The 71,930-nt window shown below is 44.8% G+C and overlaps 1 protein-coding gene across 2 annotated transcripts; it reads right to left on the bottom strand.

Moving 5' to 3' along the window:
• Window positions 1–22,624: 22,624 nt before the first annotated feature.
• On the bottom strand, window positions 22,625–54,431 carry WT1 (WT1 transcription factor). Of its 2 annotated transcripts, none has more exons than XM_033063143.1 (9): window positions 53,694–54,431; window positions 49,503–49,625; window positions 49,243–49,345; window positions 43,586–43,663; window positions 34,846–34,948; window positions 33,264–33,414; window positions 27,261–27,350; window positions 26,370–26,462; window positions 22,625–23,092 (listed from the first exon to the last, which is right to left on the bottom strand). In XM_033063143.1, exons 1-9 carry the CDS (start codon window positions 54,082–54,084, stop codon window positions 22,971–22,973), a joined length of 1,254 nt encoding a protein of 417 aa, XP_032919034.1. In that variant the 5' UTR covers window positions 54,085–54,431; the 3' UTR covers window positions 22,625–22,970. The 2 variants fall into 2 exon arrangements, with proteins under 2 accessions (XP_032919034.1, XP_032919036.1); XM_033063145.1 differs by having other exon boundaries at window positions 26,379–26,462; window positions 53,694–54,084.
• Between the last annotated feature and the right edge of the window lie 17,499 nt (window positions 54,432–71,930).

Here is a 71,930-nt window from a genome sequence, read left to right as displayed (position 1 = left end):
GAGAAAAATCCCCCACCCAGCGATCATTCCTACAAGTATTTATTCCACTTCTCAGATAACTTTATAAAATAAATCCACAAGCACAAAACCCCACCCAAATTCCACAGAAGCCAGCGTGACTCCCTCCACAGAAGCAATGAGAGCTTCCCTGACTTCTCATGGCTCACTGCACCACAGACTACAATTTGCCCATTAGCATTTTGAAAGTCATTAAAATACTAAAGGTAGGATACAGTAATTTTATTTTTTTTTAAAGGCCATACCGTTTCAATTCTTGTAATCAGTTTTACATTAGCTTTTTCATAAATTGAAAGGATTATCGTCCCAGCTAAACCTTAAAACTACTGCTCTGCAACACCTGCAAGCAATTTTTATCTCCAAAGATTTGCCGAAGTTAAATTTCGCCAGCTGAAAAGACCATGATCATTATTAAAAGAAATGCAAGAAAATCCCCCAAGTGCAGCAGCATCTGAACTGCAGGTCCTATAAATCAGCCGGTCAGTTTAATTATAAAGAGTGTATTTATGGTGGAATCACTCCAAAAACATTACAGATAGGCCAGTTAGTTACAGGCTTCCCTCAGAATAAAGTGAACGTATGCTGTATTCTTACTTCTGTAGGTTACATGAAGATTTTCATCTGGAAGAAAAAGTTTAATTGTTTAAATTCACATTCTCCTTTTTGTTTTTCTACTTATTGCATGCTGTTGTGAACCAAAGGAAAGATTTAAGGGTTTTTAACCAAAGTATCTGTTGGAAGTTCCAAGTAAAGCCTTGACAGGGCCCAGCTTGCCAAGAACTGCGCTTCTACCAGTAAGCAAGGAAATCCATCCAGCTGCTTGCCTTTTTTTTTTTTTTTTCTTTAGGAAAAAAAAGACATTTCCCTTGGAATTCATTTTCTCTTGTAAGGATTCTGCCCAAGGGAAGCACACACCTTTCCCAGGGCCAGGAGATCCCTGTGGGGCCTGTGGTGGTGGCACTGCCTCAGCCAGGGCGGCCGCGCTCCCCTCAGGACACAGTGCAGGCCGGGCCGTGCTCCCGTGACACCCACCGCTTCTTTCACAGCCTTTGTGGTGAGCAGACCCAAGGTTTTGGTGAGCAAACCCAAGGTTTTGTTCAGAAATACCATGGCCTCCCATGGGTGTAGGTGGGAGGGGGAGTGCAGGCCCCACTGCCAGAGAGGCTGAGAAATGGCTGGGGGTCGGGAAAAGGTCCTGACCCGTGAGTGTGTGTTTTAAGGAAAGGGGCAGCCTCTTCAGGCCTTGCATTTGACCTCCTTACCTCGGGAAAATGCTACAGCCCTTCAGTATTTCAAGGATAATTTGTTGCAATTAGGTGTATCATCAATATAACGGAGAAATAAAATGAGCATTTCTATGGGACACCCTGCGCAACACCGACCGCTCGATGAATCCAAATCGCACAACATCCCTGATGTGCCCATGAAGGAAAAAACACTTAGATTAGATGGCATAGATGAATAACACCTCATCCAAGACTAGCTTTTAGCACAAATCTGTGGTACATGGATACCTGGGGTTTTCTTCTCTATGGACTCTATCTACTGCATCCCACTGAAGGATTTGTACCATCTAATGTGAAAGTGGTGGGTGTATCAGAGCAAGATTGGCTTTCATAGAAGTATTATTAGCCCTGGGCAGGCTATTAAAAGAGACTTTGGAACGTAGTCATAAGAAGAGGGCTGAATTTCAAAGGTAACTCAGCACAACAGAGCTGAGCAGGAACAACTTTGCATAACTGCCAAGGAGAATGTGGCTGACACTCAACAATTCCAAAAAAAAAGCAGAAACATGATAAGAATAGAAAGGATGTTCATTTTCAAGCAGAAGATAAGATACGGAATAAAGTTCATTCTCAGAATAGTGCAGAGAAAGATTTTATGGCTATAATATCCTCAAGCCAGAAGATTGCTTGCTGAGTTATTTAAGTAATAGGGTGAACTGAGCCCCGGTGCTTACTGTCCACAACGTGTGCTGCTGTGGGGTGTAAGTCCTGGCACATTAACACCACTGGGCATTCTGGCAGCCTTGATTCCGGAGCTCTGGTAGAATTCATTTTTTATGTTCTTTACATGTCCATCTGATTTTATGTACATGGACATTATATTTATTCATTCCTTTATGTTCTTTACCTCAGCATTCTGGTTTTAGCTCTCACTCAAGAAGAGGCAATAACCACAGAGAGGATGGTAAATGCAACCTCTTACAAGTCAGCGATGTTAACTTTCCTTTGTTTTTTTCATTATGTGTACATAATTTCTACCCATGTACATCTTGACCTAGTTAATGCATTGGTTAATACATGGAAGAAGGAGAGCTTGGGACGGAGAGGTGCTGGACAACAGGGGTGAACTCAGAGAGCTCACAGTCTGTAAAGCATGGCACACCCTGCAAAATTAAAATTTACTGGAGAAGCAGAAAAAAATTGGATTGCCAAGGCTTGTGACACCTCCAAGACAAGGCAGGGAAAAGTTATTTAGGGAGATAAAGGCAAAACTGCACATGGTTTTTACGCAGAAAAAAAAAAAAAAAAAAAAAAGTTAAAATAGAAGTCTACTAAGAAATTAGTATAATTACATTAAGTTTTTTGTAGACCTCTCTGCAAGTAAACATTTAAGCTTCCAGAGTGATCTGGGACACTCCTAATGTGTAGAGTATGAGTAAATGGAGTCTGTTATCAAACCAGGAATGGGTATGAATGATTTTTTGCTTTTAGGAAGCTGGCACTGCAGTTGTAATCTGATTGAAGCATTGCAGGTTCACATATTGAGTCTCAGTTTCATCATTATTTCAGATTTCTTCATGTCTTGGGCAAATCACCTGATTCTGGCGGGTCTCTTTCTTCTGTAATAGAAATCTGTTGGTAATATTTCCCTTTCCCACCCTTTGTCCAAGCAGACAATAAACTCTTCCAAACAAGAACAGGCTCTTGCATAAAAGTCCTACAGTAATAAAAATATTGATTCCTGAGTTTTTTTTCTGATTTCAGTAAATTCTTGGTTATTTAAGGAGGAATATCCATGTTTGAAAGATCTGATGATATTTGAAAATGTTATTAATTATTGTCTAAGGCAATACACCAGAATTCACCAGGAGTTCCTTACTATGTATTAATATGTGCGTTCATTAGATGTATCTTGATTAGTTATGTGGAAAGGAACAGCAGACTTTTCCAGTGCCCTTCTGTACTAATGTTCCTTTCATATTTTTCTCCCACTCTCAGCTTCACTTCTTTTTCCATGTTGCCTCTTATAGTTTGAATAACTTCCCATCTGCCACATGCCAAATCTCCTTTAGATCCTTCCTTAAAACCACTTCCTTCTCATAGCCTACTTATGCTGATATTTTCACCAAGACATCTCCATTCATTCCCCATCTGAACTATTGTCCCATAAATCATATTTGTCTTGCTTAGTTTGTCAGCACTAAACATAAAGCATGTCCCGGACATTCTAGCAGTCATTCCTAGTCTGCTGCCACATGAATGATAGCAGGGTCTTCTATCAATTTCTGTACATTTCCCAGCAGGACAGAGGAGAAAAAATAATTCAAAGAACTTCCCAACAGCCCTCAAGGCTTGTCTGTATTACACAGCTGGGAACAAACATTTCTTCCTCCTGTGAACTACAACTCACAGCATTATTAGTTAACCAAAGGTTAAATGCAAGTAACAAATGTTTGTTCCTATTCCATCTGACAGTTCCTTACACATATACAAACATCTCAGCAGATACTTAAACTTGTCTTTCCTCTTGGTTCTGGAAGCCAATGTTTCAAATGGCATGGCAACTGAAACTGAATAGAAAAAAAAAAATTATTAGTCCTTAAAAACCAATAGCAAATAAGAACCAGTTAAAATTTGATGAGAAAGATCTGTTAATGGCTTTCAAAATTAATTTTGTCAGGTCATATTTAGTCAACCAGCTCTCTATTTCAATGGTGAAGATTAATGCTTTTTCCATGAAACTAATGCCAAAACTTTGACTCACTGGAAATAAAGCATTAGTTTAAAGAGCTACTCGCTATCATTTGTTTTACAGTAAAAAATAAATTTCTTGCATTAAGATATAAACCATTTTGTCACATAAGAGTATGCTGGAGAAGACATGGAAGGTGACCTGTGTACAAACAGCTCATCCACTGATGCCAAGTTCCCAACTACTGTAACACTCTCACAGTTCACATGGAAAGAGAAGTTTTATTTGCTCAGACTGTTGATTTAGGTTAACTTCCCTGTGTAAAATAGAAATTCCAATGCATAGCTTGCAGGAGTGTGGGGATGACTGGCTGCCATTTTCATTATCCACAGGATGCAGGATGCTCCCTTAATATCAGCAAATAAAATCCTGGCATAGAGCAAAGAGTTTGAACATCTTATGACTTCTCTGGAAAATACCTTTACACCTTCAGTATGTATTGCTATGTGAAAGACACTAACAGTAGATCCTGAGATCACCTCCAGGCCTGCAAAGACTTCAATCCCGCAAGAAAGCGGCAAAACTTGGGAAATGGTGAATGGAAATGGATGTTGTCCAGTATCTTGTGGATAAATTAATGTTTGTTTAAATCCAAACAAAAATCTTACTTGAGCACTGGAAATTTATAGCTAGTATCTAAATGAGACAAGAAAAAGGATATATAGCAATGATTATTTGTTTAATATATAACTATATTAACTGTCAGAGTTGCAGTATGGTAAAATCATACCAGGAATTCCTGCAAATTTTGCAAATACTTACCTTCAAATTCTCCCACATTTCCCAGAAAGTACAGTGGACAGCAGTTTTTATTCTAACATGTTTAGAGGTATGTATTTCACTTTATACTGTATTCAAAGTTTTGTTATTTTGTTGTTGCTGTTTAGTTGGGTTTTTTCCCTTTGGCGCACATATTTTTGTCAATTTTGCTGTCAAATCAAATTATTTTTTCAGATGTTTATCCTCTACAAAATATTTAGACAAATTCTTAACTTACTGAGATCTGAAACTAGTATTTTTGGCTATAAGAATGCTCTGAAATGGCAAAGTTGAGAAAGCACTGGCAGATAATGCCTGTGGAAGTGGGGACAGATGTATTGCAAAGGCTGAGAAGCTGAGGAATCTGCAGAATTCCTTAATCCAAATGGGTTTAATACTCCTTGCTTTCTCTGAAATATCAATGCTTTGATGCATGTCACAATTGTTGGAATTACCATCACTGAGAATCTTGGGGTTTTGCAGGCTGTTTAAGTTTTTGCTTATGAATATGCATACTAAATATTTGGGAACACTGAATTATCTGAAGAATGTACTGGTGAAACCATTGTTAAAGTAAAGGCAATTCAGAGCATATAGAAACAGTATGAACTGTATTCCCTGATGTTGATGTTGCCAAAGTTCCTAAAATCCTGGTTTTGATTTTGGTTCTACGACATGCAATGAAGGTTGGGATTTTTCAGAGAACAGATGAGTAGTTTCAGATAACTTTCTTTGAGAAAACAATGTATCTTTAGTGTGTCTCCACTTGGTTGCTTAAAAATGGAAACATTCATTTTTTAAGCTACCACTAATAAGTTGTGCATGTCCAAAACCACTGTGGATTCTTATGCTAACTGCTTCTTGTTCCACATCCAGGAGTGCTCAGTTTGGAAATAAGAAGTGATCTTTCTCTCTACTGACAGCTTTCCAAGTTCATTTGGATCTTCACATTTGAAAAAGAAACTTTTCACGCTTTTCACATTATTGCAGACAGTAATTGTTTTCAGGTACATTTGTGAGAACTCACCACCTTCATTTCAACCTCTCTGCTTCTAATTCAGGAATGTACTTCAGCAAATCCATCTTTCTAAACCGTGGGCAGACTACAGACTTATTCAGCAATTTTGTGAATGGGAATGTTTTCTTACAAACCGTACAGCTGGAACCTGCTAAATACTTATTGCCACACAGCACAAGAAAGAATTACATCCAGTCTTCCCAGGGTTAGCTGTCCTAGGAAGAGCACACGCACACAAGACAAAAAACCAAAACCCTAGAGGAAAGATATTGTTCAGAAATAAAGTTGCTGGATTCAACTGGGAACAGGTTCCTTTAACGGAACTATTCCACTTTGAAAGTCAGACAGGACTTGAACAATTGAGTGAAAAACAGAAGTTACCTGAGAGCAGACTTTACAAAACTGGGAACTAAGAAGGAATTTTAAAGAGACTGCTTCAAGGAGACCGTCAGCTAAATTACAGCAATTTCACAATTATAAGCTGCACCATTTTGACTAAAATTTTGATCCAAATCCAAAGTGCGGCTTATAATCAGGTGTGGCTTATACATGGACAAAGAATGAAAAGTTGCTGTTTTAGTTTGGAGGACAGGTGTCTGCTGAGAAAGGCAGGAACTTCTCTTTGAAATGGAGAATGTAAAACCCCTCCCTCCAAATTATTATAATTTTGAAATCAACGGCTTTCAGGCAAAGATACGGGAATTAGGAATAACAGTTCTTTTCTAGGGAAATTGAAATAGAAATACAGTACTACAAAGAAACAAACTCCAAACCCTGACAAAGTCGGAGTACAACCTGGCACCCTGTCAGGCAGGGTGTTGGCAGCAGTCCCATTCCATGGTGGCTGCATCCTCCTGCAGTGACAGATGTGATTCAGTTGGAGCAGTGCTCCTGTACAAGGTGCAGTTTCCCTCTAAAGGTCCAGTGGTGATGTGGAGAAATCCGGTTTTCCTCTGGAGTCCAGTGGAGAAAGGGGCTCCCTTAGTGTCCCAAAACCTCTGTTTTTATTTTGGTAAGAAATGTTGGGCTCTTCCCCCTGGCTGGAGCAACTTCCAATGGGATGCAGTAATTTTATCAGTCCCACAGTGGGACTCAGTGGCCATTAGCAGAAAATGACTCCCTGGAGGAAGGATGGGGTGTGAAAAGATAAAGAACAATGCCCTGCCTGGTTTCAATGGATGGCCCGTTAGCAGAATATCTCCCGTGGAGATAAGGATCACTGCCCCCACCCTCAACAGATGGTGATAGAACAAATACCTTTTATCACACTCTGTATTGTAATGTGCGGCTTATAATCAGGTGCGGCTTATGTATGGACAAAGAATGAAAAGTTGCTGACACCCGGAGATGCAACTTATACTCAGTGCAACTTATAATCATGAAATTACTGTACATTTGGTGTTCTAATAGCCTGAGTAGCAGGAGTGAGTGACGCTGTTGTTAAGAAGCCAGTACTGCTGGACACAGGGCAGAGTTAAATCCCATCTCTGCTGTGTGTGAGGGAGAGATTTAGTGCCTGGCTCAGACAGAAGATGGTAATGATAATGTTTACATTTCAGAAGCTTGTGTATTTTTACAAAATTAACTATCATCACCGTCATTTGATGCCAACTCTGTAGTATATGCAGTGATTCACCTCCTGATTGCAGCAAAGTTTTTCAGGATCCATGTTGCCAACCCTTCAAAGAGCGCCAATACTCAGAGTTCAGGAAAGCCTAAGTATTTTATATTCACAGGATATTGTACTGAGCACTTTGGTCATTTTTTGACTCGACCAAGCACCTTTGTTGCAGTTACTCAACATTGCCACAGGATTTCCAGTCTGCCGGTGAAGTTCAGAGCTGTTACCCCAGCAGCCTGTTCTTGCTTGCTACATGACACAGAAAATATTTCTTGTAACTGATTAGCAATAGATTGTTTTTATAACAGTATGTTTCTGTACACATGCCCTCCTTCAATATCCCTTCCCTATTCCCAGGACAGAGATACCAACTCAGTAGTCACAGACTACTATATTACATCAGAGAGCCTCATTAAATCACTGCAGACACAATTATCTTTTGTATCCATCAAACCATGAAAGGTTACCTGAGTTACTAAAAAATTCCAGGCGTGTCTTCCTAATAAACAACAGTATAGTGATTAATTGCTGAAAGAGTCTGGTGCTTTAAGAGTAGCTTTTATTTGGAAAGTTTAACGTACTCATTCACCAGACAACTGAACTCTCCACTTCTCACTTTCTCAGGTCACCTGCAAGCACTAAAGATTTATGTGAGCAAGAAATATTGTTACTTTTTAACATGGTGATGTTTTTTTAAGCAACATATTTCAGATAGAGATTTAGCCCCATGATGCATACAAAGAAAGAGACTTTGCCTTGAGAGGATTTGGTATGAACTGGGTCACAAAGGCAATTAAAAGTCGTAAACCAGATGTATTATGTCTGTTCTATCCTTTTCCTTTGTGTCAACGGGTGAAATCGTAGCATGGTACGCCCTGGTTCATTTTGTCATTCTAAAGCTAGAAATGATGTAAATAAAAAAGCAGCTTTCTTTTTTCCTTTAGTATTGTGAAAGACAGTAATTTTATTCCACTTAATGATAGACTCAAAGTTGAAAATGCATGTGTGTTTTTAAAGTTTCTGATTTTATAAAGCACATTCCACAGTCTGTATTCATTTTGTGATTAATTTGTTTTCCTCTACATGCCCTCTTTGTATAGGATGAAACATATGTAAATAAATCACGCCATTAACACTGCATTTCCATTCACCTGTGGAATTCTTCATAGAAATTACTGGCTCATTTAAAGGACAAACTTTAACTTTCACCAGACTGAGCTGCACTTCCAACGTGCTTTCTGCTTCCACGGAGGACCAGTTAAACACAGGGAAATAAGTAAATGATGTATGCTGTTGCTCAGCACGGAGCTACTCAAGTTAATTACACTTCTGTTGGTTTTGGCTAAAAACTAATGCTACAATGTTTACTTTAATAATTTGAAGTAAGCGCTGAGCCTCTTTAAAATCACACTCTGTAGAGTGCAAAAACTGTAAACACTGCAGAACCAGGATTCCACTTGAAAACAGATTCATTACTTATTTGCTAAACTTCCTGCAGCTGGGGGAGGACTGCTATTCCCAGTCAGGTATCTTTAGACGTCACTGCTGGGTGGTTCAAGAACTTGGTGGCACTGTGCAGCTGTGCTGTGGCATCATTCCTAAATAAATGCTAGCATTGAGAGCCCCTGGCCTCTTTGCCTAACAGAGTGGAGATCAGGCTTAGTTCATAAATCTATCTTATATGTCCCCTTCTCTGCTCTAGTCCCAAAGAGCCACTGTGCCTGGCTCAGGAGAAGCTTAGGATGCTGTGACACAGAGATGTTGCCTTCACTCCTTCATTTTCCCTGTGTTTTCTGTGACATCAGCCCCAGAGACAGGACTAATCAAAATGGGTAGAGATTTCCATGGCTGCACCTCTAAAAGTTCACCTTCACGAACCATCTGGTTCTTTCTTCAACTTGCTTTGCTTGGGTCATAGTTGTGCTCTGATCTTCACCTGAGGGACTTCCAGACTCAAGCTTGACATTGTTATCTGCATTTGGTGGCGGATGGGGAGGAAATGCCATATGTTGTCCCTAAATAGCTGACTTTCCACAGTCAGACAGAAATGTGCCTGTAATTTGCTTTATACTCCAATACTTTTTGTAAGAGGAAATTGTTGGGGCACTGGAAGTTATTTATTTTCCACTATATTTTATTAGGTTATTTCCTGTTTTTCTTCCTGTTCCTTTGCTCTGTCTAATTTGGCAGATTTATTTTCTTCTTGCACTTTCCTTCCTTTTAGCTTGTTCTTCGAGTCCTACTAACCATCCAAATTTTCTGGTCATCAGTTGAATCTTAGAAAACAGGGCTGGCCAAGGATTTCAACATTTAACATTTAAAGTGTGGATAAAGCTTTTCAGCTAGTGTAAACCTTCAGGCTTGCCATTACTCTGATGTGCAAATTCACAAAGCAGGAACTTCCGCTGCGATTTTTAAATATTTTTTTTGCATATTAATTTTCTCCTTTTAATTTATTTCCCCCAAACTTACGTTAGCCCCTGTTTTATCTTGTTCCTGTTCCCACTAAATTCAGTTTGACTGAATTCTCCTGGTTTCTATTTAAGGTATTAGCATGTTCCCAAAGACTCTGGCAATTTTTTGACATTTACACTGGGGCTGGTAGACGCTAAAAAAATGTAAAATAACAAAACATCACCCACCTGATGAATGTTGGGCCAAAAAGGACATTTTTGGACTCTGATAAGCAGGCTTACCTAGCCTAAGATTTTTATTGCCAAACATATTCACCTTCCTTCTCTGTTGATATTCAGTTCTGGCCTCCAGCTCCATCTCTGCATATTCTATTGTCGTGTTAAGAAGTGAAAATTGCTCATTGCATGATGAAAATCAAGCATATTTCTGTGAAGGTGAGTTTTCCAATCTACCAGCTCACAAATTTCTAGTGAAATGCATCAGGAAACGAGCCCCTCTAAACTTATGTGTCCCTCTAGACTGAGATAAGCTGAACAATATTAGATGCATCTCTACCTTGGGAATAGAGATCACTAAGTTCAACTCACAGAGAAATGGCCCCAAGGGACCTTGGGCTTATTCAAGCTAGCCAAAGACCACAGCCAGCACTGCAAAAATTCCAAAATTTGACATATTTAAGCCATTAATTTGAATTGCCAAATAGTCTTTAGGCATAATGTTACAGAGCCCTGAAGTGGAATTGCTCATCGGTTAGTTTTACTCATCAGCTGCACCAACACATGGTCAAGGATGGCAGGAATGTTGTGCTATTCCTGCAAATAACTTTAGTATTTCTTCCCTCAGAAAAAAAAATTAGATTTGTATTTATTTTTAACAAAAACATTACTTTTGTCATAGATCTTGAAAATAAACAGAGCTGTTACAGCACTATTGATTCACATGCCAATGGCACATAAAACAATTGAGGGGCTTACCAAAATGTTATCACTACAAAACTCAAATGAGGGAAACCCATTTATTTTAATTACATATTTAGTAGTAACTGTGCACAAGCGATTGAAACTGGAGAGGGAAACTCCTAACATTGCTTTCCTAATCCATTTCTGAAATGTTATCTAAGTTTCAGCATTTGTTAACTAAGCACAAATTTGATAGTGAGGGTAAGCAATACACTCAAAGGATATTACAGAGACAAGAATATGCTGATACTAAAGGCAGTGAAAAAATATTTTTTATGCCAAGAAAGAAAAAACTTGGTGTATGACCTGGAAATTTGAACACTTGAAGAACAAGGGTTCAGCATATTTTGTTTTTCATTTTTGGCACAATCCATTTGCTCCAATTTACTGCTCATGTGTTTGGACACAGATTCAACTGTCTCCTGTATCCAAGGATAATGACCTAGGACTCCAGTGATTTAGCAAACCTCAACTCTGTGCAGCCACTCAGTTCAGTGATGGGCTAATCCCTTAATGGCCATTTGTGTCTTTCCAGTGCATCCTAAGGAGTTCTGCAACACTCTGATTCTGCTGCACAGAATTATGTGCACTTCTTCCACCCTTGTTATCTTATCAGGTAGCTAATTCCCACAAATGATCATGCAGTTTCAAGTTTAAGATGAAATTGCAATTGAATCATAAATTTGTCACTCTCCTGACAGCTGCTAAGTCAGTAAAATCTTGATCAAGTGGGGATTAGTCACGGGATTGAACAATTAAGACCTGTGAGTGCATCTGGCCCTCTGTCAGAGACATGTTTATTGATAAAAAAAATAGTTTATGTAGAGGTTTAAAATGTTATTAATTCTTAAGTGGGGTATAATCCTTTATCTAGTATATTGTGACACATAGCTAACTGTCCCACCAACATCTTGTTCTGCTCAATTGATTATTTAAACAGAATGAATCTTTTGAAATAATAAGGACTGTGAGCCCTAAATTACCAGAGTAAAGTGCAATGAGAGATGTCATTTACAAAAAATTGTTTGGTTCCATGACCTTTTTTTTTTTTAATTGTAAAGGGAAACAGCCTTTCAGATAATTCCCTAGTTTTTACTACAATGTTGAGGTACACTAAGCAATATATTACCTAAATAAGAAAAATCTGTTTTCTGCAGAGAACTGTTGTAGATGTACATCTCTGAGCCTTGTTTTGGAAAAAAAATTTGAGGCACAATGGGGTAGTGGAGTGCTATTTTGCACTGCTCATTACATAATGGAAACAAATAAAGGAGATAAGCACTTCCCTCAAGTTAGTGACCCCTGTCCAAAGTTTTCTGTAGTAGATACTTTTCCCATTGTACCACGTATCCATCTTTTACCAGGATCTATTTTTGTTAGTTTATTGTGGGAGACAGTGAGTCTCTGAAACATGAACTGCAACTGTTCCATGGCTGTAAATTTTACATCTCTTATATTTTTACTTTCCAGGCAGTTTCTTAACTACAGGTATCTGTGGACGGAGATTCTGGTGGCTTCTACAGCTCAGTTACGGAGCTTTCATTGTGTTGTCAACCAGAACTCAACTTGCAGAACAGAGCACAGACTAAAAGCCTCATTTCAGGCATCCTACAAAAAGCAGCAGTTCTTGTTCATCTTTGTGCTGCCTGAGACCTCAACCAGTAAATCAAAAGTAAGTGATTTAAGGTATGATTCACTATGATACCATGAGTGTCTGCAGTCTTGTTACCTGACAGATTCAGTGCCTGCTAGGTCTGTAGTAGGTGGCCATTGACCAAGCTCTCCCAGCACCAGCAGTATCAGTTTTTCTGATTTATCTGGTGTAATGAAAAAAAAAACCAGCATTCCTGTATCTGTAGATAAAAATGTGATTTGCTTGCCTAGTGGAAATCTCCATGCTGTACTTGTTTCTTAGGAAAATGATTCACTGGGATTGCACCACAGAAAGGAGAAAATTGAACTTGCTCTTTCTGCAGCCCAAATGCTCTCATTCCATATTTCTGAATACAAGACTTCTTTGTTAAGCAGATCTGTATCCTTCAATCCCTTTGCATTTTTTTTTTCTCAAGATACTGAAACAAAACATTCAGTTTGGAATTTGAGAGAAACATTTTGTTCAACTTGACATAACTGTTTTCAGCATTTTATTTCTAAAAAATAAAAAAAGGCCCCAAAAGATTAAATGCAAATCTGGTCCAATTAATTAGAAAATTGGGATAGATACCAAGGATTGGATGCCCATCTGAAAAATTAATTAATAACCCTAGTTAACTTAGAAATGTGCAATGTTTCAGAGTTCATAGCCATATCAATACCACAACAATGCATTTATTCCACACCAGAAGCCAAGAGGAATTAATGTTATGGAGGAAATTAGTACCTCCTTCTAGAAACAGAGCGGTGATATTTTTCCTCACACATTTGCACTGAACAGCAGCAAATGCAGTATAACATGCAAAAAAACCAATCATCATGATGTTTAGCTATGTGAAGAGTTCACAGAGCTGGAAATAAAGGTTAAATAACAAAATACATTATTTTGTCTGTGACTTTAAAATACTTTATCCACCCCTTGTCACTTCATGACTGGTGCAGACCCTAAGTAAGGTGTAGAAATGAAACCAAGAGTGGTTGAAAAAGTTCTCAAGGAGCAACTTAGGCAGGCAGGTACGCCTGCACTGTAAATATTAGGTGGATTTAGCCGTGGGATTTGGTGGGAAACTTCCTGTCTAAAGCAACTCAAGGGTCCCAGCCATCTCACAGACAGCATTTCTGCAGCCCATCTCACTCTGAAATAATTTTCTTTTGCCCTTGACTGTGGCTAATTAATGCAAATTAAATTTTATGCCAGTCAGCTCAAGCAGATTGTGCAGCATATAGAAGAGTCTCCAAAGAAGGCAAAATTGGTTTTACCAGTTACTAACATTTTCAGAAAAGGTAAGAATTCCAAATGCACGGATATAAAAGACATTAAAATAGTCAATCACAATAATATTTCATTTTAAAGTATAATTGAAAAATTGGGTTAGTTAGGTTTTGGGGGTTTTGTATATGTCTTAATCAAAATATTTAAAATCCAAAACAACAATGCTTAAGCATCTCAGGATGGATCTCCACAAAAAGAGCCAGGAATGCACTAAGTTATTTCCAGCAAATGGCCAAGCTAAACAACACAAATTGACAAAATATCCTCTGACTAAGAACAATGTTATATTTTTCATGATTATTCACTACATTGCTTCTAAAGCGACTTCATGGTTTGGGACAGTAAGGGGCTGAAGATTAGCTCACCCCTATCTTCTAAAATTTAATACTCCTTCCAGGCAGAGAGGGGAGGTTAAAAAAACTGACAAACCAACAACAAAAGTAACAAAAAACCTGCTCTAGCTTTCTCTGTCACCTGAAATTTTATTCTACTTATATATCATTTACAAATGTTACCATGTTAAAGGCAGAAACACATACCAGAGGTACTGGAATGCAGTTGAACTATAAAATATACAGAATATAATCCCAGTACACAGAACTTCCTGCAGTCTTGCTGTCCATGAGACAGAGCATGACAGACAGCTGTCTACTCATGTGGAGTAACAAGGACACTAAATTTGGAGTAACCATGGAGTTTTGAATCTATGCAAATGTTTTCCTCAGGTAAAAGTCTTAATGTGTATTAATTCAGGAACATGGGGCATTTCTAACTAGGAGTCTAAAGTTGCAATTTCAGCAGAGGCCCATGCTATTACAAGTGCATTACTCTATATTACATTTATTAACAAGGGAGATTAATGTTTTCACTGGCTGGTCTCAAAATCAGGGTCTTTAGCATGTTTTTGTTCCCTATAGGACCAAATTTCAATAAAAACTCCAGTGCTATTAGTAATTACATTGCACAAGTGTCTATTAAATAAAACGTTTCAAGATGTAAACCCTCAAAAAGAACTGTATATGCTTTACTGAGGTTGTCCCTCAAAAACTGATTGCAGTGACACAAGTTTTTTATATGAATTTGGATATCTAGTCTATACAAAGCTTTTCATAATCTAATTAGATAGAACAAAACAGCACACCAAAGGAAGGAAGGTGGAGTCTAGAGGCTGTTCACGAAGAAAAATTCACTTTCTTATTTCTTTGAAATCAATTCATGAAGACTTTTAGTTCTCTCCAAAATGTACAAGAAAATCTTGTTCCCTAGGCAAAATTCACCTGTGTATCTGTGAGGTTTTGTTATGGCTCTACAGCAACCATCACTGAATAGCTGAATAGCATTGCCAAGGATCAGGTGCTTCATGTTTGTCATTGTGGATCTGGAATCTTCTCCTGTTAGCTGACTGCCTTTAATTCAGACCAAGCTCATGATAAAATGTTTGGCTGGAGGATGTGAAGGGAGCCTGGGACTATGTTTCAGCTTCTAGTGGCTGTATTGTCCACATGTGCAGCCATGAAGCACAAAAGACAAAGACTGGGAGGGCAGGAAAAGCAATCTGTTACCTCTAGTCTAGGACTCTTCAGTGTGGATCTGAAGTACAATGGGAAATGCCTGAAGTGAAAAATACCTGGCTATTGCCTATGCTGTGCGTTGTGTAGCTAAAAGCAAGGCTCTGTCACTTGGGGCAGGAATATTTCCCCATCAGTGCACTCATTAATTTTTTGCTTTTAATAGTTCTTTATTTGTTAAGGAGACAATGGGAATCTCGTCAGTGTTTGATTCAGCTCTAGGAAAAACAGGGAAGTTCTGAAAGACTCAAGTATTATACCTGCGTGTGGTAGATGAGAACTAAAGGGTTAAAAAGCAGCCATCAGGCAGCAGAGAGTAGCAAACACACTGGACACAAACAGGTGATAAAAGGTGATAAAAGAGAGATGAAAAAATTAAGAAAATAAAGAACACTGTTAAAAAGATTTATAGATCAGCTAAAGCAGAGCAAAATAAGTGATAACAAACACAGATAAAAAATAAATGGGGCATCAGCCATATAAACAGGCAGGGAACTTCAATGCTTCTGTATAGTACTATGACACTGCTTTGTTTACACCAACACTGACCTTTTGCTCCCAAAGAAGTTTATTAACCATCTTGGTCTTTCTTTGTGTTGCTTTACTCATCAAGAGAAAGTTGTACGGGGTTGATTCTGACGAATGACTTTTTCAGAAAGTCAAGTTATCCTTGACTAGATGCAGATGGCCTAGTAAAAAATGAATGCTGCCAGCAGACATTGTCTTTATCAGTAGTAAAAGTTCAGCAGGGACTAGACTTCCTCATCTCTGGCCAGAGAAACCCAGCCTTCTGTTTCAGCACCATATCACATATTGTCCTAATGAATTCTTGTAACACACTGCAGCCCAGATAAATATGCTTATATTAATGTTTTTTGGCAGTCTGGGGCATGGTACAGAATTGACACAAGTGTTTGGATCCTGCCTGCAGCAGACACTAGGAATTTATACAGCTCAGAAATATTGGACTGTTGTTAGGCTGTTTGTCCCGTGCCATGACCTTCAGTGTTGCAAACTGCAGCTCAACCTTCCCAGGCTGGCTTCACGGAAGGGGAGCCTGGAGCAAGGCGTGCTGAAATCCTGCAGCTCAGAGCTGGGGAGGGAGAAGCTCACTCAGGGCTTCATCCACTCCAAAACCAAGCCATTGCTATGTGACCTCTCCTTTCCTTGATTCTCATCAATTTTTCCTTCTAATAACAGAAGCACTCATCCCCACAGTTCTGAGGTGATGGGCAGTGAGTGGTTTAGAGAACACACCTTCCAGAGCATGAAGCACCATCCCAGGTAGCCTCAAGGACAGCAGAGGATTTGGCCTTTGAAGAACACTTTAGGCAACCAGATTTTTAATTTTTTTTAATTGTCAGCACAACAGCACACGTGAGCTCTGAGCTACATTTGGATTTGCATCACATGAGAGTCTCCAGCTCTGACTGCTGCTTTGTGAGGGCTGTAACTTTCTGTTGCAAGTTTGGAAACTCCTCCAGCTGCAGCAGAGGCTTGGTGGCCCCACATTCCCGGGAAGAAAGCTGTCCCAAGAGCCAGCAATCCCACTGGGCCGCCCCATCTTGTGGCAGGGGGCAAAACCACCTGGAGAGCAGGTCTGGAGAGGGCTGTGGTGGTGGCCATACAGCTGAGAAAAAAACTCTCAATTTGCCTTTACAGTGCACCTTTGCTGTGCAGCTACACCATATCTTAAAGTCAAAACCTCACTGGCAGACTCAGAAGTGTCAGAGACCTTCCTGGAAGGAAACATTTAGGCAGATGTGATTATTGAACCAGCAGAGCACATGAATGAGGATACACCATTTCCCAAGAAATTCTGGGGCAGGATCCTTCCAGGCAGTGAGGTTACTTTTTTTTTTTTTTTTTTCATTTGGTTTCCTTTTTTTTTTTTTAATTTTATTATTTTGTGGTTATGTTTTTCAACATTTCATTCAAATGAATGGGAGTTCTGGGGTATGACTAAGATGAGAATGAGTCGTAAAAAGAAACAGTCTGAAAACAAATACAGTTGTATTTTGCCCCTGCAGCTCTATACTAAGGTGTCTCAGTGCCCTGTGTTTTCTTACAATTCCTTTGCATTAAAAGGGCCTTTTTTGATGCTAGGGAGGAACAGTTAGCTTTATATTAGATTTATCCAGCCATTCAGGTCAGGATGGTCAGCCAGGTCTTTCTGTTATTGCTAAATCTTTTTTTGCAGATTAGGATCTTGGTTCTGCCAGAGCTCATCAGAACATATCAAGTCTATTTATCACTGAAATAAAACAGTGATGCAATTAAATTATATTTATACCTATGGGATAGATATTTAATTATCAGAAACAGTCCTGCCTGCAACAAGACTTTCTCACTCAAGATCTTCCATGCCTTTAAAAATTTGTCTTTTAAAACCTTATCTGGGTCCTGCAACCTCTTTCCTGCTACTCCATGCCTGCAGCACCTTGAACTCTGTGCATGTTACTGGGAGAACATCATCTTTCAGACCATCCTCGCTACTCAAAGCCCTTTGGGGTAGCAGAGCTGACATTTTTTAGCATTTGTGTTTGGATTACAATCTATATAAAAGACTGCACTTTGTTTATTTGATTTTCTGGCTTGCTTCCACTGGCTGTGCTGGTCTTGATTCTGCCCTCAGCCTCATTTAAGCACCTTGCTGTGCTGGTGGAACCAACACCTGCTTGTCAGTGCCGAGGTGACCAAGCCAAGCTCTTCAAACCAGGCTTCATCATGCTGCTATGTGAAGCCACAGAAGTTCTGCCAGCTTTTTCTATGGGAATTGACCCAAGCTGTGCTGACAATGTGAAAGCATGCAAAGCTCCATGAAGCAGAGAATATAACTTCTGTATATTTTGTCTTTGCCTCATTTGAATCATATTCTGGCCAACCATTTTCTTTCCTATGTTGCAAGTAGACCTTCAGGAAAAATGAAAAGAAATAAAAGGGGGAGTTTTCTTCTTGGGATTTTTTTTTTTGGCATCTCTTTCTGTGCTTTGCATTGGCAACTTGCAACAAGACAAGCTGCCTGGGTAGGATTTCTTTAGAAATCTTCTTTTCAGCATGTTTGTCAGGGAATCTCACTTGCGAAACCAAGGGCAGCACTTGGGATCAGTGATCACACCCACTGAGATCACACCCAGCGCTGTCTGCCAGGCTCACCTTCTTCTCAAACTGCTCTGGCAGGCTCCCTTCATCCCTCCCAGGACACTGCCAGAGCCCTGGTAAGTCCCCCTTGAATGCCAAGAGCTGCTCTACATCTCTGCTGAGCAGCTGGGGCTCTGAGCACTCTCTGAGGCTGTTGGCCCACCACTGTCCTCCGGGTTTATCTCAACTCTACCCCCAGTTTTGTCACTGTATCCTTCAATCCCCTCTCTCCCCATAAAAGTGTCTAGCTGTCTCTTAAACTCACTTTACCATTTGCTTCTTTGACCTCACTTGGCAACTTATCCTTGTGTTTATTATTTGAGGTGGAATAGTTCTGGCTACATTCCTGGTTTTACTCTTAATTGTCTAATTTTTAGAACGGTGTTGGGGTTGGGGTTTGGGTTTGGGCTTTTTTTAGCTCATCATTCTTGTGACCAGGTCTTCTGTTTCATTAGGCTCCCCTGTGTCATCAGGACTTCCAATAACTCAAAGAATCCTAATGAATCTTTTATTGGATCTTCCCAAATATTGCAGCTGGACTTTCTTGTCCATTAGTGCCATTTTGAACTGCATGCACTGCCTTTAATTACTTTTTTGTTAATTGGAGGGCAGGGAGGGGAAGGAGGGTCTTCCCCAAGCAAGGAAAATCTCTGGGATTTTCCCTGCTTGTCCCAGGGGGAAGTCACAAACAGGGCTCAAGCAGGACTGACCAGTAGAACTTTTCCATGCCCTCTGGCAGCTGGGGCCACCTCAACCTGCTCCAGAGATTTTTCTTGGGCTTTTAGGCAAAGGGCAGGGAGCAGCTTGCTTCCCATGCTGGATTTGTTGCCAGGTCCTATGGATGACAAAAACAGGGTGCATACAGAAGGCTTTTCTCAGAGCCTGACTGGGGAGCAGAAAGGAGGAAGAAACACTGGTTTAAGGCACCTACCTGCATCTTCTGGAGCTGTTCCCAGCTGCTGCAAGGTGGGTTGCTGGAGCAGGGAAATGAATCGTACTGACATCCTGAAACAAACAGGCCTGGTTGGAGTGGCTTCTGAAATGAACAACTTGCTTAACCCACCATGGAACGAGAAGGAAAGAGCCACTTCTTTACACATCCCCCCTTCCCTGCCAGGAATCATCACCTGGCTGAAGGATGGGTTGCTTCCAGGAGGGAAGCAGGGAAGCAGCCTCCTGTTTGGTCAGCACAGTCCACACCCATGAAGACATGCACCAGAAGCAGATCATGTGGGTACAACCCAGGCAGTTTAATTCTCATGCTTTCCTAAAGCAGATGCTTTGCTGGATGCACCTACCTCAAAAATATTTGTCCAAGACAACTCTTGAATTCCATCTGACACAATCAGAAAGGGAGGAGATCACATTCCTTTACCTACTCAATGTATTGTACCTCATAAAATGGCAAGGAAAAGAAGTGCTATCCACATAATTCACATTCTCCATTTGGGGGGCTATAGAAGCCATTGGACAGGAAGAGTGTGCCAATCCCACCAAGACATTAACCATCAGCCAAAATAACATCAGTCACCATTTTCAGTTTAAGAACAGAGGGCAGAGGCGTAAAAGATTTGCTCAATTAATTGTGGGATTGAAAATTTTCCAGGATACATGTAAGAGATAATAGAGTGCAGTTCCCTCATCTCTCATATGGAGGTCAAACTCACAGAAACAGCCTGCTGATCAATCTCTGTGTGTCCCAAAAAGAGGAATTGCATGCTGCAAGAGCCAGCATCTGGGGGCTGCTTCTGAGAAATTCATGCAGTAAAGCACTTCCATAAAGGTAGATTAGCTTGCTGATAGAATCCCAAAAACAGGGAAATGAGAGGCAGAAACATGAAATGCCTCTCATAACAAACGCTGTAAAGTAACTGGGAATAATTTTTTTTAAATCTTGTAAACATTTACCAATGTCCTCTATGTGCTTGGCGGGTTGGGAGGCATAATGATCATCAAACAGCAGAGTAGCAGTAAGTCTTTCACTGCAAAAGTGGTGACAGCAAAAGCAAAAGGACATGCTCTGTCACTCATCAACCCACGCTTCATTTTTTGTAGCCATCTACTATTATTATTTGGCATGAGATTCCCCAAGCAGCAACCATGGCTGCAGCTATTTACAGGTCACTGGAAGTCTGGCCTGTGCTGCAGTGGAGTTTTGGTTGGATTTCACAAAAGATAGTTTTATTTATGTTTGACTGATGCAGGCAGAAAACTGGAGGCTGGTTTTTCTTTTTTTGGCTCTTAGTACAAACACTCGTGGCAGCTCTCTATTTTGGGTGCAGACTGAAAAACAGATTGTTTTGTAGTTGCCGAGAACTGCTGGGTAAATCAGAGGACATTGTTATTGCAGCTGAACTTTTCTTTCAAGAAAGCAGGAGGAGTTGCTTTATTTTTTAATTCTGTGCAGTTTTATGTACACCATTCTCTCCAAATATTTGATGTTTGCCACACTTGTTATGAGTTTCTCCAGAGAGATGCTGTCTTTTGGCAGCAAAAGATAAAGTTGACTGATACAAATGAGTCACAGTACCCCAACAGTAATTAACAGTGATGCAATACCCAGGCGAAAAAGAGGACTTGAAGAATTAACTGTTGAGTTTTCTTGACGATGCAGCTGCACTTTAAGAGAGAAAGCTCAACCCATCATAGAACTCCATTGTGTACATTACAGAAAAAAAAGCTTGGCAAGATACATTAAAGATTTTTGCTAAAGAGATACAAATATTTTGCAAGGGCAAAGGGCGCTGAGGCAGGCTGTACTTACTTCCAAAGAAAAGTAGGCAGTATGACAAAGAAACAGTAATATTTCTTTATCTTCGTTTTCACACTTCATCATCTATGAAAGACTGTCTTTTTCAACCTGCTGAACTGATTTAAGCCACCCCAACTCTAAATTAACTTTTACTTAAAAGTCAGTCCATGACATCCTAATCTAAGAAGTTATCTGTGCTTATGGTTTCAGCCCAGTTCTACAGAAGGCCAGTTCTGCTATTTATAAATGGGATTTTACTTGTTCTATAAAGTTCTTACACAAATCTCACGGGTCGAGAGAGAAGGAATGGTTGGGTAAGAAGACGAACGATTGAGGCAACTGCTTTATAGCACAATATGAAACTTGACACTGTTTTCTGCTGCCAGTATGATTCCCAAGTGAGATGGATAAATTGTGGTCAAGACCTGGACAGGTTAACTAGTGGTCATCAGTGCTGGTGGTACCTTTATACACAAAAAAAAAAAAAAAAAAAAAAAAAAAAAAAAAAAAGGATACTATTGGACAGGGCATTTGAAATTTAATACCAGGCATGAAACAAGACATCTGTTGGACTCTCATTTGTTTCTCTTTGAATGGGCTTTAATTGAAAGCTCAGTGAAAAATGAAGGTTACATTCTTAGTGTTATCAATAGTTTGTAACAGCAACAACATCAGAACAGTGATGCTTCTAATATTTATACATTTTCTAATTGGAGATGTCTAAGAGCAATACATTATCAGAATATATATATATACACACAATTTCAAGCAATTAAAAGTAAATAATAAACCCCTCCTCCCAAAACCCTGAAATAATATATTTCCTTACACTAATAATGTCTTTTTCACATATACTTGACAAAGAGTCTTTTTTAAGTTACTTATCTTAAGAGCAATCTGTTAATGGAGATCCTGGACCAGCCCCATTAGAAGTTCAGTTTTAAGTTTATACAGCTTGCTAGCCACATAACCAGTGTGGCTTTACATTGTAAACAAATCCCAAATGTCTACAATGATTTGAATTAGTTTTGTGTAAAGGAGATCTACGCATCTCATGATAGAATAAATTTAAACCAATACATTAAAAAGAGAGAGAGAAAAGGAGAGAGCTAATTGACAAACAAAACAGTTTGGAGGGTTCAATTATGCAATTCTTTAAAAACCAAGTTAACTTAATGGTAAGATTCTTATTTTCTGTACAGGGAGGCTCTGGTTCATCTGGCTTTAGCTGCTCTAGAAAGACAACCTTTAAAAAAAGGTTTGACCTGTAAAATTCAAAAGCAGAGCTTCCAACTCTAAAAGTCTGCCCTTTGGAAGTACAAAGGTTACCAGAAGTATCTCAGGTGACTGTTCCTTCGTTTTGTGAGGAAAGCTGTGCTAGCATTCAGGAACCTCAGCATGTGCAGGGGTGATGGAAATGTAGAGCTGACCTTCAACAGGGAGGAATCATCCTACCCACTGCAGGAATTAAAAAGGTACAGCAGTTTGTACTTGGAAAAGTTCAAGTGAAAATAACACAAAAAAGCTGGAGACAGACATGAAACCTAAGCACGGTTCATAGCAATCTTGAAACCGTGGCAATCTTGCCAACTTTTGTACAAAACCACGAGTAAATATCTCTTGAACTTATGGAATAGGAACTTGTGTAGCTCCAAATGGAAGGCAGGGCTGAGCAGAATCCTACGGTTTAGTTAACTTGTGTCAGATAGGATGCGGAGACAGCTGCAGCTCTCTGACAGAGGTGATCGAGGATGGCTGAGAAAGTTTGCAGTAGCTTATAATGTCCCATCTGGTTTTGTCCCTTGTTTGAACTGTCTAAAGGGCCAACTGCAGTTTAGTCATGTTCCTCTGGTGCATGTTGTGATGACGAACTAATTCATCAGACCTGGCAAATTTTTTTTGACAGCTGGGCCACCGGCAACTGAAAGGCTTTTCACCTGTTAACAAAACACCCTGTTATTAGCTGAGCATACAGCTCATCCCAGACACTGCTGTTTGTTTTCTTTCTGTGGGGCTGTGAGGAGCTGGCAGAGCCCCTTTCAGGAGGAAAAGCACCCTGAGAGGATATGGGAGTGCCCCCAGCTCCTGCTCACACCAGCGCTCACTGCTCCCCTACCTCTGCCTCAGCCGAGGTTTAACACCAGCCTTTGCAGGTGACCTAGAGCACTTTGCAGTGGCTCATTCCCGAGGACAGGCCCTTGCTGAACACCGTGTTGCCATGATTATGCTGCTCCTAGCTCTCAAATGACCAAGTTTCAAAGCCACTCTAGTATTGGCACAAGCTTCAGCCACACCTCGGGCGGTGGTGCAGACACTCTTAGTCACTGTGGAAACTGTCAGTGGCTTTTTAGACCTTGACCTCCAGTCAAGGGGAGTTTTTTCCAGCTAATTCAGCGAGATTTTGGCTGAAGTTCTTTGAAACTGGTGAGTGTAAGTGAATATGGTAGAAGCGACAGAGTTCAGCATGAAGTCTACTGAGGCAGACTCAAACTTTTCCACTATTATCTAAATAAAGTGGATTCACATCTATCGGACATGGCAAATGCTCAAAGCAGCATTTTTCTAGCACTTTCATGAGCATGATATTCACTGCAAACAACTTCAAGACATTCGAATTTAACAAGAAATGACACCATTTTTAACTGTTTAAGCTGGTCCTTGATTTCCTACAATGTGTAAGTGGAATTTCAGGCTGTGTTTCTGATGCCACAGGAATGCTGATGGAATGCTTTCATTAGCTCAGAGCAGTACCCGGTGACTCATGCTTCTTTTTTTTCATTTTTTTTCCCCTCAAAATAAATGCACTATTTTAAAGGATGTTCATTTCTGGGGCAGGGCTCTTCACTGCTGTCTACACACCTCATCCTCTCTAACACACTCCAGACATGCTAGGGTGGTACAACCTCACCCAGGCATCTTCTCTTCTTATTTACCTCACACTTTGGGCATTTCACAAACCAAATCCAAATTCAGACAAAAGGGGATTTGGAAAAATGTGTATTCCTGTTTGCAAACTCCCATGTGAGGTCTTTAAGGTGGGAAGGGGATGCCTAAAATCTACTTTATCCACTTAGCATAGATGCTGGCAAAAGCATCAGCTATATCCCCTGGGCGCATAAAACAGTGTGGGAAAAATTGATCTGGTCAAAAACCACAGGTTTTATAAACTGATCTCCTCCCATCAGCATTATAAAACCATCCTGTGAACAGAGGCATCTGTAATATTTGTAACTCACCAGCTTCTCACAGAACTACCACAGAACAGCAGCACACTTCCACTGTTTCACAAGCAACCCTGCTTGTCCTCTCCCAGCAAGGGGAAGCAATCTCTCTTAGTTCTGTGCTGGGCATCAATTACTTTGTACAGCTCCATGGTACAGATATCAGGAATCACATTTCCATTGCTAAACATGGCTATGGATGGATAAAACTTCCTTTGTTTTTTGGTTTTGTGGGGGTGTTTTTTTGGGTTTTTTGTTTTGTTTTGTTTTCTGCTGTCACAGTGACAATGCTCGTGAAGAAAAAAAGAAAAAACCCCTGAATCTTAACAAATAGCTTGGCAGTTGACTTAAAATTAGGATAGAATTGCATGGGAGCCACCTGTGCTTTGCTTCCTCAAGATTTAACATGGAGCAAGTTGACTTGAGCTAGGTGCTCTGTCACAAAATTTAGGGGCTGAGAAAAAGAAGGAGGAATGAAGCTGCAGGGCAAGGTGGAGATGAAAAATCCCCACCCAGCCCTTGTGCTCATTCCCCTCAGGAACTGACACATCCAAAAGTGCTCCATAACATCCTGTGCCAGTGGCAGGCAGCAAACCTTGGCACTCTGTGGGGCTCAGATCACAGGGAGCCATGGGGAACCAGGACAGGGAGATGCAAAAAAAGAGAGCAAGTGCTTCACTGCAGCTAATCTGGGCCAAAAAAATTACTGGAGTCATGCAAGTCCTGAGTTAGCAGATCAGTTAGCAATGAAATGTGATGGGGAATGTAGTTTATCCCAGCCTGCCAGCGTGTTCCAACCACTTGCCATTTTGTCTCTCCCACAACATTACCTCTTGCTGGTTAAGAAAACATCTTTCTTCATGCAAATGCACAGAGACCCAGACCCTGCAGCTCAACAGGACCAGGGGGACACCCCAGGAGCACAGCCTTTGCCATTTGCAGACTGCAAGTGTAGATATGGCCATTGGGTGAAGCATTTATTTGGCCAGAGCCACAGAAAATGCCATTGTTCTCAGGTGAATCATTTCCTTTATTAAAATTTCTCTTTTATTTTTGGAAGTCTGAAATGTGTGTTTTTATGGTCCAGAAGAGAAAAAAGAATTCTTAGCAGGGAGAAAAAGATTTTCAGGCTCCTTGTCCATCTGTACAGAGACTGAATTTAAAAGGTTAACACCAGTATGGAAAACACCGTGACATCCAACAACATGCCAAAGTGCTCAGTAAACAATTATTTGGTAAAAACACTGCATATATGGCAGAAGGAACAGCAGTTGTCAGTACACTAATTCTAAAACTTACTAAAACACAGAGGTTGCTGCTTAATGGTGCTTACATTTATGTGAGGGTTGAGCAGACTAAAATGGCCTCCTTTTTTCTTTTTTTCCCCCCTGCATTTATATGAAATACTATGGTTTCTACCAAAAAAAAAAAAGTCCTTGAATATTTGAGTAAGCTTTTACTTTAGTGTCTGTCAGTGTGAGTTTGCAAAAGGCACTGCTTTTATCTGCTGGAGAGATTACAGCACAAGCAGCAACAGCAAGAGCTTTGCCCTGCTATCCTGCATTAGGCTCAGCTGACACTTGGGAGAAGCATGAGTAGGCACGAATGCTTTAGATTACAGACCTTTGGCTGAAGCTAGAATTAAAAGTTCTATCTTGTGGGGTTTTTTCAGTGAAGGCAGTAGATCAACTTGACATTTGTGGGCTGAGACCACAATGCTCATTTCATAATAGCTGACAAAATTTATTTTGCCAAGCTGAAATTTCTTAAAACATGAGGGAAGAAAGCATAGTTTCCAAAATCACCTAAATCCCTTTGTGAAAAGTGACTGTCACACTTGCCACACTGAAAAATCAGCACACTCTGAAATTATTTCTGCTGTTTTGAATGTTTAAATCCTGGCTAAGACACTTTCTAGTCATGTAATTTGCAACAACATTGATTTAAATTTAAAAAAAAAAAGAAATATAAATGTGAAGAAAAGTTTACGCACTTGTTTTACCTGTATGAGTCCTGGTATGAGTCTTCAGATGATCAGATCTGGAGAACTTTCTCTGACAGGTTTTACACTGAAAGGGCTTCACACCTAAGAGATACACAAAAAAAAAAAAAAAAAAAAATTAAAATCTGTTCTTATGCCCCAATCTTTTTGGAAGGGTGAATGAAATCAGATACTTCTGAAGTTTCAAAAGCCTGGACTTTTTTTTTTTTTTTTCTTTATTTTTTTTTGTTCTAGTTACTGTAACTGCTCCTCCCAGCCTTGTGCCTACACATTACAGAAAGTTAGTCATTAATGAGGCCACCACCCCTTGTAACCTCCTCTTCCAGTGCCTGGATCTGAAGCATCTGAACAGCTCCATCATAAACAAACCCCCACTCAAACCACTGCACCAAGGAACATCTGCAAACATTGTTAATCCTGACCCTGTGGTTTGGCACTGTGGGTATCCTGAAGGAGCAAATAGGACATAAAAAAATCAAGGTGCATAAATCTATTTTCATGTGTTCCCAATAGGTTTAGCTTACTTCACACTACTACTTTACACATGACACATAGGTCTTGTGCAAATTTTATACATTGGCAAATTTTTCTAGCAGAACTTTTTTATTTTTAAACATATTATATCCTCTATAGTGGAGACAATATAGAGCAAACAGTTTCATTATGAAAGCTGTTTCAAAAGCCACCTAAATAACCACACTAGTGCTAAAAGGCCAGTTAAAAAACCTAGACACAACCTTCCCTAAAATACACTTTTCAAGAATTTGGTGTTATGAACAGACCACATCAGAAAAGTAGTAAGAAGCTCAGGAGTGTAATTTCAGAATCACAATTCCCATATACAGATGAACTTGGATTAGCAGGCAAGTGTTGAGCACAAACCTGTGTGTCGTCTTTGGTGCCTTTTGAGTTGGTCTGAACGAGAAAATCTTCGTTCACAGTCTTTAAAATCACACTGGTAAGGTTTTTCACCTGGAGAGGAAAAACAGTTTGTCAGACCATGTGGCAAAATGATTCAAGCTGAATCAGAAGAGGAAATAATTCTCAGATTGAACTAAATTGGGTTTAAAGAAAAAACTGAGCAAGTTCCATCCACATAGGTGACAGTTTTAACCACATTAAATTAATTAGAAGAAAACTGAGCAAAAAATTCAGCCTCAGAAAAAGACGTATTCTTCCCCAAAACAAAATTTAAGTTTCTTCCATGCCATTAAATAGAATTTCCTACATAGCTGCACAGCTCCCACAGGCAAAACCATGAATTATTGCAAAGCCTCGTGTAAATATAAACTCTTCCCCTCCTCCCATGCAGTTCAGCAGACATCCTCAGGGTGGGATTTCTCTGGACTGAAAAGTAAGATCCTGAGATTTTTAGAAAAAGAAATCCCTATTTCTTATTCTAGTGTCTCAAATGAACATGGATTTCAATGCACAGGACTTCACCAGCCACATAAATATGCAAAAAGAAATGCAGCAAGTGAGGAGTCTGAAGGAAGAGGGAAATACTCCCAGCAGAGCACTGAGGTGGTGAGATTTGGCCAAGTCAAGCCAAAACAATCCTTATGCTGTCACAGGAGGAGCTCCATGATCTTCCAGGTCTGACTTATTTCTAAACTAAGGTGCCTTAGCACAACACTGGAATCCTGCTAAAGCCTCAGATATAATTCCATTTATTTAACCAGACATAAAGTCTGGTTCCAGAGGTCTCAGCATGAGCAGGAGTGGAACTTGTCTCACTGCAAAGCTGGGAGGATTTATCCTGGGCTTTATCTGCTTTTCCCTGCTGTGGGAAGCTGGGATGTAACCCAAAGGTTCTGTGGGAAGGACCTACAGGAAAACACCACCTGGAGCAGGCAGCAGGTTTGATTTCCCTCTGTCTAATTTTACAAAGGTGTCACTTTGATAAAGCTCCCTTGCAGGTGTCTGCATTTCTGATTCTGCTCTGGTGAGGAAATAAATGTATTCTGGTTGCATGGTATTATGAGACACCAAAATAAACCAGCTCAGTTTAAAGCAGATGCCTTTTGATCCAGGTGACAGAGAATTTGCAGCATATTAAGGAGAGCTTTCCAAATTCATCCCAGAGTAGCTAAAACAAAGATTTTAGAAAAGCAACTAAATCTGCAAGAACAAGCTAACTTCCTGTGACAGTCACCCCAAGGAGTTTACTGATTCTCAAACCTAGGTGTGGACAATTTCTATGTCTGCTGTGCTTAATTTATTAGCATAAGAGATTAAAGTTGCCACAGGTGTTTGAAATAGTTCCATACACTTTGACCGCAAGGGCTCCCTGGGGGGTGCCTGCTTTTCAGAAACCACTTACATCCAAGGAATTCAGCCCTTTGGCAGATTTAAGAGGGGGAATGTCAGCAGAGCAGAATGCAGTGACAGGATGATTGTCTGCTAATTGCAATATAAACTTAGAGGATGGTTAAGGAGGTATTGGAATAAAACAGCATAGAGGGTCCTATGGCATGCACATGAAAGTGTTTCTTAAAATTCTTTGGAAAATAATCTTGATTAAATAAAAGTCAGATGTAACCCATGCAGATATTAAAGGAATCAATCTGGAATGTTTACATAGGGATATGATGACAGTGGGAAGAAAACAAAAAGCAAATAAACAAAAAGAGGCACAACATTTAAACAGAAATCCTCATTTCCCTTTCCTTCTACATCTTCCATGCCAGCTGCCAAAGCTGATTGTTACATGCCTGTGAGCTCCCATAAATTTCCTCAGAACAGGACAACAGAAACATCCCAGATTAGAAAAAGTGTTAGTACTCCACTAAATTCCCACAGTGAGAGTGTCTCATTCCCCCAGACCTACCAAAGCCTCTCCAGTAAAAGGTTAAAGTCTCTTTATATGTGAAAATATCCAGTAATGCTGTCACCTTCTTATATGAACACACACAGACCCAAAACAAAACAGAAGATGCAGATGGAGCTTCACCAGCCCTTCTACATGAGACATGATTATTTACACTACTGGAAGAGGGCAGGCAAAAGAACAGTTGAACTTAGGGCATAATGAAATAATAAAGATGAGAGAGGATAGAGGGAATGGCACGTCTTCAATATTTAGGAAAATTTTTTTTTAAAAAAGGTAAAGAATTGTAAAACAAGCATGAATCTGCTTTGTACATATTGCAATAAATGTTTCTAATAAAACAAACTGATTTTGTCAAAAGTAATTAATTCAAACCAAGGGAAGTGTGCACATTTTCTCTGGAGCAAATTCATTTGTTCAGGTGCATGGGAAAACAGAAAAATCTACTGCTGTAGCAGTTGCACAAAATATTCACAGTCATTGCTTTTATTTAAGGGGTTCTGCAAGAGTAAAAACTGTTGCTAACAAGAACACATGAGAGAAGAAGGCTGATTTTGAAACCAGAGACTGCAAGTGTGAATGAGAATTTGAAGGCTGGATTATACATTCTTCACCAATATAAACCCCTTTCCTAAAATAAGTGTACCCACTTAATCAAACCAGTCCCATGATCACCACATTGCCTTACTAATTCTACATTTTTTATTTAATATAATTTGCCTCAGCAAACTCACACAAAACATGTTTATTTATTTACTAGAGGGCCTTGATAGCTAACATTTTTTGTTGTCTTCACACCATAGATCAGCTGTGATATGTCGTTACTATTCTGAAATTAACCTTGGATTTTAGATCCTTAAGTGGTTTTATTTTATGCTGTAGAAATATCAGCCTGAAAGGATAAATACCATATCCTAAAGGACAACCCTCCTGACCTACAAATTCTCATACTCCATTGCAGGTCATACCTGCAGCTGGGATTCTTTAGGCTGAAGAATATCCCTGGCAAACAGGCAGAGGATATTGTCTCTGCAAACCTGCTCAGCTTTTTGTTAGGATAAATCCAGTTTTCCCAACGAGTGGCACTGAACCCAAAGGGTCTCTGGCAAGAATGCTGATGCTTCCACCAGAAGTGAAATTTATGGGGGTCTAGACATCAGTTTGTTTCTGCCTGGAGCCTGCCACAGAATGCCAACTCACATTATTTGCTGCAAAGCTGAAAAGTTAGATGTGTTTCTGCATTTCCTTTCAGAGGCCTATCTGCTGCAGCAAAATACACCAAGATAAGAAAAAAGCCTTTTTGGTTGTACATGTTTCAATAAAGGCATTGTTAAGAACAGATAAGCAGCCTCAGAGGGTACAAAGTGTTAACATATTTTCAACTGAGGTTATTTGAAACATTGGTAAAAGCTGATTACAGAACCCAACTTTGTGTTTCAGGGCCTTGCTTGGTTTTGCAATACAGCAGCTGGGAAAGAAGGACGGAAGATCTGATGAGCCAGTCCTTTATATGTATCTATTACAGAGATAAAAAATAAAATCTAGAGCCAAGAATATCCTGCAAAGATACAATCTGTTGGTTTAATATCATATATATGTAACAGCTTGTTTTCAAATCATGTGCTCATCATTTTAAAAATGACTAAAATTGTTGATCCAGACTACACTGAGATAGCCTAAGGTAGAAGAGCTCCCATGGGTGAGTCCAGAAACACCTTACAGGAAGATTAATACAATTTTTTGTTTGGTTAGGAGAGATATGACAAACACAACCACATCATTTTTGGAGAAAACAGGCTCCAAATTCTGTTTCTGACATGCAGGAGAAGCAAGCCAGGGTTAGACAGCAATGAAGTTGGAAGAAAATGGGTCTGCATCACAACAGTGGGTTTGACTGCCCTGGACTCCTGAAGAGCATGGCAGTGGAAAACCTTCATGGCCACCAAGTCCAGACCATCCACACATCAAGCAGCCAGGAAAATAGGATAACTGGGAAGTTATCCCCTCCAGGTGCTCCCACAGGTCACCAAACCCTCCCAAAATCCAGGACTGACAGACAGGAGGAGAGAGGAAATGAAGAGCATCATTTTATAAGTCTCTGGGAATCTGGTGAGTAGAATTCCCGGATCATAATAATAGGAAATGTCTAGTACCCATTCAACAGGCTGAGGACAAAACCCTGCCACCTGCTAAAAGGGGAAAATCCCTTCTGATCCCAAATCTGAATGCACAGGCCTGGCAAGCTACCCAAGCAGTTTTCATTCCAGCAGTGTCCCATCCCTTCCTTCCTCTCTTCAGCTGAAACCAGCCTTGAAATCTCACACAGCAAAGCTGGTATCAGCAAACACAAGCTTTGGGAAACAAGCTGGCCTCTTAGGGAAAGAAACTTGCAAAGATTTGAGGAATAAATAAATTTTTGCTGCCAATATATCAAAATGTGTGTGCAGAAGGATCTGTGCCCAGAAAAGATGTTTGAGAGGAAAAGGATTTTTTTTCCTCTACTCAGTTCCACTGCAGCATGAAGCAGAGGATGGGCATGTAGGACCTCAAAGACAATGGGAGAAGCTTCTCTGGGGTGTTAGGCAGACATAGGACTATCCCCTGTGTCTTTTGGGGGTTTCCTGACTCTACAAGCCTACATTATATATGATATAATACCAAAAATCTTCTCCAGCTAAGGAAAAAACATACTTAAGCTGAAGTTCTTGTGATTGATCCAGAAATAACACTGGGAAAGCCAAGCAACTAAATGGAATAAAATACAGGACCAGAACAAAGAAATAAGACTGCTAAAACACAGAGTAAATCAATTTAGGAATGAAGGAAATTATGAGAAAAATTCAAAAATGTTTAGGCATAATGGAGAAAAATACTGAATTTAATGGCCTTCAAAAGATTTCCTAATGTTCTTGGTTCCAATTTATTTATAGAAAATTGAATACCATTTCTATAGACCTTCCTTTCTAAAGATGAACTTGTACTTACAGTCCAAAGTATTTTAAATTTTTAATTTCAACAGTTCTGGCAACAGTTGTCTCAATATTTTCTGACTTGCCCATTCATTAATTAAAAGTGCTTTGTTTGCATTTCTCACACTTGACACAATTAACTGACTGAATGGTCTCCAAAAGGAGAAGATTGCATCTTGTATGAAATGTTAGACCATCTGCTAGGTGACCCAGCATGGGCTGCTTTCCTGTATCAGTGGTTAACCGAACATCCATATTTACAGATTACATCCACAGACTTCTAGGTAAGCACAGAAAGAACTTTCTAAATAAAAATATGACAATCAATTAAAAAAAAAAAACTCAGAAGGAACATATCTAAAATATAACATAATTTTACATGTGCAACACCATAAATCTCCCAATAGTGGAAATAACTCTGTTTACTCTTTGGCAATGTTCAGCAGAGCATTTGATTTCCACATTTTGAGGTCTTATTTCCTGAACTCAGAGAGAACTCAGACTTTACCCTACAAATAACTGGCTTCAGGCTCAATTCTTTATGGAAAGATCCCATAGCAGGGAACCTATTTGCCAATCCCTGCCTACACCCCCAACCTGAAAAGGTGTACACAGGAGACCAAGAGGATGCTGAATGTCTAGGCTCCTCTTGAAGAGGAAACTTCTTAATAATTAACATTAGATGAGATTTGGAGTGACATTCAATCATCCCAAATAAGGGGAGAAAGAAGAAAAAAAAAATTAAAAGAGAAAACAACTCATAGCCCTGTAATAGAATGAGAGGGAGGAGGTGATCAACTTGCTGTGTGTTTTTCTTAGCTATATCCAGAGAGCCTTCAGCTCCAATAGAGGAGTTGCCCAGATGACAGAGGGGTTGCCCAGCTGGCAGAGGGGTTACCCAGCTGACAGAGGGGTTGCCCAGCTGACAGAAGGGTTACCCAGCTGACAGAGGGGTTGCCCAGCTGACAGAGCACACTCTCACTCATCTGACGGACCCTCGCACTCCCTGACCTGGCAGAGCATTTCATTCCCCTTGGGCTATCTCAAACTCCCCACACCCACTGCTGTGCTGTGATTTGTACCCACCAGTGTGCTTTCTGCTGTGCATCTGCAGGTGGGACAGCTTGAAGTATCTCTTGTTGCAGCCAGGGTAGGCGCACATGAAGGGACGCTTCTCGTTGGTCTCGCTCGCCGACCGCACGATGGTCGGAGCCACTCCGGGCACTCGCCGGACGTCCTGCAAGGACAGAGACCTGCTGAGGCCACCTGGGTGCTCCCAGCTTTGGCTTCACTCCTTCAGGTCACCCAACACCTCCCCAGCACAAGGAGATACTGGGATGGATCTTACTGGAAATGGGAACTTCTGTTGCATTCTACATCAACAGCCTTAGTACGCTTTAATCGGTTCTCTGCAGTGTTCAAATTATCTGAAGGTGAAGCACAGTGAGCTCTACTTAGTGAATCCTCTCACCAGTGTTTGTGTGTGAGACTGAATGGCTCACTCTGACCTCATGCATAACCACACAATCCTGGCAGAGCCCTCATTGCCACAGAAAACAGTGTGAAGTTTTGAAGTTTTAACAGTTTATAACAGGGTGAGATGTAAGAGCATGAGCCAGAGGAGTATTGTCCTTTTTGTTTTAAATAATTTATTCTAAATATCTATTTAAATATTTTAAATAACAAAATATTTGTTAAAATAAATGTTTTAAATATGAAGTTAAAGCACAAGGAAATTGATGTCCTGGATTAACACAAATTGATTAACAGCAAAACAAAAACAGCTGTCTAGGTGGAGCTGGTGAATAGTTCAGCCTTAATGCATTTTGGCCACTGTCACAATGTTCCATCAAAGGTGATCTCCTCCTTCTGGTATAATTAACTTCCTTAAACAATGTCAACCATTTACTTTTATTCACTCAGCAAAAGCTGGCTCAGGAGCCTGTTTCTGAGAGCTTGTCCCTGAATGATGACTTGCTAAACTACAGAGAAAAGGAAAAGGAGAAAAGATGCTATCTAAACCCACTGATGTATGTTGACAACAGAGCAACACAGAAGAAAGAGACAGCTACTCTGTAATGACTTTGCCATCAGTTTTAACGAGGCATGTCTTTTACAGGGGTATTTAATAATGATATGACTGTCTCAGAAAGGGAGGAAATGAACTCCCGTGGATGGCAAGTTCCTCCCAAATACTCACTAATTACTTAGTTATTAGGAAACAATCACATATTTGGTTTTAAGGTAACACATTTGAATTAGTAAAGTTTCAGAAACACATAAAAGTAAAATGCCATCTAACACTTTCATATAGGTAGTTATTAGATATAGTCCAGTATAATCACACAGGCTTCCCATGGCCAGAGGGATTGGAGCTAGGAGCTGGAAACTGGATCACATATTATGAACCATTGTGAGAAACTGGTAAGGACATTGCCTTGCAGAAATACTTCAGGAGAAGAGATGAGCAGTTTTAAAGGACTGTTTCAGAAAGAAATCAAATGTTCAGTGGCTTCAGTGAAGTCAGGGCACGTTCATAAAGCATTTCTTGATAGCATGGGGAAGCAGCAAAACAAGGATGGGTTTGCAAACACCAGTGAAGCAGTGAATGAGCACCAAAAACAGGGAGAATTTCACTTCCCTGTGAAGAACGCCCCACCATACTCACTTGTATGCCTCTAAAGACTCCGTGGGTGTGTATTCTGTACTGGGCCCCACAGCTGTACAACATGGGAGCACTGTGGTTCTCATTTTCATACCCCGCTGTGTGCCTGTAAATAAAGAGGGGAACCATGAAAAACTTAAATATTATTCAGTGCTCAGCTCCATGTGAGGGGTTTCTTTCCTTAAGTCAGTGCTAACATAAGCAGAGTTCACTTTTATCAGCCATGATATCCAAGTTCAAGCAGAATTCACCAAAGGAAACCTGCTCTGCCTTCATTCACATGGATCTGCTCCCACTGGCACAATGCACTGACCCAATACATGCATCTATTAATATCCATTAAGGTATCCAGGGGAAAAAGAAAAAAGAAGAAATCGTCATAATTTGAACTCTGATGTACTTCCACAAAGATTTTAGGTAAGAGGAAAAAATTCACATAGCAGCACAACGGTGTCATGTGCACATGTTCACGTTATTTATCAGTCAAACGTGGGGCTGCCTATTGCTAATATCTTTTGGAATGAGCAAAATGCCTCAAGTTTCACATTAAGTGCAGTGGATTTTTGTCAGCACCTCATGACTCAGATATTACCCGATACTACCAAGCAAGTGATGACATTTATAAGAATAGCAGTCATGTACTCATAAACAGAGATTACAAATCAGTGTCTAAACTATTTATCCCATGTATCAGTTTGCAGGATGCACTACAGAGTAACCCTTTATAAAAATAAAATTTAAAAAAAACCCAGCCTATTCCTACTAGGTATATATTTTCACAATAATTCTAAGATTTTGTAAATTTTGGTGTGTTTTGGGGTTGCCCATATGTTTTGTCTAATTATGTTCTTCAAAATCCTGTGTTCTCCTGTCCTGCATGTTAGAACATTGCTGTGTCCCCTGTTTCCAGCCTTCCTAATGTCAAAATCACATAAATGCATTTCAGGCTTAATTTTTGAATGAGTATGTTACCTTATCACTTGTAGAAGTATGCATTGGCAATGGTAAGTGTACATGTTTTACACAACACCAGAAATTAGAAAGCCCAGAAGAAAACCCCAGGGCACACAGCTAGGGACAAAGATGGATATGTAGGATGTTATCCCAGTCTTTGCCAAATGCTTGCAATAGCAATTTGAAGGGGTCCCTGAGGTCCAGACTCTCATTTCACTGGTCCTTCCTTTCCCTTCACTCCAAGTTCATGTGCAGAGTAGAATTACAAGGAAGTTTTAAACCTCTTAAGTGATTTGCAGAACAGGCAGTGGAGCTGGAATGTGGGACTTGTCTAAAGGGTTAGTGAGCCTGGGGGCAGAGGAGGGGAGCAGCTCTGGGTGCAGCTCTCCTTGCAGAGGATGGGCTGCACCCCTCACCATTCACCTGGCAGGCTGCTACCTGGCACAGGTGCTCTCTGAGGTCACTGCTTCCACTGGTCTGCAGTGGTAGTGTCAAATCCTGGCTCCACCTGACTGTTCAAACCAAAGGTTACATCTTTTGGGAAGCTTTGCTCTGCTTATTTCAATTTTAATTCAGTTTCAAGGTGGTCATAATGAAATAAGTTATGGAGGGGTGGCAAGAAATGATCTCTGTTCTGTAGTAATGCCTGTAATAATTGATAAAGAAGATACCATTTGCTGGTTTTAATGGATTAAACTATGCTGTAGATGTGTACCATGTCCAAATAAATATGATCTTTTCTCTGCCCAGAGCCCACAAGTAGCCTTTTGCAGCCTAATTCAAGTAACAAATTACCATTTGCTGTCACCATTTGATCAGCACAGATTCCCCACCAGCAGCATCAAATTTTCCTCTCTGTTTAAAGGCAGCAAGTCTGTACATGTCAAAAAAATTATTTTTTTAAAATAAAAATAAAAATAAAAAGCAAGAGGTGTTGAAATCCCCCAACCCATGGTGATAGCCATGTTGATCACAAATTGCACAGTGCATCTTGAAAGAGCAATGGAATGAGAGCCACCATGGAAAAGGAGGAGGTTCTGCAGCAGAAGCTGGTGCTGCCCTGTAGCCCAGCAGTAAATCAAGGGTAAATGTCAACTTCAGCACTGGTCACCCTGAGTGTAACCTCCCCTTCACGCCTGTCCTAACAACCTGAAGCACTACAATAAACAACAGGCACAAAGGCAGATAAGAATTCCCAGGGCAGAAACTTTGTAAGGAGAAGCAGGAATATGTAGTAAAATCTTATACCATAAAACACAGCCCCACTTTCCCTCCAAATTCTCACGATTTTCATCTTCCTGTGATAACCTTTTTTGTAAAGACCAGTCAGTTCTGAAATAATTCCTCCCAGGAATAAGAGGCAGAACAAAGACCCTAAGGAATGGCTCTATGAATAAGGGGTATCCTCCAGATGATCTCCATCTCAGTTTTTATTGCACAGTTGGGAAGCCTTCCTCAACAGCCAGCCTTTCACACATTTCCTCCCCTTATTTCTAGTTATACTTCGCTAAAACTGCACATACAACTGCAAAGCCATGAAGATTAAAACCTGTTTTCTGAGCCCCTTGACCCATAATACACTAAGTCCTTACCCAGCTCCCTAGGAGAGATGCTTTAATAACTAGGAGCCCTATTTCTCATTTTACATTGGGCACATTTCCATCAGCACTGGCTGGTACTCAGCATGGCCATATGGCTGCTGACAGCAAAATGGATCATGAGAGATTTCTTGGTTAAAACACTATTTATTCATTATGGAGCACTGTGGAATAATCTGACCTTTGGGAGGGATAGAAATTAACAGGTGGATATTCTTAGAAACTGGAACACTGAAGGAAGAGTTTTCACAAACTGTCCCCACACCACTGCTCTCTTGAAGTCCAGCCTTCACTCTGAATCCATAGTAACCTCACAGGGAAATACAGTTCTTTCTCTTTTTACTCCATGCTTTACCCATGATTTATGCCACAAAGTGCACATCATAGTTGGCACACTTGGCTTGTTTCATATGGCTGCAGTTTATATTCTATCATAAAGGCAGGGGTAGAAGAACAGATACAAATCTAAATCCATTATTAAACTCAAACACCTGCTTTATTGCATGCAAGAGATAATTAGCAAATGCAATGCCACAGACATGAGGAATACAAGTAATTGGTGAATTTATACCTGCAGTGCATTAACTAAATGGAAATCTCCAGAGGGTAGAACAATCCTTAACTTTCATCTTTTCTAGTCAGGCACTCTGTGTTTAAGTAGGCAAAGAGACAAGGCCTTATAAGCACAGCTGAATTAACCAAAGAAGAAAAAAAATCCAGAAAAAAAATCCCCAGTAAGGCCCAGAGTCACACTTAGGAGAAAACTGGACTGTTCCCTCAAAAAGACTCAAAACTAAGCAAGACCAGATGCAGCCAAACTGCCCTGCCAGGATCCAGCACGACTTTTTGTTTGAGCAAGGACTGAAGGATTTGGCCTCCCATTCCAGGTATGTCATTATTTGTAAATACACAACTGCCTTTAACTTCAGTCAGAACTGCTTAAAGGTAGAAATGGACTATGAATAGTTAGAGTTTGGGTTAGTTGGTGAAAAAAGGACTCAGTGTATTTTGTTCTCTGGATCTAGACAGCCAGACCTGGAAACACAGCCATAAAATGTAATTCTTGATAACTGGGAAACAAAGGCTGATCCTCAGAAAGGAAGAGCTCTGTGCTGCAGAGTATTTAGAAGCACTTGCATTTGCCATTAGCCCAGCAAATCCTTAACACTCGCAGAGTAGCTCTTTTAAAATGATTAATCTCAGACTTGTACAGATTGTACAGAGATTAATAAAAATGAAGGGTTTACAGATGAGAATGTGTGATGAAAAACAGAGCAGCTTTAGAGAGTTGTATCAATTTAAGTGGTTATAAAAAAAACCCTCATAAAAGATGACATTCTAATCTGAATATTTAAAAAAATAATCAAGCTGCAATTTCTCTCTCACACCATTTTTACTTTGTAAAACTGCAATTGCCTGTCTAATGTATGAAGCAGCTACAACTTAATCTGAAGAGTTAAGCTTTTTATTATTATTTCATAAACCAAAAAAGGGAAGCTTTAAGGCACACTGAGGAGAGCTAGAAAATTTCAGATGAAACATGAATACACATTGATTCATGAGATTCAGACTTGGAAGAATAAAAAAAGCCAGAAAGCAAGATTACATAAAACAGGCACCACATTAAGCTTCAATTTAATTGTGTTTCACTGCAGGAACAGGAATTTTAGGGTTTAGAAACAGAGCCAAAAATGAGGCAAAGTGAGGGTGTGGGCTAGTCCCGTTGATAACAGAACATAAAGGAAGAGAAGTAGAGTTAATTCCCTCTGCTAAAATATTTACCATCCTTGCACCCTGGGAAAAAATATGTATGGAGACAGAAAAAGATCCTGATTAGCCATATAGAAGATCCTGTTTCTGCCTGGTTTTTGTCTAATACTATTATGGAGGGTGGAGTATGAAGCTGCATTTTTATCTGCCCTTTCCAAGGCTAAGGAATATTAAAAAATGTGATTTCACAGATTTGAGCCCTTCTGCCATCCTCAATGGGAGAATCAGCTGGCTAGTGAAAGGAAGGCTCTAAATTTTCAGGGGACCTTTGTGTTTCTGACTTCAATAGTCTTTCTTTGGTTTGGGATTTTTTTACCATCGACCTGAGTGGATTTCACCAAACCCTTCGCTTCAGAACAAGACCATCAGGGTGGGAAAGGATAAATTCCATATTAGAGACTGGAGGTTATTGCCCATTTCCAGCTCATCTTGACTGCAGAACTGAACCCAAGTTTTGCACCCTCAAATTTTACTAATAATACCACCGATGCTAAACAGAAAAACCTTTAAAAACCACTCCTGAACAGGAAAGGTTTTCACTGCCTTGTTTTAGATGCAGTTTTAATAGTGTTCTACAGAGATTATACCAATATTCCTCACAGTGAGCCTGAGAAAACAGCAATAAATGCCAATTTCCATGGAACATGCTGAGTGCTTAACATCCAAGCAAAACCAAAATGGGAAAACCAAAATGTTGTCTGGTTTTATGCCTGATTTTCATATGACTGTAAGAAATATGGATTAGAGCTTTTTACTCAAGCAGCTGAAGAGAAAATTACATTGAGACTTGCTGTTGGGAATGTAGCTACACTTCTTGTCTACCATGCTGTATCACTTCCTGCTTGGTAGCAGTTATTTCCATGTCACTTTTACACTTAACTCATCAAAATTTAAAGGAGGTTTTATAGCCCTGGGATCTTCCTCTCGAACCACTATGGAAGGAAGCAGTGGTTTTCATATTGGACAAATGAAAAAGCAACACAAAAATATGAATGACAGAAACTGATGGCAAAAGTGTCCACTAATGTGGAATGTGAATTTTGAGATGTCTGGGACCCACTGACTTTCCTGCAACAGAATAAATCTGATCCCAGCAGCTCCAAACAAAATACCACAAACGAGGAACAAATCATCAGCAAACAGTCTGAGAAGATAAAATCCAGTCCCACAGCGAGATTCACTGCCTTAACAATGAAGCTTTCCTTTCAGATTCTAGAAATTGCCAGTTTGTGAGACAGCTTGCAGACAAGCCAGCCCTCCCCCTGGTCCACCCCAAGTTCAGAAGGTGACAGAGGGATGCCTGGACAAACAAGCAACACAATTAACAGACACAAGCTCTCAAAGCACTCCTCTTCCCTCACATGAGTTGTCAGAGCTCAATCAGAGGCTCTATCAATTTGCAGTTCCAAATCCATGTGAAAACCTACAATGCAGATTCAAGTAAAATCTAAAATGCAGATTCAAGCCACTTGGGTTGTGTGATAGCAGTAGTGGGTCTTCTTGAGGGACAGCTCTTGGCAGAGGGAAGGTCATCTTGGGCCATCAGACATTCTTTTGGTTTGCCAGCAAGTAGAAATCTCAGATGTCTCTCTTCACCATTTAGCAATCATCAGGATCTCTGTTCCACACCTTTTCCTGCCCACCTCTGCCTTTCTCTCGCGCCTTCCACAGATTCCTAATGTTTACACCTCCTGAAAGCACTCAGACCAAACTCCACTGATATGTAGAAACTTCTTGCTCTCAGTTCCAATATCCAATATTAAAATATTCATGAAGGAAAAAGCATTCAGGAAAAAGTCTCCCATGGCCTTAAAGCCACAAGCTGAAGCAGGCTCTGAGCAGATGAAATCATTCAAAAGTTTAGATGCCAGGCTCTTGCTGCTGCTGATACATAAGCTGGCAACTCAATGGGAATGGTTTTCACAATGACTGGAAAGGACACAGCTTTGGCCACCTGACAGTACTCTGTGCCCAATTTCAAACTTTTAATCTTGGTTGAGGAGATTCTGGAGCTGATCACTCAAATGTTGGCAAGACTGTGAAGAGCTAGAACCAGGATGCTCTCAGATAAACTGCTGGACAACCTCAGCACAGAAACTGCCAACTAACTCTACCTAAACTGCACTGCAAAAGCTTCATTTCAGTGTGTCAACTTATCCTGAACATGAACCCAGAAAAGGAAGCTACTGACCTGGTCTGCTGTCAAGTATAAAGAGTAAGTTTTATATAACTGTAGAGTTCTCTAACTATTTGCAGAACTCACTGGCAACGTTTTCTTCCTTCTCATAATGTGCAAAAGTCTCACTGAAGCCAGGAAGAAGTGCTGGGGAGAGCTGAAGGCAAGGAGCTGAACTGGGACTGTCATTGTTGGACAGAATCTAGAAGCTCCATATTTCAACAGGAAGATTGACTCCAAAATTCTTAAATTACAACTACGAGATTGAGAAAAGCATCTGAAACACTAAACGCCTGGGAATCACTTATGAACAGTTCATATATTTTAAAGATGTAAATCTTGGGAAGAATACCTTATGTTCATGGCAACTGAGATTGGAGGTACTGTGTATTGTAACTCTCAGCCAGAAAAGACAGATAACTATTTTGGCTCATATTACCAGTGATGAGGCTATGTCTAGCACTGATTTTCCACAGATTCTACAATCTTGGCCTATACCAAAACTTTCAGCTTTGTTTTACCATAGATCATTCATCTTGATTCTTTCCCCCTTTCCATGCATCCTAGGTCACATACTTTACACTGCTAACAGTCTGACTCCTGGACAAGTAAGAAGCCATTTATTTTGTTCAGTACTCCTTTAATATTTCTATTGTGACTTTTTTTTTAAACTGAGTTCCCCAAAGAATAACCTCTTCCTTGCTTTAATAACTTGGACCTCAGTCAAGGTTGATGTGTTTCTCCATTTTGCAGGATATTTTCTTCAGAAGAGACAAAACAGTGTCTAATATTGCAATGACTGATCTTTAAAGGGTACAGTTTCAAGAGGAAATCAAAAAGACTTACAAAAGAAAAGTAGGAAATAGCCTTTAAAAAGAAGGGATAGGCAGCAAAGACAGTGAGCTGTACACAGCTGTAGGATTTTGGGATCTTCTTTAACCAGAAGAAAACCCCTTGACAGATTTCTTCAGGCTCCATTCCCTTGCCCACTTCAATTCAGACATTTAACTACACTGCTCCCTCTAACCTTCAAACACCATTGCTTTATGAGCTACAAGGAGACCCATAATATTTTTTTTCTTTATCACAGTACAGCAGTGTACACAAAGGCCATCTTGAAGAAGATTTTCACATCTCTTCCACAGCTGCATGAAAGCACAGATCTGTGCAGGCTTTTATCAGCCTCTCCTGCTGATCCTTGAGACTTCACATGCTTGGACACTGAGAACATCTCAGAGCTGGCAATACCTGCCTTCAGTGGGGGAGTTTTCAGAGCTAATTATCTCCTCAGAGCAGTGAATTATCTACTCTGAGCGGAGCAGGCAATCTTTAGATCCAAAGGTGGCTCTGCCACTCAGGGATGGACCGAAGTGAGGATGTGGAAACGCCCCAGCCCCGCGGGGGGTTGGGTGGGCTGGAGGATGCCCGGTCCTGGCAGAACCGCGGGGGGATGCCCAGCCCTGGCAGAACCGCTGGGGGATGCTCAGCCCTGGCAGAACCGCTGGGGGATGCTCAGCCCTGGCAGAACCGCGGGGGGGATGCCCGGCCCTGGCAGAACCGTTGGGGGATACCCAGCCCTGGCAGAACCGCTGGGGGATACCCAGCCCTGGCAGAACCGCTGGAAGCACCGGGCTCGGTGGGTGCGGAGATAGAGGGAGCGGCCCCGGAGCTCTGGCCGCCCTGCAGCGGCCGCCACCCCGGCGGGGCCCCGCGGCGCCTCGGAGCCTTCCTGCCCGGCCGGCCGCAGGAAGCCCCGCGGGGGAGGCGGGCCGGAGCCGGAGCCTCTTCCCGGCAGGTGGGAGGGCGACAATGGCCGGGAGGAAGGAAGCCGGGAGGCGGCCGGGCCGGGACACAGGACGCAGGGCCTGGCGAAGGCAGGGAAAGGGAAGAGGGATGGTAAGAAGGGGCGACGGCTCAAGGAGGAGAGCGCGAAGTGGCCGCGGCTGCGCCTCCGGGAGGGGCCCGGGACCGGGAGTGGGCACAGCCCTGCCCTGCCCGGTGCCACCGGAGCCCCCGGCACACCCAGAGCTGCGATCCCTGCCAGAACCCCGACCCTCCGCCCGGGCTGCGGCAAAGATCATCAAAAACACGGCAAACTGCAGCCCGGTGATGAGCCGCTCTCAGGACCCGACAGCACTTTTTTCGTGCAAGTGGCCAGATTCAAATGATAAAACCCAATATGAAGTTAGCTCAGCAATGCAGATTCGCTAGGGGCAACAGGTTACAAGATAACAAATCTCCTTACCCTTTCAGTGTGGATCCCAAGTTCATTTGATTCCATGTCATGCATTCAAGCTGTGAGGTCATCTGGTATAAATTGTCACTGTTGTGAAAAGATGTAGAATTAGATCTAAAATTGCAGCTATGAAATAAAAATCAAACTATCAGAATATCAACAATTTGTTTGCTATTTGTTTTAAGTGTATGACAGTAGAAAGTGAATTTATTTTATATAATCCCTTTTATCGATGCATTATGAATTTTTAAAAATAAAAGGAAATATAAGAAAAGGAAATCTGTCACTCGAAAAGACAATTTGATTCTGCAAATCTGGCGATTTGCAAAGAGCTAGAAATAGAAACATAAAACTTTTTCCTTCCCGAAAAATAATATCCGATATTGACACGTCGAAATGAATGAAACGAATACAAGCAGCCCGAAGGGGTAACGCGAAGGATTATTTGTTTTAAAAAGTCAAATCTGTTAACTGTTTTAGCCAGGAGTGTGAGAGACCACGTGGGTAATGGAGTGAAACAGCTATCGCGACTCGTGATGGATGTTGCTACATAGAGGGGCTTGACAAGCGGGAGAAAAATGGAGTGGCTGAGCGATAAACGCAGCTCAGCGCTGGAGCAGGCTCTTTCCCCGCCGGTGCACACGGCGGCCAGCCCGGGCACAGCGGCACCGCGGCTCCCTCGGCTCCGCTCCGCGCTCCCAACGCGCTGCGGGGCGGAGGGAGGCGGCGCGGAGCCCCGGGAGCCCCGCGGAGCCCCGGGAGCTGTCCCCCGGCAGGACAGGTCCCCAAGGGGCCGGGGAGGTGCCGCTGCCCGGGCAGAGGCTGTGATGGATGCCGGGGAACAGCAAACGCGAGTCTCCCCGCTGATTAATTACACCTAAATTCGCCGGATTTACGCCGTGAATTTATGTGATTTTGTTATTAGGTGTTTTTTTTCTTCTTCTTCTTTCGTGGCAGGTAGAAGCGACCTAAAAAAGGCAGAATCCTGTGGGAAGCTTTTGCATATAAAAATAAACTAAGTGACTTCAATCTCGAAGTATGCGTAATATCATTTGTCAGTATCACTGGACACTATTATTCATTAGTGTGTCTGAAGTGCTATTATGCTACTACAATGTCCTGCATATCAGCTCAGGAATTGTTAAACTCTCCTGCAGTTTCCCCATTTGCAATAGCAGTCCGTGCTGGTCTGTGCCAACTACGTTTTGCAATTCCACGAATTCTTCCTGTAATGCTGCTGTAATTAATTCCTCCAGGACCCTGATTTTTATTAGAAGTGCCCGCCCGATGCATTTACAGCAGGAGATTTCCCTTTAACTTTCCTTCGCTTGACAGTTCATTTATAAGAGCCTCCCCCACAATATCCACTTTTTCCCCCTCCTTTGCTTTTTCATAAAGCAATACACTTATTCATCTTGTCACAGCGCAGCCACTGTATTCCATGCCGCCCTTGGGTGACAGCGTCCGAGGCCAGATGCACTCCCCGAGCCGCCTTCAGGCTCCGAAGGGAGCCCCGAGCGGTTTTGGAGCAGGATGGACGTGGTGGAAGGCGCTGGGAGATGGATGGGAGCGGAACTCCGCTACTTGCGCTAAGCCCCGCTCTGCCCCGTTTGGTGTCTGCTGAGCGCCAGGAGAGACCCTCAGCCCTCGCCCCCTCCCTTGTTCCCCTGCCGCGGGGGACTGGAGCCGGGAATGAGTGCGGGAGGAGCAGGTGCCCGGCCTCGGAGCGCACAGCAGCCCGGGCTGCGGTTCGGACTCTCGGCACGGCCCCGGGATGCCCGCGGAGCGGCACCGCGCCCCTTCCCACGAGCTGCAGGCGGGTCTGTGCCACCTCTGCGGCCGAGGGGAGACATTTCTGTGCTGAGCCACGGAGCTGCGAGGTTCTCATCTCAAAAAAGCCGGTGCTTTGCTAAATTGGCCCCGGGCAGGTGGGCACCGCCGGGCTTCGCGCCCCCTAAACCCGGAGATAAAACTTGCCCCGCCTGCCACCGCTTGCCCCGGGGCCACCGGGCAGTGGCTTGGATTAAACATCTTACATCAGACAGGTGACACAGAGCAGGACATCCCTAACGCCGTTAACTCCTGGTCATGGTTTATAATTGACAGTACCGTGAGATGATCTCATGGAACCAACAGCTCCGCTCAAAATCTCGGCTTTGGATGGGGTTTGAATGAGGAGGAGGAAAGCGGGGTCTCCAGGGATATGCCTGCGCTGATTCCAATCTGAATCCTTGGCCCTTCGAGCGGCCACAAAGAAGACACTAAAAATAACTTATTTTCATTACAAAGATGCTTTTAAAGAGAAACGAGAAGGAAGGGGGGGAAACATTTCTACAACGGGGATTAATGTAAGTTGGAGTGGAATAAAAGGAAGTCAACGCTGAGCAAAAAGGGAACTTAAAAGGAAACCAGTAGTAGATCATATAGAGTTTGTTTTGGCCTGCACTGCAGTATTACCGAGTTCTTGACCTCTGCACAGAAAGAGCTATAATCTGAACCGAGACTCCTCCACTTTTAAAGTCTTTGCAAGTGTGACTCACAGTAAATTTTCAACATCGAGCATGTTTACTACATTAAACAGCGCGAGGTAGAAAAGTTCACATCACCATTTTTAATGGCCCCACAACCGCACGCTTTGCCATCTGCGCGGGTTTGTCACCCGTGTCCAGCTACAACCACGGGCACGGAGCTCCTGCCAGCGCAGCGGCCCGGGCCATAAACAGAGAGCAAGTAGCGGCCGGGGCAAGAGATTTCAGAGATAGTTTTGCTTCCAGCCTAAGGATCACCATCTTTCAACCATTTCTTTCTCCCCGACTTTGCCGCGGTACGGGAGGGAAGGCGAGGCTCCCTGAGCAGCCTGGACCCTGCTGCCCACGCCCCCTCGGACCCGGCCCGGTTCCCTGCGGGTGGGGCTGGGGCCATCTCCGCGGAGAGCGGGGCAAACAGGGAGGGTCCCTCGCACCCGGCTGGGGAGATGGAGATGAGGAGGAAGCGAGAGCATCAGGTGGAGGTGACTCCTTTTGCATCCTCTCCCTCTGCTCTCTCCCTCCTCCTCCGCCCGCCGAAGCATCACCCCTCGGGTCCTGCTGGACGCGGCGGATCCGGGACGGGGGTGATGGAGGGGCGGACCACAAACCCGGGGGACGCAGAGAGGAGGCGGTGCAGCGAAACACCGGCCGCCGCATCCCGCTGGGGGCAGAGGCAACACCGCCTCCAGTTCCCGATCTCGTCTCCTCCGCCGCATCCCCCCCTCTCCACTGCTAAAGGCGAACGGGAGCGCCTGCTGTCCCCAGGCAGTGCGAGGAAGGACAAATCCTCATTCCGGGGCTGAGCACCATGCCTCCAAACCCACATCCCGAGATGAGCACCATCCCCGCAAATCCCGCATTCCGGGATGAGCACCATCCCCGCAAATCCCGCATTCCGGGATGAGCACCATCCCCTGAGCGCTCATTCTCTGAGCACTCCGGGCAAAGAGCGCCGTGCGCTCAGCGGGCTTGGGCACGGTCGCCAGCCCCGGCACTCGGACGCGGCGACGGAGCAACCACTTGACAAAGCAGAGCTGTCGAACTTGACCTGAACTGCGAAAAGCAGAAAAAATCTTCGAGAAGGAGGTGCGGAATAAGTACGGTCTTGGGGAAAAAAAAAAAAAAAAATCACGTTTTTGCCAGATCAAGATAAAATGGATAAGGAAAGCGCGGTCGTTTTCAGGGCGTTGGCGATGTGGCAAATGGGTCCCGCCCGTTCCTGTACCACAACGCTTCATCCACTTTCCTGAGCACATTTTCCAGGTTTTGAACGTGTTCAACAGGGGACAAGGAGAGGCCACGCCGAGCTCAGCCACCTGTGCGGGCCTCGCTGCGGGAGCAGGCTTTGTGCAGCTGGAGCTGCCCTCGGCGTGGAACGAGCCCTGCCTCGCTTACACCCCCACACACCAGTATTGGCTCCTGAGAGGTTTAAAGGCTTAAATCCTTATCTTACTGCAGTAAGCCGTAAACCTCCCAGGGAGCAGGGCAGGATCAAGGCTGAGGTCGGGAGGAAATCGCCCCCGTGGCTCAGCGCTGCCCATTCCTGCCCGGTGCGGGACCCCAAGCCCTAGGTGGGAGGTGGCCGCGTTAGGGAGGTGACCTCTATGCTCACCCCTGCCTCGGTGGAGGCACATGGAAGAGAGAGTTCTCGACACTATCAGCACTCTCCTATCGGCATCACACCTCCAGGTGCTGCCGCTTCCAGGAGCGGGGCGAGGGCGAGCCCCAGGGCCCGGCGGGACCGGGGAAGGCGGCGGCTGCCCGCGGCCGCTCGGAGCTGCCCTCCCCAAGGCTCCTCCAAACCATATTTATAGATTTCCCTGCACGGGGAGCAATCTCTGTCACTTCAGCGCAGGAGTTCTCCCCGCCAATTATTCTGCAAGCTAATCTCTCTGGATAGGCTCCTTTCCTTCCTTCATTACCTCATTCCCTCCTTCCCTTGACGTCAACTCACGTTCATTAGCGAAGTGGCTTCTGGAAGTGACAGAATTTTGTTGTCTCACGTCCAGTGTCGATTAATCTGAGGTGATATAAGCGGCCTGCAAGAGGAGCCACTCGCGGCTTCCTTCGCAGAGGCACATTGTTTTGTGTGCGAGAGTTACTTAGCAACTCCAAGATACGGGACTGGCTCCAAGTTCACAAAAAGTTGAGGAATAAATTTTGGGGAACTTCTTTTACTCACTAAACACGTTGTAAAACTCCAACGCCCAGCCCCCATGTCAAATCGGAAAAAAAAAAAACCAACCCTGGAAGCCGCGCTTGCCACAGGCCCGTCTGTTGGCAAAGAGATTTTGTTGCTTGCAGCAAAGCTCCAGACGCACCTTTCTCCCAGCAAGGAAATCCGATAGGTTTATTGCCTCGATTTCAATAAATAACCTCCCTGCAGGCCAGCTCCCATCACCCCTAGGAGCCATCGGGACGGCTCTTGGCCTGCAAGAAGAAGCCCTAGGATGGAGCTGAGTTTTAATGGCCTGTACCATGCTCTGCCCATGGCTGCTGCTCACCAGCCAGCATTCCCATACCTTCCCGGCCTCGGGGAAGAGCTTCGGGAATCCCAGGGCCAGGAGCGGAGAGGAGGCGGGGGGCTCTGCCCCAAGCGCTTCCCCCCGCTGCGGCTAAAGGCAAACCCCAAATTCATTGCACGGCGGGCAGCCCTTCTCCCGCTCCGCAGAGGTGGCCGGCACCTGCTGCCGGAGCGCGGCTCTCCCGCCCCGCCGGGATGCTCTGCCAGCACCGAGCGGCGCAGCCAACCCCGGCTCGGGAGGGCGACCCGGGCCGGGAAACCTCCGGGACACAGCTGGGCCGCGACGGAGGGCGCGGCATCTTTTTTTCGTTTTGTAGGGGTTTGGGGATGTCGTTTTTGGGGGTATTTTTTGTTTGCTTTCTTTGTTAGCTTTTTGCTTGTTTGTTTGTTTGTCTGGAGTTGGGGTGGTTTTGTTCTTGGTTTGGTTTTTACGCGTAATTTTATTTTCGGGTTTGGTTAGGTTGGTTTCTTTTTGTTTTTAAGAAGGCAAAGAATAAATCTGTTTCCTTGCGAAAAGGAGAAGCTGTTTGAACGGCATGCAGGGGAGAGAGCGCGTCCCAGCAGCAAACCCGACCCCAAGGAGGGCAGGCGGAGCTCCCTGCCGGCAGAGGTACCTGTTGTAGGGGGTCCGGAGGAGCAGCGCCTGGCTGCCCGTGCAGCTGTCGGTCGGCGTGTGACAGCCGTACACCGGCGGAGGCACCGAGTACTGCTGGTCCCCTGCGGAGAGAGCAGCGCAGAGTTAACCCTGGGGGCGAGCGGAGGGGTGGCCAGGGGCTCCAGGGGCACCTTCGGGCAGCTCCAGCTCTGCGCCAGACCTGCGAGGCTCGGGGAGGGTCCCTGCGGGTTTGCCCGGAGGCAGGAATGAAGGAATTACCTAGGGAGGGCTGCTGGCTGATGGGGTCCTCGTGTTTGAAGGAGTGGTTGGTGAACTGAGCGGCGGGGTGGGACGGCGTGTGGCCGTAGCTGGGGGTCCCGTCAAAGGCCACGGTGCTGTAACCTGGCGGAGAGAGCACAGCGGGGTTAGAGCGGAGCTCCGCAGAGTCCCTGCGAGCGAGAGAGAAGGGCTCATGGCCACGCACGGAACGCTTCGTGTCTGATCGCCTCCGGGGCTGCTGCCCACGCTGGGGACAAGGGGACAAGGACAGGGCCAGGCTCCCGGAGCCCCTGGGCCCCTCCGCCACCGCCCTCTCCGCGCTCGCACATCTCTCTCTGCGCCCCGAGGCGCGGAAAGTCGGAAGTCTCGTTCGTGTTTAAAGAGAACAGATCGCCTTCGGCAATAAAAAGGATGTTTCCATTAATCGTTGCTCGTATTAAAAGAGGAAGGTTCCCATCTGCTCAGTGTACTCATCTGGCGCTTCCAGTTTAGAAGTTACCCTTTCATCTTGCGCGCGTTTTTTTTATTATTTTGTTAAGAGCGGCTTTCTGAAGAGTCTGCAATAAAGAAGCGGAATGTTACGTGCAGAAATAAAACTCCTCCTTTCAGCGAAAATTGCTCTCCAAAATAATAAACAGCCTATTTTCTTTCCTACACCGAGCAGATTCAGATGGAAAGAGACCACCTCTGCTGACCCCGGGCCGGCACGAAATCGTAAATCAGGTACTTGGACACCAACTTTCATTAATGACTTGGAGCTGGCTAAACAACTTCAGCTAAAAAAGTAATTACAAAGTAATATTATCTCAGAGGCTTCTCGGCTCATCAGCATTTACCCCGAGAACCAAGCTCCTCCGAGAGGCACTTAAAAAAAAAGGAAAAATAAAAGAAAGAAAACAACGAAACCAAGCAAAACAAAAAACCCCAATCAAAACAAAAAAACCCAACAAAACAAAACAAAAAGTGCGACGCTGGCAGAGGAAAAAAACCAAAGAGACTACGAGCGCTTTCTCCCTCACACTCCTTTCCCTGAACCCGCTTATTCCAGCATGGGCATCCCTCGCGGGCCCGTGTGGATGGGGAGTGCGGCTGGAGAGTGATTTTATCAGTCGAGAAGGAGCACTCGGGGCTGTTTTCGGGCTCCTGTCTCAATTCCCTTTCGGTGCCGGGTACGATCCGTAATCACAGCGTGTTTCGGAGAGAATAAAACGGAGAGGCAACAAATGGATTCTAATGTTGCTTCTCCGTTTTATTCTCTCTGCGGACAGCCTGGATCCAGAGACATTACAGGACTTCATTAACCCGCTCGGGAGAAACAGAGGGAACCGCAGCAGGAATGAAACTACTCCAGAAGACTTTAAAACCTTCACCTTCGCGGTGATTTTAAGCCGGAGCTGGGATGGGAGCGGGACTGGGCTGTTCCCGGCCAAATGTCCCTCGCATCCCCCTGACCCTGCGGGCAGAGCTCCTTCGGCGGCGTCGCGGGCAGCGTTGACAGCCGGTACCTCACGGGCTCCCATCCCACAGCTGCTTCTCGCTCCTTATCTCCTCCCTCAGCCCTCTGGATAGAGCCTCAACCTTCAACTCCCTTTTTGCCCGTTTCCTTCTGTCTCTTTTTTAACTTTCAGAAAACACTGACACTTTCTACGTTACTTTTGGCCAGCCGCAGAGTTTCGGTGACCTTCAAAACTCAGCTCGGAGCAGGACGAGGTTTTGGCCACATTTTCCGGTGTTGCCTGACCCAAAGCTTCAGGAATGTGATAAGAAAGTTGAGTTCTGAACCGAGCTGCCGATAGTGAGGTCTCTTTAATTAGGGCGTTATCAGAACTAGGCCTGATTAAAATGTGCTGAAAATAATTGAAAGTTGTACATCTGCTGGGGAACGGGGCCCGCTGGAGGCATCCAGTTGTTGGAGGAGCCCAGCTGGATGAAAGAGGCAGGCAAACGAGAAGAGGAAAATTGGGCAGAGGTTTCAAAGCCTTAGTTTCCTACCCCCCCACCCCATCCCAGACTTGGCAAAAATGTCATCGCAGAGCCAAGGTAGCGTCTTTCCCACGGTCGGAGGAACCGTCTAAAAAAAAAAAAAAGGAGTTCAACCTTGAGGAGAGCCAAAGCAAGAACATTTTATCCATCCACCATTTAAAAAAAAAAAAAAAAAAAAAAAAAAAAAGAAGCAAACACCCTTTGCCGAATTTCTCCATGCCGAAGGAGCCCTCTCTCTGTGTAACACCGCAAATAGCTGCGGCTAAGCCTCAGGGTTGCACATGCAGAAGGCAGCCCCGAGCCGAAGGGACCCCCCCAGGCTGGCAGAGCACGGGAGGGAACCGGGACACGGCCCCTGCTCCCCGCTCCCCGCCACGGCGCCGTGCCCAGGCTTCTGCCGGGCTGGGTGCTCGGGGCTGTGCGCAGGGCTCGGGGCGCTCTCGGCCCGCACAGGTGCGGTGTGTGCGGGCTGTGTGCGGTGCTGCCGGACCCGAGCACAGCCCAGCCTGGGCTCCGTGTGCTGGGGCCTTGAAGGCTCCGTTTCTCCTCGGGGTGGTTAAACCCGGACGTCAGGAAGATGCGGGGTCGCAGCTGTTTTGTCCCTCGCTAACTCCAATTTGTCTCCCTCACCCTTCTCTCCGCTTTCTCGTGGCTATTTCCGCCCAGCGACCATAAATCCCCTCCGATGTCTAAAATCCTTTCAGAAGTGCCTGTCAGAGTCCCTGTCCCGGCGGGCTCTGGGCCGTTCCCCTCCCATCCCGCAGCTGGAGCTGGGACCCCTCGGGGAACGCAGCAGCTCCGGGGCCTCGGCGCGGCCGAGCCTCTCCCCAGCTCCGGGGCTGAGCTGATCCCATTTTCCCAGCCGGGATCGGCAGCACGCCCCAGGAGCCCCGCTCTGCGCTTTCCCAAATCGGAGCCCGGCGTCGGGCGAACCCCCGAGGGTCGAAGGCAGCAGCGGTGGCAACGAGACCGCGACACCGGCACTGCCCGGGGGAGGCCACGCTGCCGAACAACCTCTGTCCCTCGCTGCAAATATCGCCCGGGCCTCGGCCACCCCTCGGCGGCCAGCACCGAGCCTCGGCCTCTGCTCTGCCCCCCGCCCGAATCGCCCGGGACGGTCGGTGCCAGCCCTTCTGTGGGTACGCGATTGCCCCCGCGGGGCACAGCAATCCCGAGCTGCGGGTTGGGTTCAGCCCAGCTGGGTTTAGCGGGGAGAACCCTGTGCTAAAAGCAGAGAGACTCATCCCGCTCCGGCAGGGCCACGCACACTGTGCCGATGTCCCGGCCCCCGAGCCTTGGCTGCCCGGCTCCCCTCGCTCCAATTCCCCCGGGCCCGAGCAGTGCGGGCCGAACCACGGCACCCTGCCGCTCCGGGGCCAGCTGAAGGAGCGAGAAGGAGACCCGAAAGGTCTCCTACAAGTTCTCCGCAAGCTGGCCCCCTTTTCCTTTCTTCCTCGCGTTTGCACCCGCAAATCTTTATAGTGAAGACACTGGAAGAAAAAGGATTAGATGCTGACCCCGGTGCCACACGAGGGTGACCCATGGCCGTTCAACCCTCGGGAGCTTCTCAGCGCGATGCGAGCATCGGGGACCGGAGGGAATTACGGCGCAGCCGGCCCTGGACACGGAGATGCGGACAAGAAACGACGAGTGGCCCCTGTTTGTGCATTCCAGCCCGGGGATATCCAACCCCTCCCGAAGTTAATTCGGCAAGGGGCTTGAAAACACTAGTGTGCGGACAGCGCTTTTCGGATTTAGGAGGAAGTTTGGAGGTCCACCCCCGCCATCACCCCATCACCCCCGAGATGTGCAGAGGGAATTGTCTCGGGCCGCGGGCCCCAGCTCCGTTCCAGGACTCTGCGCCGTCTCCGGCCCATGAACAAACCTTTGCGAAGGCGAGAGGCTGCTCCAACCCGGGGAGGGGGCCGGGGGACTCCAGCCCGCCTGGCAGAGCCGCCCGCTGCATCCGCTGCCCCACGGAAGGGATGGGGGGCGAGCAACTCGTGGCTCCTAAAGCTCCCGGGAGCGACGTGGCTGCCGCACAGGGAGAGAAGGGAGGCACGGGAGGGCTGGCTCGCCTAACCCGGCTCGGCTGCCGCGGAGAAAGACTGGGCTTGGTGTTTACATCAGGCGCGGCCCTGCGGGGCTGAGCGGGCGCCTCCGGGGGCCGACCCCCGAGCCCGGGGCGCCCGGCAGCGCGGCCCTTACCCTGGTTGCGGATGGCTTGCTGGCTCTCCAAGCAGTTGGGCAGGTAGGGCCCGTTGGGGAACATCCGAGCCTGGCCCGAGGGCGGCTGGCTGGGCGGCGGGGCTCCGAAGGGCCCGTAGCGGCAAGCGCCGGCCGTGCCCGTGAACTGGCCGGAGAAGTGGACGGTGAAGGCGCTCAGGTATTGCTCCTCGTGCGGATCCGATCCGTTCCAGCTCGGCTCCTGCTTGATGAAGGAGTGCGGTCCCAGCGAGCCGTAGGAGGCCCCCGGGGGAAAGTCCAGCACGGGCGCCCACTGCGCCGCGCTGCTCACCGGCATGGTGCAGTTGCTGTTGCCCGGCAGGGAGGGCACGGAGGGCAGCAGCGCGTTGAGGTCTCGCACGTCGGAGCCCATCTGCTCGCAGACCTTCTGCCTGCCGCCGGGCAGCCAGTCTCCCCCCGGGCCGCACTTGTTCCAAGACACCTGGCCCCTGCCCGCCAAGCCGGAGGCCGGCTCCGGCTGCAGGCACCAGGCCGGCGAGCTCAGCCCTTTGGGAGAAGTTTGCTCCGCGACGCAGCTCCCCGGGTCCAGCCCTGCGGGAGCCGGCAGCAGCGACAGGGAAAGGTTGTTCTCCAGGATCGCCTCCGGGCTCGCACCCGCTCGCAGCGCAGGGCAGGACGCGGTGTGCGTGTTTGTGTGTCCGGGCGTGTGCGTGTGTCTGTCTGTCTGTCTGTACGAATGTCCGCCTGTCCGAGCTGGGGCGGGGGGGCACAGCCGACGCGCACGCCTCACCTCGGATGCCTGCTCGCCCTCAACTTTGCAAAGCTCAAATAGAGGCGCTTGCAGGGGAGGAGGAGTCAGCCAGGCCGATCCTCCATTCACACAACCTCCGCCGAGGGGCTGCCCACAGCCCGCTCTGCTGAACCCAGCCGGACCAGACGCGCGGGGGGGAGGGGAGACACAGGACAGCCGGGGATGGAGGGGGAGAGGTGACTGTGGGAGAATATATTTCCCCTATACATCACTCCCACCCTTCTTCTGGTGCAAGCGCCACTAAATCTCACCCTAACGTCTCCCCGCTTTAGGAGAGACTTGCAGGACTGTTAGAGGGATCCAGGTGGCCAGTAAGTACGTGCTGGCTGACATCCCCCGCCAGCTCCGTGCGTGTCCGTGGGGATTCCCGAGGGCGGCGAGGTCACAGGCCCTGGGGACCGCACGGAGAAGCCTCCGCCCTTGCAGGAACCGGGGGAAGTGACACGACCCGGGGCGGGCGGACCCCGTTCCTGAGAGGGGAAAGTGTCTTTCCAGGTGCCTCTCCCACTAAGGGAGGAACCTGCGTGTCCATGAGCTCCTGCGGGGTGCGAGCTGCCTGTCCATGGAGGGCAGGGCCGCGGCACATCGCCCGGGGCTGGCTGGGAGGGGTACTGAGGGCTCAGAGAGGGGAGGGTTGGGCACACCGGGCGTGTGCCCGGTCCTAGCCCGGTCCCTCCGACCTGCCTGTGTGTGAGGGGAAGGAAGCAGTTGGACGGGCGGGGGAGGACAGCAGCGCTGGGAGTAACCTGCTATGGAGAGATTCACCTGGCACTGCTCCCGGGAAGGCCCGGAGTCTCTTTTTTCCTCTCCAGCCTCCAACACAGCGGATCCTCAGCGTCCATCCCGGGGGCGGCGGCCGGAGGGCCCCCGAGAGCGCTTTACGCGTTATGCCGGGATGGTTCTTCCTCCCAGGAGACACGGCGGGGCTGGGGTCGGTCCCGGCAGCGAGGGGTGCCGTGATTCTGGCGGTGCAGGAGCCCACCTAGACCGGCTGCCCAGCCGGGAAGCGCCGGGGCGGGCGGCAGAGCCCCGCGGGACTTGGCGGTACCTGCTGCAGGCAAGGAGGGGAATCCTGCCGCCCTCCTGCAGGAATACTGATGCATAATCCCCCGGGGATGCGGGGGGCTGCTCCTACGAGCAGCCATGGGGCAGCTGCCGGCTCAGGGAACTCGCGGAGCCGGCGGGGTCGCAGCCGCCCCGTCCCTTGCGCGGAGTCACCGGCCTCTATCAGAGCTGTGACACCGCCGGGGCCACCGCCCGGCCACACCCGGGGCGCTCAGCCCGCACCCTCGCAGCGACAGCGGCGTCGTGTGACACCTTCACCTGCCGCAGGACACGCCGAGCACCTTGTCTAGCCGGTGACAAGGTACACCTCGGGATTTCCTTTCCCTCTCGGCATCAGAGGTGATCGCAAGCATCGCCAGCCTTGAAGAGATGTTTTAAGATTCAAAGTGTAAATGCTACAACAAAAGAAATTTAGATAGGTCGTTATTTGAGTGGCCAAGTATAACTTCATTTTCTCTTCAAACTAATTAGTCTTAACGGTCGGGTTTTGTTATTATTTTATATATATATATTTTTTTTTTTTACCTAAACTATTTCAGATGATTCCCTTTTAATATCTCTCTTTTGGTGCATGCATCTATGTATTACAGATAGCGTAAGTGCGAAAGACCTGTTCATTATTTTTACTGATATTAAATATCCTCTACGTTTACAGGACGTTCAGGTGCAGAATCCATGGCAAAATAAGCACCCTCGGACGGCACTTGCGAAGGCAGCCCGTGTCCGTGATCGCGCTGACCTCGCTGGCACCGCGGGCTCCCGCTCTGCCTCCCGCTCCGGCCGCACCGGGGCTCCCGCACACCGCGGCCACCCCTGCCCGGGACCCGCGGGGAGCTGCGGGGTCGGGACAGGGGCTGCTGCTGCTTTGCTGGTTCCGGTGACGGACCGACACACGAGGTTGGTTGAACTTAAAGGTCTTTCACAAACGAAACGATTTCATGATTCTTTCCATGATCTCCGGCCCTGCGATGGACAGCGTGCATGCAGGAACGGAAGTCTTTGGCCAGCCTAAGCGGAGTATTTAATTTCCCATGAAAATTAGAGCTCTCTAGGAGCAAAAATAAAATGCGTTTTCCGCAGTGGGCTGGTTTTCGAGCTAGCGTGGGGTTTTTCTCTTTTCTTGAAATAACTTAGCTTGATAAATCATCTTGAAAAGGAAAACAATGTTTTCTTGGTCGCTTAGCTCTGCATTACTCCACCTGAGAGGAAGAACTGCCGAAGTCCTTCCAAACCTCTCGCGCTTTCTCAGCAGTGAAACAAGACGAGCCCTTTGCTATTTAGCGCATCCTTCCTCCCCGCGGCTGCTGGCGAGGCCGGAGAGCACTCCGGAGCTGCCAGCCCAGCCCAGCCCAGCCCAGCCCAGCCCAGCCCAGCCCAGCCCAGCCCAGCCCTGTGCTGCTCCGAGCGCCGGCACCTGCTCCCTCCGGGGCCATCCTCAGCCGTGCGGGGCACGGAGCGCGCCCGCCGCCAGCGCGTCCGGGTCGGGACAAATCCTCAGAGGGACAGCCTGAGGAGGGGAGGAAAGCCCGGACCCTTCTGTTTCGGGATGGGCTGAGGACTTCTGGGAAACGGCCAGAGTCACTTTTCCTCGGCTGTTCCCGTTTAGCCAGCGCCAGGGAGAGAAAAATCTGCTGCACTCCTCTAGCACAGGCCGGGAGCGCCCCTCGGGGCGCACGGCATGCCGAGAGGAGCTGCTCCCTCTTTGCAGGGGGCGTTTGCCCGTCTCTTCCCCAGAGATCCCAACCCCGATTCCAGAAAATGGTAATTCGGGGACAGCAGCTCCTTTGTCGGATTCCAGACCAAGGCGGTCCGGAACATTTTGCCCCGTCCCCTCCAAACCCGGCCCGGTCCAAAACTCTGACAGGTTTCATTGTTCCATAGCTAACTCCCGATAATTCTCACTCTTCGATTGCGCTCGAAGGCACGCTCTGCGAGGTTGAACGATAGCGGCAGGACGATTATTCTAGTGAGAGTCCCGAGAAAAACGGGGTCGGGAACCTGCTTCAACCTGAGCACCTCCCCAGCCGTATTTTCCTTCTGCCATGCTAACCACTTTAGGGAGCGTAATTCTTACTGAACACCCAAACGATCCCCCCGCGGTTCGGAGGTGGGCGAGACTGACTGAAACAGAGATAAATCCCCAGCCCTTCCTCTCCTGCTCACGGCTCTCACAGTGCGCAGGGGATCTGTCTCCTTTCACTCAGGGAGCTGATCAGAGTTTGATTATTTAAGCTCCAAGAGCAGCAGAAACAAAGCCGCGAAGCATCTCGCAGGGGGCAGAGGGGCAGGAGCTCATCCCGGCGGGCCCAGTCTCTCATCGCTCGCTGCCGAGCGCTGCCAGCACCGCCGGCAAGGCGGGACCAGCCTTTTCTGAGCGGGCTGACGTGGGCACCGGGACGCTTCCGAGCTGCGTAGAGGACATTTTGTTTATCCCCTGAGCGTAGAAGAGGGGTTTTTTGATGCACAGAGAAGCGAAGATGACGGGAGCGGGGGCGCTGCTGGTCCCTCCGAGGCGGGATGCAGGGATGGCGAAATCCCCGGCGGGGTCTTGCGCATCTCCCTTCTCCCCTTCTCTTCCCCCGCTCCGGCCGGCGGGGCTCTGGCCATTATTGTACCGTAAATCTTGGGAACGCTGGAACTAATTACGGAGAGGATATGTCTCAATTTGTTCCGCATTAGTGCCGCGCCGGGACGCAGGCACCGAGCACGGCAAATTGATGGGCCCGGCCCGGCCCGGCCCCGCCGGGACAGCGGCCCTGACCCCCCGTTCAACCCGGGGGGGGGCCCGCTCCGCCTCCCGCACCTGCGGGGCCGCCCAGCCCCCGGGCGGTGCCCGAGGCTGCGGCCAGCCCCGAGGTACCACGCCAAATTTATTAGCGTGCTGCGAGGACGAGGCTCGGTATAAATCACGGGGCTGTATAGGGCCATAAAGCATCGCTATGTATCCCGCCCTCGCCGGGGTGCTGGTGAATAGGAGTGCATGGAGAGCTGGGTATCGGTAACATCTTTCAGATCTGGAGCGTGCGACGTTTTTATGGTCTTAGATATACAATGGGATATACTTGTGGAGCAGCTCGAACTATTGCATGGAAATTTATAGGTATTTTGTACTGACGTACTAAAGGAATTTTGGGGGAAAAAGCTCTTAGGCAATATGCTCAGTTCTTGGCTTTATCGCTAATGGTTTTGAAAGTAATAAAATTATTATTTCGGCAGGAGAAAATAAAAATATTCTAAAATATAGTGCATTATAAATGGGTGTCTGGTAACTGAGATTTAAGGAATTAATTACTCCTTGGTCATAGCATGCAGATCCCATTGTAAAGGCACATTGAACTCTAAATACAACAATATATAAACACATCAGTAACAGTGCCTGGCATGGACACCGATTCAAAGAATTCTTTGAGCCACCTGGGACACCATCTTCGAATATGGGTACATACTGGAAATATAAAGTAAACATTAATACAGTCAAAAGAATTAGAAAGGCTCCAGCTGCAGTGGACAAACACGGGTAAGGAAAGGCACCCATGGCCTCAGGTCTCACTAACTGTAGGGTAATACAGGACAGGGGCAGAAGATGAATTGTCCTTTACCAGTTTCTTCAGAGACTGAAGAACATATTTTCCTAAACACTCACCATCCATGCCTTTTATCTATCAACTTAATTCTTTAACAAACACACTTCAACAATGCCAAGCAAAGTCCAAATCTCCCTTTGTTCTTGCAAAGCCCTTTTGCAGCCCTGTGTGAAGATACCCAGTTGTCCTCAGCGGGAAACAAGAGGGCTCCAGCAGCTGTCTTAGCTGAGGGTTTAAACCCGTTTTCACTGGGTTTTGTTCACTGTACACACCTCAGAGGAATTAATCCATGTAAGCCCCTGACTAAAAGGGCTGTAGGGCAGGTGTTCCCACTGAAATCAGTGCCTAAGGATGTCAGTGCATGGCGTGGGGAAGGCCAAGCACATCCTCTGCCTGAGGAGGTTTGATAAGTGCGGAGGATAAGCAGTGGGGACAATGTGCCTGATGCCTAAAGCAGAAGAGAAACAAAAGCTCCTGAGTTCTGTTCAACACCTTCTGCACAGCCCAGAGAAATGGGAGAGGTGACAGCAGTTTTGCCAGAATAATGGAGGACTCCAGCAATGTTTGTGGAGTGCTCGGGTAAGCAAAGAAAGGCAGACGGTTGCATTTCGCAGCAGAGCTGTGTGCGATGTGTCAGTGATGTGACCTGTGAGGGGGTGGCAGGGCTGGAGAGCTGTTGCAACACGGCGAGTCCCTCCTCCCAGCCCCAGCAGCACAGCACGGCCGACACCCACAGCTCTGCAGCCTGGGCAGACATTCCACTGCCCCCAGCCTCCAGCACAGCCCTTTGGCTTCCCTAGGAACGGAACAAACCCAGTCCTTTTTAACCACAGCCACATGAAGGTGCGTGTGCCTCTTCTCTCTCTGGACTGCACGTACTGACACGTGTGGATTGCAGCAATACACATGAGGCAGAGGAGCTCATTTTACTCATTTGGATGGCTGGAAGCAACACCAGCGAAAACGTACCCCCCGCTGAAACCAGAGTTTCCGAGGCTTCCCACTCAATGTGGCTTTTGGTCAAACCTGAAGGTTTACAGGCAGTCTCTCTCTCCCTTGAGTGGGTGTGGGACATAAATGTGAAAAGCCATCTGAACAGTCCATGGTTTCAGGGCATCAGCCCAGGAGAGATCTGCTGCAAGCAGGGACAGAAGCCACAGTATCAGATGCAACTCAGATGGGCTGCAGCTGTCAGTGTTTTCAGATTTGTGACCGTCACTGTCCAGCTGCAGCCTCTGCTGCCCCCACTGCCCCTGTCCCACAAAGCTCATGCCGAGATGAGCTAAGCAGGGACAGACAGCTCGAGATGAAGCTGCAGGGAGAGGTGGGGGAAGAAAGGAGAGAAGGGAGGGAACCCACGTGTTGAACTTGCCTTAGAAGTCAAATTTCTTCTTCATGAGATGCAGGACATTCCTTTCCCTTCAGATTTTATGTCTGTTTGATTGCACTAAATTCATCTGAGCGCTGCTGTGACACAGGAATTAAAAGCACTGAGGGTTTGCTGTAGCTGTTGAGTCATGGGCGCAGACTGATCAAATCTACCGCTTGTTTTTCTTCCTATTACATGAAAGCAGAGTTCAATAAAGTTCAGATCGGAACCAAGACCTACTTTGTGATGTCTTGACAAACCTTTCCTGATACATTTATCACATATTAGTCAGAAAGAAAGAAGCACAAAAGAGCCTTGTCAACTTGTTATTTATGTTTTTTAAATGAAATAGTGAAAGGAATGAGCAAGTAAGTGTGATTCCTTTCTCTAGATTGCAGTATCATAGATTAATAGCTCTATGAACAGATTTGCAAGTAGCACCATCATGCTAGTCAAGATATTAAAAAAGTTTATGAGCAGTTGCTTAGCAAAAACAAGATAAAGCCTACGGAAATCTGATACTGGTCAACGGTGCATTTATTCAAAACATAATACTCACTTCAAGTCCTCATAAATCCTTTGCAAACGAAACTTCCATTGTGATCACTGTTCCAGATCTAAATGATTTATTTTTTTTTTCCTTTGGTAGACATTAGACAGATCTCAGAATGTACAAGTTATGTACCTACTGATATGGAGTTAATCATGCACCCAATTAGATAATAAATATTAAATTCAAATAAGAAGATATTTCAAAGAAGGAACTATCTTCACAAGAAAATGTTTAAAAATTATTTGTGGATGAACTTGCATAAAAGATCTCACTTTTCTGTGTGATTTGTTTCAAAATTCTGGTCTTCCACGGTTCAAAACTGTGAAAGTTCTTGGGAGCAAAGTAGACATTGGATTGTGCGCAGTTTTAAAATGGAGTTCTTAGCAATATTTACAATCACTGAATGCTTTGGGTTGGAAATGGCCACAGAGATCATCTCATTCCAAACCTCCTGCATGGGCAGGGACACCTTCCAGTCCATGAAGTTGATCCAAGCCCCTGGCCTTGAACTCTTCCTGGAATGGGGCAGCCACAGCTTGTCTGGGCAACACATGCCAGGGCCTCACCACTCTCACAGTAAATAATTTCTTTCAAATAACCAGTCTCTGTCAGTGTGAAGCCGTTCCCCTGTGTCCTGCTTCTCCATGCCCCTGTGAAAAGCCCCTCTCCAGTCTCTTCCAACCCCTTTAGGAACTGGAAAGCTGCTGGAAGGTCCCCCCAGAGCCTTCTCCTCTCCAGGCTGAATAACCCCAATTCTCAGCCTATCTTCACAGCAGAGGTGCTCCAGCCCTCTGAGCATCTTTGTGGCATCCTCTGCACTTAACCCAGCAGGTCTGTGCCCATTTTTTGCTGTGTGCCCCAGAGCTGGGTGCAGAGCTCCAGGTGGGCTCTGAGCAGAGCAGAGGGGCAGGATCCCCTCCCTTGCCCTGCTGCTCACGGTGCTCTGGATGCAGCCCAGGGCACATTTGGCTTTCTGGGCTGGGAGTGCTCATTGCTGGGTCCTGCTGAGCTTCCTGTCAACCAACACCCCTGAGCCCTTCTCCTCAGGGCTGTTCTCAATCATTCTCAGCCCAGCCTGTGTTTGTGCTGGGCACTGCCCCAGCCCAGCTGCAGGACCTGGCTCTTGGCCCTGCTGAGCTCCATGAGGCTCTCCTGAGCCTCTCCTCTGTCAGTGTCCCTCTGGTGGCATCCCTGCCCTCCAGTGTCCCCAGTGCAGCACACAGCTTGGTGATTTTAGCCAACACAATGAGGGTGCCCTCCATCCCACTGTCCATGGCACTGCCAGAGATGTTGAACAGTGCTGATCCCAGTTTAGCTCAGGTTCACCCTGAGCAGCAGCAGCCTTTGCAGTTTCTATGCGCTTTTGAGGAAATGGGTCCTGTTGCTCTGAGAAGCTGCCTGAAAACAAGGGAGGTATACTTAAAGGCCAAGCAGAAGAGACCCACCAGGGTCAACCAGCCTGTCAATCCATTTTTCTGACTTCATGATCTGAGCTCCCCAATTTATAGAAGCCATGTGGTCTTCACTGCCTCTGGGGTTTTGAATGCTTCTTTCCTAAATGCTCAAAGCCAAATGGACTCTCAGATATAAACCTACTCTCAGAACCTCTAGGCAGAAGTCAAAATAAGTTCAGCAAATTGGTTGGATATCAGCTAAAAACACTTAATTTTTCATCTGATATACTTCTCTCAGAGGAACTACTGGAGTCAGCTTTAGCCAGACACCAGATCTAAAATGAAATAATTCTATGATTGGGTAACATGAACACCCCATAATAGCTACATCTGCTCTATCATGGAGTGAAAGTTCTTGAATCAGTTGGATAAGTTCTCTGGCCAAATATGGATTTCAGAGTATTTAACACTTGCAACATGCTTCACTCCAACACTGTGTATCTGTAATATCAATCCAGGTATTGTAAACGGTTGGGCTCAGAGTTCTGAGGACATCATTTGCAATTGCCACCTAATGCATCTTCAGAGATCCTTTGGACAGCTCAATCCAACCTTGTAGTCTCCTGCTCTTAGCATCAAGGAACCAGGATCAACCCCACAGCCTCAGAGGAGGTAGATTTACATGCACAAGCTCAGAGGAGGTAGATTTCCTTCAAGATCTGTGTATTATTTAGATAATAATAAATAAAAGAGAAGCCAGAAGCCAGCCAGCTCTCAAGAAATGCTCTGGGCTGCCCAGCAAATCCAAGGAACCTCAAACTCAGAGGGAAGCACTATCCACTCCTGGATGCCACGTTGTTAGGTGACTAAGAGCTGTGCATTGTGAGGCTCTGAACAGCCTTGTACAACTTTTCCCAAATCGCAGAAATCCCCTGGGAAACCTCAGTAATCAAACAAGATCTCGCAGTCAGGAAGCTTTTCTTCATTTTATTTCCCCTTCATCATTCCATCTATTACTCATTACATCCTCCTGCCAAACTCCACATAATTCTTATGTCTCTCTTTCATGCTTCCATGCTTCAGTGACATATAGACCACTATATTCTTTCATCCAAGCTTTTCCTACCCCCTATTCGGGTTGCACATATTTAGTCCTTCCCATTTTTCCTGCTGTGCTCCTAACAGCACCTCTGCTGAATAGAAGCACTCCAAATTGAACAGATATTCTACAAACAATTATATTTGGCACTCTCTAAAAGCCGAGACAAGCAAACCAATGATTAAATCACCTTGAACAACTGAGTGAGAGTTCAAAGCCATAAAATTGTCAAATCGGGACAGGGAACTTTGGATGACACTGAAAGATCAACTTCACAGGAAGCCCTCAAGTAAAGATATATTAAAAAATAAGCCCAAGTTTGCTTTACAGTCCTTGACTCAAGGAATATGTTCTGAGGTACATATCTGCAGTGATTTTTATGTACAAAATATTTTAAGTGTTCTGCCACTGTGACCTCAGGGAGATACTGGTAAGTGCCTACTACCCTTCCAGTCTCACAATATATTCTTGAGCTACAACATAATTATTGTTCCAAGATGTATACTGCAGCTCATGTAAAGGCAACGTTTTACACAATTAAATCACTTACTGTTGAGCAATTCGTGCTTCAGATGTTAGAAGATCCCCGTGTTACAGAGTTACAATAATTTGCTCCTATCATCATGTCCTGCTCAGACACAGTTTCCACAGCCTTTTCCTGCCAGAAACTGCTAGAATGTGGGTTTCATCCATAAACAAGGCAAGATCATTCCACAAACCAGAGCATTTTGCAAATCATACTGCATCTACATAACTCAAAATTTTATAAGCTTAGTTTGAAAAACTTCAGGTTCAGTCATCTGAGGACGATGAATATAGTAATTTATCTCTTTGAAACCTGGGAGCACTACATTTTTGGAATTGGGTTTACATCCAGTTAGCAACTGCAGTTATCTAAATCCCCTTTTATGAGCTTTATGATAAGACATGGATAATGGGGTGTGTTTGTGTAAGGTCTATTTGGGATTACTGAAAGTTTCACCATGCCCAGGAGAAGGGCACTGGCTGCAGAAATAAGACAGCTACTGCGTGATGTGTGGGAGCTCCCAACATCTCAGCAAGACACACCTGGGCATCTTTCAAAATAAAAAGGGCAACTGGCAGATTTAAAGGCTCATGAATACCCAACAGGAGAAGACATCCCAGTCAAGCACCTGCATCTGCCTGCCAAGCCTGAACCTCTGTGGAGCACAAATGGCACAAAACGTGCACTTCCCAAGCCAAGCCCAAATATTTTCACTGGAATTACATTTTTGCAGGGTGGTTTCTATCATTCCATAAAGCTATTCTTCCACTCTTTCCCTCTTTCCTCAGCTTCTGTGCTTGTTCTCCTCCCCACAAATGCATTCCAGTCATAAGAAAGAAGGATGCATACCATTCCAGTCCTCCACAGGTAACTGAAAGGAGCTACACAGCACAGAATCTTTGCTGACCATTTTTATTCCAAAGACACAAGGTGCTCTGATTCCCTGGCATGGATTTCCCCAGGAAAAAAGGGGTGAAGAGAGCCTTAGCCCTCCTGCCCTCACCATGTGTGCTGCAGCACACAGCTCTGCCTCACCTCCTGCAGGACTCTTGGCTGTTCTCTGACTTCTCCCACTCTGAACTGGGGTCACGTTCTCTCCTGACTGCGGCCAGAAAAAAAATAGATGGCACAAGGTATGCAAGGTATCAGGCCCATGACTGCTGACAAATCTCTAAGTACTTCTGTGGATTATGTTGGAAGCATATTCCTGGAGATACTGTTCGTGTTTATAAAGTCTTCTGGGGTGAGCATTGCTCAATGGAAAAGCAGCGCAGAAATTTAACAAAAGCTACGCTGCAAAAGGCAAAAAAGTAATTCTCCCACAGGAACTGAAAGGCATTTCATACATGTCCAATGAGACATTAAAAATAATTATGTGGAAGAGTAATAGCTCCCTTGGTTGTTTTAATATATTTTTGTCTACAAACAAGAAACGTTCTCTAAACTGCTGCCTTGGCTTGGCTTGAAAGGTCTCTCAAACAAAAGCCCTTCAAGTGACCCTTAGATTATTAAAGCTCAGTAACAATGAATGTGGATCTCAGTTCAAACAAAGACTGCAAAAATAAAAAGACAGCAGTTTTGGTCTTGGAAATGAGTGTGCCTCACTAAACTGGAAACACATAGAATGTATTTTTGATCAATAGTCATCCCTCCATGGAACAAACCCAAAATCTTTTGTTTAAAGATTTCAACACTGGGTTTCTCTTAAACAGTAACTGCAAATAGTCTCACTTCTAATGCAAATGGAAATGTTAGGTTCTATGTCTGAATTTAAATTTCCCAGAACTCATTCAGAGACCACTTCAGATCAACAAGAGATTTTTCTTTTTATTCTATTCCTAATGATTTTTTCCTGCAAAACTTGCTGAATTGTCATTAGGACCATCAGAAACATTTGTAGTGGAAAAAAAAACCCGCCAGCAACGCCAAATTGCAAAGCTTGAACACTCTGATCTGTGTCTCCCATGAGAAAGATACAAAGGTTGAGATGTTCAATGACAGACATTAATGTCAAGTGCTAAAGCAGGAAAAGCAAACATAGGAGTGGGGAGAGATATATGGACCCCATAGAATATCTTGTTTTGAAAGTCATATGTCATTTAAATGGCCTTTATAACTGAAGAAGTTAATTAAAAATGTATTTCTGTGTAGTTTGCTGGCAGAATATGCATGGCTGCCAGTTGATAGAGTCAGTTTTGCCTTCATCAGCTGGGGGCACAAGGTTTATGTACCCCCTTCATTGCTGTGCACAGCACTCCCTCCAAGCACAGGCCAAAAAGGATCTTGTCAAAGCACATGGGAAAAAATGCCAAAATCATCTCAGTTCCATCTCACTTGCATCTACCAAACTTGCTCTTGCAGCCAGCAGAACGGGAGAAGTAGGGATTGCAGCTACAGCTGGGAGAAGGGGACAATCTCCCTAAAGGACAGTGGTTCTCTGTCCAGCCCACCAGGAGCTTCCCAGCCCCTCACTGCTCTGGACTGCCATGTGTGCCCTGGTCTTTATTGTCTCAATATGATCTTCATTCTGCTCTCACTCTGTCCTTCAGAAACAGCAGCCAAGCTCTCTCCTATCTCTGTGGCTCACCACTTTTATCGGGAGCTCCATTTGCTGTTATCAACACAGGGCATCCAGCAGACTCCAGTGTTTAGCTGGGGACACCAGGACATACTAAAACTCTCTGATGTTTTCATTGTACAAGTTCAGTCCCACTGGGAGAAACTGCAGAGCTGAGCAGGTGGATAACAATCACATTTTCCCTAAACTAACCCTCTATGCATTGACAAGCGCATCTCAAGGGTGTGTAGAAATGATACAATGGCCAAACTTCGCCTCTTCTTCCTCAGATTTCAGAACAGAAAATGCAAATGGGTTTGATACTTGAAATAGAGAAAATACAAACAGAACTGTGTGTCTGCTTTAACAGCTTGTAAGCTGTAAGATCATTTCTCTACACAGTGATGCTTAATGACTGGAACTGGATTAGAAACCCTTGCTGACCAAAGCTTTCTGTTCAGCCTATTTCTATTCAGAGCAGTAAATTAGCTACCTTTGTGCTATGCCTGATTCCTGCCCAGGGGGTTAGGGAGATGTTTGTTCTGCATAACCATGGCAACAAAGTTGGCAATTAGCATCAAGTTTGGCTATTCCCCTGAGCAGGATTTACCCTGTGAACTTCATTTACCAGGCACCAAGCAGCCAGCAGCGTCCCAATGAAGCATTCAATACAGTCAAGACTGGATTTGAATACAGTAATAATAATAGACAGTATAACCCACTAATCTACATTTGTTATTTCCTTTTTAGCTGCCTCAATAATCATCTCTTTACTCTTGCATGGCAAAGCTAATGTACTAAAACTCACCTGCAGAATGGAGTGATCACATCATTCTCTCAAAGTATAACTTCTTGTAGTACATTTACATGACACATTAAAATAAATACAGGACAAAAATTAAATATATATGCAGGAGAAAAATGTTTCTGAATGAGATGTGGAAATGAATACAGATGAAAAGACAAAATACAGTTTACTGAATAGATTGATAGTTGGTAGTGTCATGACTGATGGTTTTCAAAGCAGTGAGTTATTTTAAGAGAATCCACAATCCTTAAATGTAAGAATCTTCATTTTGCTCTGTGTTTATACAGTGCATAGAACAGTATGGCACTGGTCTGCCACCAGGGTTCCGAGATACAAACAAAAAACAGCAGCAGATGAAAAGTGATTATTAGAAAATTAGAAAATATTAACAGCTTAGCTAAACTTCTGGTACTATGAAATTGGGGCCTGGATTTCAACACACTTCTGAGTTATTGATAATTTTGCCAGTTGCATCCTTTTTATAGTTTGCACAACTCTTTCTACCCTAAAATTAGATAGACTATGATAGCACTGATGGTCCTCTGAAGTTTTCTTTGTATTATTTTTCTTTCTGTATTACAGTACAGAGCTCCTTGGTCAGAAAAGAAATCCTGATTGTGTTGTGTCTCTGTACTTAATGCCCTGCAGTGCAGTACAGAGTGCTGGTCATAACTGTAGAATGAGTTAAGAAAAAGAAGATAAACATTTGATACAAAATGGGTCTTGTATATGAGATATGAATTTAAGAGTCTTTTTTTTTTAATGAGGATGAACCATCTATACTCATAAGGAGGAAAACTAAATACTTTTACCATTAAATATGATAAAGTAATATGTGCAAAAAGACTCTATCCCAGAGTTCATTTGTGTCTGTCCCAACAGAGTGACTGGACACAATGCCTATTCAAGGAAATGGCAAACTAGGGCTTGCTATTTCTAAAGTTTATTAATATTTACAGTGTACTTAGCCATTTTCTTATAATTTTTGGTCTTCTGTATTAGGTAAAGCTGAAACACTTGAAACCATGCTAAAATGGGGAGAAAAATACCTTTGGGCTAACACATAACCTTTTAAGAAGAGAGCAAGTGCTCAAAGACATGGTGTAAAGACAGCAACGTTTGGATGAGGGATATAAAATAAATAGCATAATGACACCAAAGGTTATGTGAAGCCAACATAAACACATAAACTAGGCAGGGCTAGCAGTGCCATGCTTTGCTTGTAAAATATGTAAAGAAATAAATCCACTGCTATGCTATTAAAAAAAAAAAAAAAAGAAAAGCATTAACTAGCAGAAGAGTACTCACATGCTTACAGTGTCATTTAATACACATATTTAGTTTAATCCAAGCAGTTAACAAGTCTTGGAAAACAAAGCAAAATCACTTTATCTTGGTTCAAGCAAAGCATTTGAAGGCAGGTTCCCCTAGGAAATGAGGCTTGTGTGATTGCACTGCCAGTCCATCTGTCTCTCAAATAACTCCTCAACCTCAGACCTGTTTCAGCCAAATTCTGCACAGACATGACATTCCCAGCAAAGCTGAGTGAGCACAAAGTTCAAGGAGCTGGCAGCTCAATAGAAAAAGAGGGACCTACACCAGTGCCCCCACTAAAGAAGCTCTGCCGAGTGAGCTCAGCAGTTCTTTGCAGTCTGCTCCCCCTGGCCAGTTACTCATCATGGCAAACTGCAATCCCTGCTACCATTGCCTAGCTGTTATCTGGGGAGGGGAGAAGGAAGGGAAGCAAAGGTAGCTGGAGGGGAGGGAATCACAGGGGACATGGAGGGAGCAGGGGTTGATGGGTGGGCAAAGAGCTGGGAGGCAAGGATTCAAATCCAGGCAGCCAGGATTCATTAGTTCCACTGTCACAGAACAACTTGTTTCTCAGCATTACAGTTCAGCCAAGAAACCACTAAAATAAGTTATTTGCACAGCTCTGTTGATACTGCATTTTCTAAACCTTTACTTGTTGGCATTTTGCATCCCGTCTCCTCCCATGGGGGCTTGTTCAGGGAGAAGATTTGATCAATTCTTAGCGTGCTGAACCAAACATGTACATGGATAGAGGAAGGAAAAGATGCATAATAACATCAATCTGGAGGTGCAAACATCAGGTTGCTTTAAATGTATCAGAGGAGAACTTGTCTCCTTCCAAAGGGGGGTATTTTCTGTTTCTTTTCATCTGCACCATTGTCTCCTGCATTTTACTCTGCTTGGGAATAGTAGAATGTGCGAGTAAGGACAGAGTTTACTAAATGCTGAATTAGTTGGGATTGATTTAACAATTTAGGCTTTTACTTGTGCTTAGGGAAATGTGCTGGACTTTGAAGAAGTTGTTTGATGCAATTTTTTCTAAGTGGGATGTAAACTGATTCTTCTCCTTTTCCTATAAAGGACCCCATAAAAAGTTGTCCTGTGACATACACAAAAGGACACCACAAAAGAAATAGCCCAGTTGACAGAAACCACCCCAGACAGATGTATTTGTGAGCTATACATCAATTCCTTGCTCTGTCAAAAACTGACTAGATAATACGAAAGTACCCAAGTCACTCCAGAATACAAAGTCTTACAAGGACAATTTCCAAGTTTTTCCCAGGTGACAAGACCTGTGACACTAGTTCCATTTTATGGTGCCCTTCATTCCTGAATGTCACTAAGCATGAGTGATATCCAAAATCAGCTTCTGTTTTGCTCCAAGCAGGGCAGAGACCCAGCCATTAACAGGGTGCTTGACAAGGACAGAAACAGAATTATCAAAATTATGAGTTCTAGTGTCTATCAGATCAGTAACTGTCACTTAAAACTCCAGCTGTTATTTCTTCCAAAAAAGAAAAAATCCTTGAAGGAGTGGTACAAACTCTTGGAAAGCCTTTTCTGCTTACAGTTTTTATTAAGTGCATTTATTTATTGGTTTGCTCCCAATACCAGTAGGGGCTGAGGTTCCCAAAGAGCAGGTTCAATATTCATGGGAGGGAGAAGTTTGGACCGTTCTTCAATGCCTTGCCAGCTACAGGGTGGGACTAGAAACACCTGGGACTAAATCTTCCTGATAAATTTCCCCATCCCAGTACTGTGTCTGCTTAAACCATCTCCTACAGCTTGTCCTGAAAACCTGGTCCTGAATTACCATGTGGCTTCCAGACGACCTCTGAGGGTTCCTTCTTAATTGTATTTGAGATGTGGGAAAAGAAGAGAATGAAAAATACTGGTAGGGGGCCAGTTCTCTCTCAGAATAAGTGGCCAGAGCACATTGCATTGCAGAGAAGAAAAGGGTCTTGATTGTTGACTTCAGATGTGAACTGCAGCACCTTCTAGAGAGAAAAGCTGCAGAATTTGCCCATGAGCAGTTTTATCACTCAGGTTTCTGTGTTCTGCAGAGCTAAGGGGAAAGTTAAGATGCAGGAGCTGGAAAGGACCATGCAAACTCTTTCATGGAGCTAACCTGGACCTCTAACAGTGAAGCCAAAAGAGAAGAGAAGCAGAGTTGTTTCAGGAGTGTGGAGAGGTGCAAAGAGGTCTGGAGGAAAGTTAAAGACGTGAGAGATGGCTGTACTCACTCTCCTGCCATCATCTCATACCCAGAGAATGCCAGACATATCCCTGTTCTCTAGGTGCCACCCAATGGGTGGTGTAAGGAAAAAAGATAAAACCATAAGGCGGTCGTGGTGGGGAGGAATGATCTTTCACACCAGAGGATCCACAGGTGCTTTGTTGGTGGTCAAAGCTTTCCATCTGAACTGGCACACCCACAAAGCTACAACTGAGCATGTAAGAGCTCAGAATGGGCTCAAGAATGCCCAGATAATATTCTGTTGTCTCAATTCATCTGGTACTTGTGTTCTTAGATTTCCTTTAGTCCAGACAAGGACTCTGACAGGGCTAAACGACTCCACAGCCAGCAAATAAATTCAGAGTATATCAGTGTCTTGTACGTCAGTGTCTCATATAATGCAGCACTGACTTCCCATATGTTCAAAATAGATACAGGAGGAGACAACAGCTATGAAAATGTCCCATCCCCATGTGAGCTAAAGAACCCTTTGTTTAGGAAACAAGTAGAATTCCATAGGGGTGTGTTTCAGCAGCAATCCTACATCTACGCAACAGCTAGGGCTGCCTGAAGAAAAAAAGGGGGCTACAAGGCATTTGAAATTTTTTTTTTTCTTCTGAACAAGACTTGCATGAATCCTAGCTCAGAATAGCTCACAACTGAAGTGCATTTAATATTTGCTTCCCCTTCATCAGATGACAAGGAGAGGTGGAATTTTGCTGTGCTTCATGAAGGGAATGCTGCCATGGCTCTCTGCACAAAAGCTCCCAAGATACAAATTGGATCTGACACAAATCCTTCCATGAACCTGTCACTGGCTTTCAGCACCTTGGTTTTCCTATGGACTCAAATCAGGATGTGCACGACAGTGATCTCAGCAAAGCAGAGATCACCCTGCAGCTCTCTGGACCTTCTGTGGTAGCATCAAGTAACTTCCTT

This window comes from Catharus ustulatus, chromosome 6 (genome assembly GCF_009819885.2).
Source record: "Catharus ustulatus isolate bCatUst1 chromosome 6, bCatUst1.pri.v2, whole genome shotgun sequence".
Classification (NCBI taxonomy): Eukaryota; Metazoa; Chordata; class Aves; order Passeriformes; family Turdidae; genus Catharus; species Catharus ustulatus.
Note: the sequence above shows the minus strand (reverse complement) of the source record. Positions and strands in the feature narration are given on the sequence as shown.

Bases quoted from the DNA above. Each gene is read 5' to 3' on its own strand.
- WT1 (XM_033063143.1), bottom strand. From the start codon at position 54,084: ATGGGCTCCGACGTGCGAGACCTCAACGCGCTGCTGCCCTCCGTGCCC. The intron at 43,664-49,242 runs GTACCTCTGCCG...TTTTCACAACAG, and splicing joins CTCCGGACCCCCTACAACAG to TGACAATTTATACCAGATGA. The intron at 23,093-26,369 runs GTGCGTAAACTT...TTTTGTTAACAG, and splicing joins GACTCATACAGGTAAAACAA to GTGAAAAGCCTTTCAGTTGC.